Source organism: Lynx rufus, unplaced genomic scaffold (assembly GCF_022079265.1).
Source record: "Lynx rufus isolate CCGP_SWC_20201006 ecotype Redwood Valley unplaced genomic scaffold, mLynRuf1.p SCAF_8, whole genome shotgun sequence".
In the NCBI taxonomy this organism is placed as follows: domain Eukaryota; kingdom Metazoa; phylum Chordata; class Mammalia; order Carnivora; family Felidae; genus Lynx; species Lynx rufus.
In genome coordinates, this window is record NW_025814896.1 from 27,350,223 (window position 1) to 27,422,311 (window position 72,089).

The 72,089-nt window shown below is 40.3% G+C and overlaps 2 protein-coding genes, 2 non-coding genes and 1 pseudogene across 4 annotated transcripts; 3 read left to right on the plus strand and 2 right to left on the minus strand.

Annotated features, from left to right (window-relative positions):
• Positions 1-6,318: 6,318 nt before the first annotated feature.
• Positions 6,319-7,826, minus strand: LOC124503863 (E3 ubiquitin-protein ligase RNF14-like; annotated as a pseudogene).
• Positions 7,827-24,056: 16,230 nt separating this feature from the next.
• DEFB116 (defensin beta 116) lies at positions 24,057-29,349 on the plus strand. Its single transcript, XM_047068368.1, has 2 exons — positions 24,057-24,123; positions 29,111-29,349. Exons 1-2 carry the CDS (start codon positions 24,057-24,059, stop codon positions 29,347-29,349), a joined length of 306 nt encoding a protein of 101 aa, XP_046924324.1.
• Positions 29,350-55,371: 26,022 nt separating this feature from the next.
• Positions 55,372-55,478, plus strand: LOC124504527 (U6 spliceosomal RNA). The gene has a single exon (XR_006960483.1). It is a non-coding gene; the product is annotated as a U6 spliceosomal RNA (small nuclear RNA).
• A 7,242-nt stretch (positions 55,479-62,720) lies between these two features.
• DEFB115 (defensin beta 115) lies at positions 62,721-66,306 on the minus strand. Its single transcript, XM_047069156.1, is given in 3 exon segments — positions 62,721-62,795; positions 63,700-63,869; positions 66,213-66,306. Coding segments are annotated over 3 exon segments (339 nt in total).
• A 4,251-nt stretch (positions 66,307-70,557) lies between these two features.
• Positions 70,558-70,661, plus strand: LOC124504432 (U6 spliceosomal RNA). Its single transcript, XR_006960413.1, has one exon. It is a non-coding gene; the product is annotated as a U6 spliceosomal RNA (small nuclear RNA).
• The last annotated feature ends 1,428 nt before the right edge of the window (positions 70,662-72,089 follow it).

The window sequence follows — 72,089 nt, forward strand, 5'->3', positions numbered from 1 at the left end:
TGAATAAGTTCTGGGGACCTAACGTAGAGCAGAGTGACTATAGTTAACAACAGAGTATTGTACACTTGAAAGTTGCTAAGAGAGTGAATCTTAAAAGTTCTCATCACAAGAAAAAACATTGTGTCTGTGAGGTGATGGATGTTAACTAAACTTATTGTGGTAATTATTTTGCAATATATACATATATCAAATCATTACGTTTTACTCCTTAAACGAATACAATGCTATATGTCCGTTATATCTCAGTGAAGCTGGGATAGAGACCGAGGCAGCCCTAGATTGCCAAACCATTTGTTTTCACTGCGAGGCCAAAGCTTTTCCCACTAGTACATGTTCATAAGTTGAGGGCTATATATACATGAATGGAGAAATAATGTCTTTATTGTCAAAAAAGCTCTAATTGAAATTTAAGCATTTTCTTGATTTATGAATGTGGACAATAAATTCACTAGTATTAGTTATTCCTCTGACTTTACCACCAAAAGAAAGAAAAATAATCATATATTAAAGATGTTGTATATATGCTGAGATATCACTTATGCTCATCACTATTTTGAAATTGCACTAGTTATCATACCTGTTATTTGAACTTATTTAAGACACTAATAAATATTTATAGTTTTATTTCAATATTTTAAAAAGTATGAGGCGGGGCGCCTGGGTGGCTCAGTCGGTTAAGCGTCTGACTTCAGCTCAGGTCACGATCTCACTGTCCGTGAGTTCAAGCCCCGTGTCGGGCTCTGGGCTGATGGCTCAGAGCGGAGCCTGCTTCCGATTCTGTGTCTCCCTCTCTCTCTGCCCCTCTCCCTTTCATGCTCTGTCTCTCTCTGTCTCAAAAATAAAATAAACGTTAAAAATAAATAAATAAATAAATAAATAAATAAATAAAAAGTATGAGGCATGTAAAAGGACACAGGCTCCTGCTGGAAGAAATGTCTGCTTCCTAAAGTGATGATAATCTGGGCGTCAAACGTCATGCCAAATATAATGGATTGAAATACACTGAATCAATGAAAAGACATAATTGCCTAATGATACTCAGAGGATGGATAACCAGAAAGACTCATATGTCACCCTTTAGGGCAGCCACAAAGCAAACTTCTTACTTTGAACACCAGTAACTAATTTGAATGCATTACGTAGTCATCCTGCCTCTCCAGTAGGAGCTATATTTCTAGTAATCAAATAGCTCTAGTTGATGAGGGAAAGTTCTATTTTACTGAGTTGTATCCTGAAAATCCTAAGGAATTTATTGACTCAGGCAAGGACTATAATTTGTGTTAAATCCATTAGGTGTATGATTGACATGGGATGACACATTTGTATAGGAAAAGTAGCACATATGGATTAATTGCAATATAAAAGGGGAAACCAGCACTGTCCGATAAAAAGATCAGACACTCATCACTTTAATCCGGTTGTGAATCTGAGTACTGAGTGACAGGCAGATATTAAGTGATCCCTGATGTGTTGCAATATCAAGAACATAGCTTCACCTCTGAGGCATTTTTGCAAAAAATATTACTTTGATTCAATAAAACCATTAGAACCAACCTCATATGGATGTGATATATTGGTGAACAGGCTGAAGAATACCAGACAAAACAGAGGAGGGGTCACCATAAGAACAATGGGCCCAGTGCCTTCAACAAGTCAGTGTGTGACAAAATGGGGACCGGGCTAGATTGAAAGAGGTTGAAGGGATATAAAAATCACATATGATGGTTTGGGCAGGTCAGCAAAGAACACTTTGCTCTAGGATGAACAAAAATGCATAATAAATTTTGAAAATACTTCAAAGAAAAGCAATCTATCAAGAGTAGTAATGGAAGAAATATAAACCTGAATAGATCAACCAAGCATGAAGACATTGGCATGGTGCTCAGAAGGCTCTCCTCCCACTAAGTCTCATGCTCATAAAGCATTAACACTGAGTTCTAGTTTGTTTTGCTTAAAACCATCCTTGTTCACACTCTTTTCCCCTAGCGTAATTATTAATAATGCTTTCCTTTATTCTCAGATGTGTCCTTTTTACATTCATTAATTATGGTTGAGTTAGATGGTCATCTCAGATCTTGCAAACTTTAAGGGACCAATTAATTCCTGTCTTACACAAGATGTTCCGGAAAATAGAGGAAATGTAAGAGCTGCCCAGATGATTTTAGGAGGTATTATCTTGATTTCAAACACAGACAACGATAAAGAACAGAAAAACAATAGGCCATATTTCCTTTGTATGTATGTGCTTGAATTGCAAATGAAATTCGTAGATAATCAAACTTAAGAATATGTTAAAAGTATACTATGATTAATTAGGGTAGATCTAAAATTGTGAGGATGATATAATATCAGAAAACCTAACAATGTAATTCTCTGTTAATAAACAGAAAAGGATTATAGGATTACCTTAAATGATCCAGAGAAAGTATTTTATAAATTAAAAAAACTAACTATAGGGGCGCCTGGGTGGCTCAGTCGGTTGAGCGTCCGACTTCAGCCCGGGTCACGATCTCGCGGTCTGTGAGTTCGAGCCCCGCATCGGGCTCTGGGCTGATGGCTCAGAGCCTGGAGCCTGTTTCCGATTCTGTGTCTCCCTCTCTCTCTGCCCCTCCCCCGTTCATGCTCTGTCTCTCTCTGTCTCAAATATAAATAAACGTTAAAAAAAAAATTAAAAAAAAACTAACTATAGTAGAAGATCCTAAGAAATTAGAAGAAAAGAACTCACTAAACATGCTAAAGACTAAAGGTCAAACTCTTGGGGAGAATGTTATATTTAAACAAGGAATTTTGGATACATTCCATTTAGAACTGGAAGGAAACAGTGCAAATGTTTACTGTAACAAGGGAGAACATGGCCCATGCTATTAGGAAAAATAAGAAACAGGTGCAAGGACGGAAAAGGTGGAGATATAATCGTCATTATTTGCAGATGATACAACCCCTTACCTGGAGAAACCAACAGAATCAATCAAAGAACAAACTAAGAGAATTCAGAAGAGAGTTCAACAGGTTTGCTGGATATAAGGTCAACTCATGAAAATCAAAAGCATTTTTCCATGTTACCAATGATCACGTGGAAGCACAGTCTTCCCACTTAACCATTCTAGTAATATCCAAACCATTTGGCAATTTTTATAAATTGTTGATGCAGTCTTCTATTTTGCTTGGCTGTTACTGTATAAATGTTGCTTTGGTTTGAGTTGGTTAAGAATAAGAAAATACATCCAACTGCTCTCAAAGGGCCCTTTGTTTTATGGCCTTTGTTAAACAGCAGGACCAAGGCTCACATTCCACACTCTATATGGCTCCAAAGCCCATGCTCTTTCCACTGGACTGCATTTTTCCCCTTGATGCTGGGACTTTGTAGGCTATGCCTAAAGTCCAAAGTCATTAATCTGGTGTTCAAAGTCCCCCACAATCCAACCTTCTCACTACTTACTAATTTGTATTTGCTAGCCCTTGGGCTAGATCTGGCCTTGCATCTGCTGCTAGGGACACAGAGATACTCAGTGCCCCAACTAATAAATTGGGTAAACGCAAAGTGAATAGGCAACATCACCTCTTTATCGTAGTTTCTGCGATTCTCTTTTAATGGGGAAAGTGAGCTTGCTTAAGCAAAAGTGAAGTACAGGAAAGGGAAGGAATAATGTTTCTCTTTGGCTTTACCCAAGGATGGATTATGAATACCTCAGTGCCAGGGGTTCTGTGCTTCTGAGTTCTGACAGATCTCCAAATAACCCTGAACTGCAGCTTGCTCAGCACCTGGCCTGCTGGTCAACCCCGGGAAGGACTCACGAAAGTTGACCGTGCTTCCCTGCTTTGGTGTCACAATCTCACTGCATTCTCTACCCAGCCTCAACAAGACAGAGGTCTGCCCTCTGCTTCCAGGACCCTCCTCCTTCAGCTCCTCTCTGCTAGCAGGGAAAAAAGATGGAGATGTTTGGTGGCTTCCAGAGAGCAAAGCTTACATCTGTTCTGTCTTTTTTTAATGACAATTTTTAGAAATTGTTTTTATTTATGGGGCGCCTGGGTGGCGCAGTCGGTTAAGCGTCCGACTTCAGCCAGGTCACGATCTCGCGGTCCGTGAGTTTGAGCCCCGCGTCAGGCTCTGGGCTGATGGCTCGGAGCCTGGAGCCTGTTTCCGATTCTGTGTCTCCCTCTCTCTCTGCCCCTCCCCCGTTCATGCTCTGTCTCTCTCTGTCCCAAAAATAAATAAACGTTGAAAAAAAAAAAAAAAAAGAAATTGTTTTTATTTTTAAGATTAAGCATCCTTGCTAACAATCTAGACACAGTTCTTGCTGATTCTTTGCATATACACACATAAAATGGTTAAAAAATGATTCCCCAATTTTCAGGGATGGGATAGGAAAAAAGAACATGTTCATGGATGTAGCTGAATTCTCCTCGTTCTCAAAAAAATCTTTATTTTGCTACCAAGGCACTCATCAAACCATAAGGAAAGGCAATTTTTCAAAAAGCAAACAAAACCCCCAATAGAGATCTAAGTACTGGGCCCAAATTACCCCCACCCCCCCCCCAAAAAAACAGCTATTGTAAAAAAAAGTAGGAAGCCAAATCCCTATAGTTCATTAAAAAGCAACTTTTAAAAAGAATTCAGAAAGTTAAGATTGGAACTACAGTGATGCAGACAGGATAAAAAAGCAGATAACAAAAAGTTTAGCTCGAGAATATAATAGGTTTTGTCATATTCTAGCAGAGGTAATGGAACTTTGTCCTGCTGGAAATAATATTAAAATTGTCCTTACCAACAGAAGGTAGGGTGAGGTTAAAGGGAGAGAATATAGAACAAAAGACAGCAAAGGGACAAATTGTTCCGAATCTAGGCTTTACTTCCCAGGAAAGATGAATGGGGTTGAACTTCTTCTGAGCCACTCTCATTAAATTCTAGACTTGACTCAAAACCAGGGACCATGCACCACTAAGAAATAAAGAAGTGACTCACAGTCTTTATGGATATTAAAATATTTTTAAAAATTATCTATAAATTTCTATTCTGAAAAGCAGTAGATCAAAATGAAGCTAGGCCATCCAGTCAGTTATAGAATAAAGGGCTCCCTCCAAAGAGAACTAATTTAGCAGAAATCTAGGTTGGAAGGGACGTAACATGGAATAAATGAGATGAGGTTCTCAGCACAATTTGAATAAGGCTTCTTACCCACTTCCATTTTAAGTAGTACCAAAGGGGTTCACGTAAAATATATTAGAGGGATGCTTCTCAGAGGCAAGCAGGTCTATATGTCTAACTCATGACCCCATCTCATTACCTAACGCTTGGGGAAGAAAACAAATATTTAATTTTTATTTATTTATTTTTATTTGAATGTAGTTGACACACAGTGTTACGTTAGTTGCAGGTGCACAACATAGTGATTTGACAAGTTTAAATTTTTTTTTTTCAACGTTTATTTATTTTTGGGACAGAGAGAGACAGAGCATGAACGGGGGAGGGGCAGAGAGAGAGGGAGACACAGAATCGGAAACAGGCTCCAGGCTCTGAGCCATCAGCCCAGAGCCTGACGCGAGGCTCGAACTCACGGACCACGAGATCGTGCCCTGGCTGAAGTCGGACGCCCAACCGACTGCACCACCCAGGCGCCCCGTGATTTGACAAGTTTAGACGTTATGCCGTGCTCAGCACAAGTCCATCTGTCCCCATACAACACTATTACATTGACTGTATTCTTTATGCTGTACCTTTTATTGCCGTGACTTATTAATTCACTGGAAGCCTGTATCTCCCACTCCCCTTCACCCAATAAAAATTTAATTTTTAACTATTCAAAGTTTGGGACACACTGTACTATTTATGTTTGATATCCAGTTTTCATTTGCTGAGACTTACGGCTTATAATTTTCCCAATTATGCTCATTGAAAAATGTATGAACATGCCTAAATAAGTAATACCATATGAAAATATAAACCTTGTTCTTCCATATCTTTTATTTATTTTTTAAAAAAAAAATTTTTAACGTTTATTTATTTTTGAGACAGAGAGAGACACAGCATGAACGGGGGAGGGATAGAGAGAGAGGGAGACACAGAGTCGGAAGCAAGCTCCAGGCTCTGAGCCACCAGCCCAGAGCCCGATGCGGGGCTCGAACTCGCAGACCACGAGATCGTGACCTGAGCCGAAGTCGGACGCTTAACCAACTGAGCCACCCAGGCGCCCCCTTCCATATCTTTTACATAGGAAGAGTGAATGAATGGCCCCCTAAAACTTCTACGAAGTTACTTTGCGTATTTAATAAAACTAAGCTAAACTATTCCACTTTCACATCTTGTGCAGTAGGAGGTAACTAGTCTTCAATCTCATCTTCCCAAATATCTCCATTAACATCCACAGCCTGTGTTAACTGTTACAACCAGTTAAGACATGGGGAATCAGGATCAGTGAAGTGTTCATAAGGGCCTGCTCTAGAGAAAGAACTCAACCCAACAGAAACATTGCATCCAAGCCATCTTGTTATATCCATCTAATTTCTCCATGGGAGTCTCACAACACGGGCAGGTTTCTTAATTCTTTTCTCGTCACTTCTTACTTTCCATCTCTTCCAGTGCCTTCTTACCACACCTCTGTTCCAAAAGTCTTTTACTGGCCTCGCCTGCTTGCAAGTACTCATTTCATAAAACTTAATTTTTCTGCAGTCACCTTATGTTGAGAGATCCCATATGGTAGCGTCAGCCTGAACAAGGTACAGAAAGCAAAGTTGCAGCCAGGGAAGATGTCCATTGTGCAGCCAAGCTCCCACATTTCAGGTAGCTGGCAACATGACATCACATCTGCCATCGAGTCCGCGGTGGCTGGAGGGGAGGGCGATCATAACGGGAAAATAACTCTGCTTCTACTAGTTCTTTGACCGGACCCAGAGTGGCCACCAAAGGGCACCTGGGTCCTGGGCAGTTGAGGCATTGAACTTAGCCATCTCTGATCTGGATTTCAAAGTAGTCTTTCGGACAGCCTTTGAAGTACGCATGCCTGCACTTCCAAAAGTACATGCATTCACTCATTCACCACCCACCTTCTCACACAAACAGATATTGCACAGGAACAAGTTACCATTAAAGCATTTTATCTGCTGAGCTTGATCCAAGTCCAAGATTTCCTGGCTCAGACTCAACCATAATTCCACATCCTGTGTGGGGCTCTCACCCACAACTTCCTCTTGTTTATATCAGGTCTGGCAGGTCCTCCAAAGAGGCTTGAGCTATCCTCTGCACTTTTTTCTGAGAACCCATCTTGATTGAGGTAAAAAGGAGAGACAATATTCAGCTAGGGTCTCTTCCTTAAGAAGTTGCATCTGGGCAGGGTGCCTGGGGGGCTCAGTGGGTGAAGCCTCGGATTTCCGCTCGGGTCATGATCTCATGATTCCTGAGTTTGAGCCCCGCGTCCTCTGTGTGGACAGTTCGGAGCCTAGAGCCTTCCTCGGATTCTGTGTCTCCCTCTCTCTGCCCTCCCCCCGCTCGCCCTCTGTCTCTGTCTCTGTCTCTCCCTCAAAAATAAACAAACATTAAAAAAAAAGAAAAGAAGAAAGAAAGAAATTCCGTCCAGGCAAACAGGACCACGCTGTCATGGTGTTCTTACAGCAGGTTGTCTAAGTGTTTGCAGAAGCAAATAGCGCTCAAAAATGCCTTCAGATTTTGTGAAAAGTCTAAATAGATCCTGGTGTCTCCACCTTGGAGGGATTCTTGGTTTTTTTTTTGTTTGTTTGTTTGTTTGTTTGTTTTTTGCAAATGCATCTCCGTCATAAATACTCACCAGGGCCAGCAATTCATCCTCCTCAGCTTCTAGGTTTTCTGACTACATTTACATCCAAGAAGCTGAGGACAATATGACACTACAGCCTGTGTTTCATTCCACTTTTGAAAGTGGTTCTTTTGGAAGGAGGAGAACTCTTGAAAAACAGTAGGTGTTCATTTATTGCTAGCAATCGTCATCATTATCCTTATTATCCTCACAACAGTCCTGGGAGGTAGGCGCTCATTCTTATCTCCATGCCTTTGCAGAAAATGAAGAAGTATCTAGAAGTAAATTAGTAGAATTAACAGGAAAGCTTAATAACTTTTCTTGCTACAAGATCAACCACAATTGGCGAGTGAAGGAAGAGTATACAGTAGAAACCAAGGGTAGAATGGTAGTTACCAGGGTTCTGAGGGCAGGTGAGGGGAAATGGAGAGACGGTGGTCCAAAGGTATAAACTCCCAGTCATGAGATGAATAAGTTCCGGACATCTAATGTACAACATGGTGACTAAAGTTAACAATACAGTATCGTATACGTGACGTGAAAGTTACTAGGGGAGTAGATCTTAAATGTTACCCCACAGAAAAAGGGTAACTATGTGACAGGATGGAGGCATTAGCTAATGCTACAGTGGTAATCATTCCGCAATATATAAGAGTATCAAATCATCGTCTTCTACACCTCAGACTTACACAATGTTGTACATCAATTGTATCTCAATAAAGCTGGGGAAAAAGTCATTAGGACTACTCAAGGTATTTTCTCCCTTTCTGAGAAAAGTTATTTAAATTTTTTTTTTCAACGTTTATTTATTTTTGGGACAGAGAGAGACAGAGCATGAACGGGGGAGGGGCAGAGAGAGAGGGAGACACAGAATCGGAAACAGGCTCCAGGCTCTGAGCCATCAGCCCAGAGCCCGACGCGGGGCTCGAACTCACGGAGCGCGAGATCGTGACCTGGCTGAAGTCGGACGCTTAACTGACTGCGCCACCCAGGCGCCCCGAGAAAAGTTATTTAAATCAATGCGCCCACACATAAAATTCTGCCAAAAAAAGAGAATAAAGGTAAAAGAAAAGACACATTTACAATGGAATAGAAAAACACCAAGTAACTAGGAACAAAGCCAAAGAAAGTCAAGATTTCTATGTGGGAAACAAATAAATTGAGATCAATTCAAGAAGAGTAAAACCTCACCTCCTATATGATGTCAATATTCTCCAAATTGATCTGTAGATTCAGTGTGACCACAATCAAAATCCCATGTGTTTTCACTTTATGTGCATTGACAAGCTGATTCAAAGATTTGCAGACACAAATGGGCAAAGAATAATCAAGATAATCTTGAAGAACAAGTCGTAGGATTTAAATTCTGATATTTTAAGATTTATCATAAAGCTACAGTAATTAGGAAAGTGTGACATTGCGGCAAAGATAAATGAACTAAGTAAACAAAATAGAGTCCAGAAATAGACCTAGTCATCCATGACTAGTGGAGTTCTGAGAAAAATGTCACAGCAGAGTAAGGGAGAAAGGATAATGTTTTCAATAAATGGCGCGTTATCAATTGGATATCCATATTGAAAAAAATCTCACACCATCCACCTAAATCAATTCCATATGGATTATAGATCTCAATAAGAATGTAAAACCTTCTTACTAACTTTCTAGAAGGAACATAAGAGAATATGTTTATGATCTTAGCATAAGTAAAGATTTTTTTTAAACATAAAGATTTTTAAACAGGACATAGAATATACTAACCATAAAGGAAAAGAGACAGATTTGACCTCATTAAAATTAGGAACATTTGTTGAACAAAAAGATGTCAGTAAGATAGAGAAAAGAAAAGTCATGGAAGCTATTTTTAAAACATATAACCAACAAAGATATTGTATCCAAGCTCCATAAACATTTCTTACAAATCATTAAGAAAAATTCAGACCATACTGCAAGAGAAAAGAAGGTCAAAGTCTTGAACAGACATTTCACAAAGTAGAATAGCCAAATGACCAATGATCATAAGAAAAGGCTCTCAATCATACTGGTTATTGAAAAAGTGCAAATTAAAACCACAATGAGCTACCATTACACATGAACACCAGAATGGCTAAAATTAATAAAGACTGACAATATCAAATATTGGTGGGATGTTTTAAAATGGTACAACCACTTTGGGAACTATTTGACCGTAGGTAGAAAAGGTCATCACATGTTTATCTATGACCTATCAATTTCTCCAACAGAAATGCCTATATATGTGCATAAAAAGATGTGAGCAAGAACAGTAGTATTCAGGGGCGCCTGGGCGGCTCAGTCGGTTGGGCATCCGACTTCAGCTCGGGTCATGATCTTGCCGTCCGTGAGTTCGAGGCCCGCGTCGGGCTCTGTGCTGACAGCTCAGAGCCTGGAGCCTGTTTCAGATTCTGTGTCTCCCTCTCCCTCTGACCCTCCCCTTGCTCATGCTCTGTCTCAAAAATAAATAAACATTAAAAAAAAATTTTTTTAAATCATAGTGTTCATAGTAGTATTATTCATAAATGACTCCAAACTGGAAAATATCCAAGGCCTATCACCATGTGACTCTCACAAACATAATGATGAACCAGACACAAAAGCCTAGTTATGTAGGATTCCATTTATATAAAGTTCAAAAACAGGCAAATCCAATTAGTGAATCTATGACAGAATTAAATTCAGGAGTGTGATTAACTTTGGTGAGAGCTGTGTGGACAGTGACAGGGTAGGAACAAAATTAGGGCTTCTGAGTTGGAAATAATATCATATTTCTTGACCTAAGTGGGGTTTACACAGTGTATTCACCTTGGGGTAATTCCTGTGTTGTACACTTTTTATTTGTGTATTTCACTGAATGTAGTATATACACTTTGGTAAGATAGTTCATTGAAAAAGTTGTGAGCAAATCTGAATGAACGGTAGGTATATAAAACAGTAATATTAAAACCAAGTTTTTGAGAACAAACTGAGGGTTGATGGGGGGTGGGAGGGAGGGGAGGGTGGGTGATGGGTATTGAGGAGGGCACCTTTTGGGATGAGCACTGGGTGTTGTATGGAAACCAATTTGTCAATAAATTTCATATATAAAAAAAAAAAAGAAAAAAAAACACCAAGTTTAAAAAAAAAAACAAACATTTTTTCAATGTTTATTTGTTTTTCAGAGAGACAGAGACAGAGTGTGAGCAGGAGAGGGGCAGAGAGGGAGGGAGACACAGAATCCGAAGCAGGCTCCAGGCTCTAAGCTGTCAGCACAGAGCCCAACGCGGGGCTCAAACCCATGAACTGTGAGATCATGACCTGAGCCGAAGTCAGACACTTAGCCAACTGAGCCCCCAGGCCCCACTTATACCACATGGTTTTAAACCGTAAAAACATGACCAAAACAAGGTATAATTTGGGAGGGGACATATGGGTTAAATTGTTGTAAAGCTCTTACATTCTCTAAGAAATGGTAAACTTCCTAATTTATACTATATTTTGATAACTCAAGCATGTATATTTTAAATTTTAGTGGCACAGCTAAGAAAATAATGATTTCTTGTGGACAATCTAATAGAAGGGTAAATAGAATAATAAAAATACTTAAGCTAAACCATGGTTTACTTTTAGTAAACAGCAGATATCCAATTTGCATTGGTATTTACACTGAGTTTACCATCACATCCTGTTTTTTATAATTCCTAACCAGTCTTGCTTTGATGTTCTATTCTTTATGATTCTTTATATTACCTCTTGGGTTTGCTCCTGACAGCGTATGTGGCACATAAGATTAGTCCCATGTTTCAACATACCCCAGTAAGGGTCTATTAAACTCAGTTTCCCTACAATCATTTCTTCTTCTTTTTTTTTTTTTAATTATTTTTAACGTTTATTTATTTTTGAGACAGAGAGAGACAGAGCATGAACGGGGGAGGGGCAGAAAGAGAGGGAGACACAGAATCGGAAACAGGCTCCAGGCTCTGAGCCATCAGCCCAGAGCCCGACGCGGGGCTCGAACTCACTGACCGCGAGATCGTGACCTGAGCCAAAGTCGGACGCTTAACCGACTGAGCCACCCAGGCGCCCCCCATTTCTTCTTTTGATACTGTTTTGTAGTAGCAGATTCTCCATACAATCTGCACTGTAGTGTTGATTTCTCTTTGAACTGTTAATTAATATTCTATATATCCAACAAGCCCAAAGAAGTATACATACTAAAGCCATAATTAATATTATGATAGGATGATTTTTAAAAATTAAAAGAATATTGGTTTTAGGTAAATAGCCTTTGAAAATATCATTTTAACAATGTATAGTTTAGGTAGATTCTTTTTTTAATTTAAAAAAAATTTTTAAATATCTATTTATTTTGGGGGGGGAGGGGCAGAGAGAGAGGGAGACAGAGGATCCGAGGCAGACTCTGCTGACGGCAGTGAGCCCGATGTGGGGCTTCAAGTCACGAACCGCGAGATTATGCCCTGAGCTGAAGTCAGCTGCTTAACCGACTGAGCCACCGAGGCGCCCTGTCTTTTTAAAATTTTTTTAAAAATAATTTTTATTTTTATTTATTTTTTAGCATTTATTTATTTTTGAGAGAGAGAATGAGAGCAAGCAGGGGAGGGGCAGAGTGAGGGAGACAGGATCTGAAGCAGGCTCTGCGCTGTGAGCACAGTGCCCGATGCAGGGTTCAAACTCACGAACTCTGAGATCATGACCTGATATGAAATCAAGAGTGGGCCGCTTAACCGACTGAGCCGCCCAGGCGCCCCCTTAAAGCAGATTCTTGATTATCTATGCATAAGAATTCTCCTTTATCGGGGATGCCTGACAGCTCAGAGCCTGGAGTCTGCTTTGGATTCTGTGTCTCCCTGTCTCAATTCCCCTCCCCTGCTCTCTCTCGCAAAAATAAATAAACATTAAAAATTAAAAAAACAAAGAATTCTGCTTTATCAAACTGTTGATTAGTTTTAGTAGCTTGGTTTTCTAAATGCTCTACAGTGTGAGAGTTATTCTTCAGCTCTCCTTTTAGCTTAACCCAACTGATACCTAATGTACCATCAACATGTGGGGCTCAGTTGTCTAAAGCTTTCTGTAGACATTTTTCTTGCATGGGCCAATATATTTCCAGTCAATATCCATCAATTATTCCTACAAGTTAAATCACTGCCCACAGAAATAGTCTCATCTTCCCAAGTGATCCTTCCAAAATGACACAATATTTTATACTACTGATCATTAAAATTTGATTATGAGGTGCTCAATGGAGGGTACCTATAAAAATATTAGTGGAAGAAAATGGGCTGTTTGTTCTAAATCCTGGGGACAAATATGCCCAATCTGCCATTTCTAACATTTTCAGTATCAACAGTAACATTTGGATTATAGCGCCTGTCTTCTGTGTCCCCACGTCCTTGAACGACAGGCATCCATCGAACACACTTCTTCCACATCAGTGTAGGAGAAAACTTCCCTCCTTTAGTCTAATTAGTTACATTGGTTCAGCTTTCAGTAGTTTCAGTCTGCAAATCCCAACTTTCCGCTCTCGTATCTATGGTATGACCAACCTTTTTACATTATCCTGTAATCTTTCCATAGACGGCTCCATGCCCAATACCAGTTGTTTCCATAAGCAGGTACAATCCCGTAGTTCAGCACCAACAAGTGTATCCTGTGATTGTTGAATAGCTAGTTGTTTGGGTTTACAGCTGAGGGCTTGGGGCGGTTCTTTAGCCATATTTTGTGGCCACAGAACTTCATTTCAAGCTGTCCAATTCCAAATTCTGCCTCAATTTCATTCTAGTTTTGTTCCTACTGCTACTCCTGTGGTCGACTATGATTCCATCCTGTTTACCTTTGAATGATATGTTTCCAAAATTGCCCCAAATTAAGTTGTTGATGAGTATTTCTACAGGATAAGAGTTTGTAATTCCAGTCCTGGTTCTGATTCTTTCTAAAATAGTACTTAATGGCTCTTTGAGTTCGATCCTGGTCCTTTTGGCCCCTCTGTAAATATTTTCCAGAATGGTAAAGGCCACTATGTTCAAGTAAAGTTGATTCATATTAGCAGCAGTAATACTAAGAAATACAGTTCATTTGGTTCTCCTAGAGGCCTTAAATATGGAGACTAAAGATTGCTAGGTTATAAACAGGATAAACTCATTTTTAAGGGACTGTGTATACATCTGGCCACACGATGGCGGAATGAGCCTAGGGAAACAAGCAAATCCTTTCTATCTGAAGTGTTTTCTTTCCATTTTATCAGGTGAGGGGTTATCCTTAACCTCTAAATTCATCGAATTTCCAAACCTTAACTCAAAGGGAGAAATACCATACTTGCAAATGGGAGTTGGCCTTAATTTTCACAGAAACAGGTGAGGCTGTTGATCACCATAAACTAGCGGTTTGATATAATTTTGCCAAAGAATTCTTTAGGGTAAGGTTCATGTATTCTACTTCTCTGGAAAACTGGGGCTGATAAGGAGCGTGATAAGTTATTGGTGTTTGTAAGTTCTTACAGATCCTCTGATTTACCATAGAAGTAGAGTGACTTCATCTTCTGGATTCTAGATGTTTAGGAATTCCAAAGATTGGGATGATAAACTCAGTAAGGTTTTGCTTATTATTTGAGCATCTGCTTTAACCAATGGCAACACTCCTGGCATTCTAGAAACCATATATACTATTACTGAACAGTATTTATTACCTTCTGATGGCAGAACTTCTACAATATTCAGCTATCACCAGGTCCTAGGTAATGTGGGCCTCAGTGGGCTTCCTTGATGTAACTTAGCTGTTGCATGTAATGTTCTGACAAACGGCACATGTTTGTATTACTTACTGATTTGGTCCTTATACAGGGGTGGTATAATTCCAAGGCTTTCAGTGTATTCATTTTGTTTGAATGATATTGCTGGTTAGAAGGCATGAAAAGCTATGTATGCATAGAATTGGGGTATGGGAATAATCTCATGGGGTAATCCCCATATTCCTATGGTGCTTTTCTTAGCTCTCCTTGATTTCCAGTTTTCCAATCTGGGAGAGTTGCACATATCTGAAACTGTGAATAGGAGTCCCTGGACAGAAGTAACAAAACTTCAATTTCCCCAGTCCAAACCTTAGTAGACACTTTTGTGCAAATTCATTTCCTTCAGATAGCTCGTCTCATCTGGTATAAGTTCTACAAGGAATTACATAAATTGTTGGGGCAACTGCAATGACTCTAATAAACTAGCAATCCGTTTCCATGTGATATTTTAGTTCCCGCCGATATTAGAAAGACTTTCTTCATCCAAATAGTATGCAGGCCTCACACACATATTTACTGTCAGTAGAGGTATTCACTTTAAGACCGGTGGCTAATGTAGAGCTCGCATTTACAGCTATGAGTGCAGCTGGTTGGCTGATTTTATGTTTGTGACAACATAGCCTCTAAAATCTCGTGAGGAGTGACTATTGCATAATATGCTTTTATATTTCCCCATGTGTCTCTCATATGGGTTTATTAGTGAACTGTATTAAGTCAGCATTGGGAATAGAAATATTAGCTATGGCGCCCTGAGGATGAGTATCTTCTACTCACGGCAAGGCAGTCACGTTCACTTCTCATTTTGGATCTGGCCACTGAACAGCTAGGTCAAAAAGTTACACCTGACTCGAATAGCATTAGCAGTAGACAAACTCTGTACCCATTAAACACGAACTCCCCTCCCCACTCTCCCCTTCTCCCCACCCCCCCCACCCCCTGAAAGTAAAAGTAATCACTTTACTTTTTGTCTCTATGAGTTTGACTACTCTAGTATGTAAGTGGGAACATACAATATTTGTCCTCTTGTGACTGGCTTAATTCACTAACCATAATATCTTCAAGATTCATTCATGTTGTAGCATGTGTCAGAATTTCTATCCTTCTTTAAGACTGAATAATATGCCATTGTATGTATACATAACATTTTGTTTATCCCACCTTTTGGCTGTTGTGAATAATACTGCTATGAACATGAGTGTACAAACATCTGTTTGGATCCATGCTTTCTTTCTTTTTTTTTTTTTTTGAAGTATATTGGAATTGCTGGATCATATGGTAATGCTATGCTTAACTTTCTGAGGAGTCACCATATTGTTTTCCATAGGACTGCACCATGTTACATTCCCGTCAGCAGTGTATAAAGTTCCAATCTTATCATTGCCAACATTTGTTATTTTCATTTTTTAAAAATGAAATCCTGAGGGGGTGGGGGAGAGGGGAAAATGGGTGATGGGCATTGAGGAGGGCACTTGTTGGGATGAGCACTGGGTGTTGTATATAAGCAATGAATCACGGAATCTACCCCCAAAACCAAGAGCACACTGTATACGCTGTATGTTAGCCAACTTGATGATAAATTATGTTTAAAAAAATAGACACGGTTGTATGTTTTCCCCTAGGAATACCTAGTGGTGACAAGTAAGGACTGCAGGATACAATAGGATGTAGTCCATTTTTCTAAATGGAGGGGGAAAAAAAAATCAAGGCGGCTAGCTTGGTAGAACAACCAAAAATAGAAATTGAGGAATGAAACAAAACTAGAAAACATATTTATAACTCTGTATGGCCAGTTGAAGAGAGGAAATTTTTTTTTTTTAAATTTTTTTTTCAACGTTTATTTATTTTTTTTTGGGACAGAGAGAGACAGAGCATGAACGGGGTAGGGGCAGAGAGAGAGGGAGACACAGAATCGGAAACAGGCTCCAGGCTCCGAGCCATCAGCCCAGAGCCCGACGCGGGGCTCGAACTCACGGACCGCGAGATCGTGACCTGGCTGAAGTCGGACGCTTAACCGACTGCGCCACCCAGGCGCCCCAAGAGAGGAAATTTTAAACGATGAGAAAAAATTGTTTGAGGGAGAGTTAACTATCCAGTTCGTAGCAGACAGCATTAAGAAGATCTTCATGAACATATCACCAGAGCAACAATTCAGATTGCCCATCTTTGAAGACACTAAGTACAGATCTGAGAACTCGCTCGCTATCAGATTTGAACTACTCAGCTCAGAGATGGGCCGCTGGGAAAAAAAGGCATCATTTCATCGTTTCATCACAATGAGGTCATCACGATCGCCACGTGTCATCACAGAGCTTTCAGAGTGAATGTAGTCGCACACCATCCAACTTCTGTTATGTGGACAGGCGTGTCTCTACACAGACAGGGCCACCATTTGAGAGTAAACGCTTTTGTTCCAAAAGTTGAAAAAAAAAAGTAGGGGCGCCTGGGTGGCGCAGTCGGTTAAGCGTCCGACTTCAGCCAGGTCACGATCTCGCGGTCCGTGAGTTCGAGCCCCGCGTCAGGCTCTGGGCTGATGGCTCAGAGCCTGGAGCTTGCTTCCGATTCTGTGTCTCCCTCTCTCTCTGCCCCTCCCCCGTTCATGCTCTGTCTCTCTCTGTCCCAAAAATAAATAAACGTTGAAAAAAAAAATTAAAAAAAAAAAAAAAAGAAAAAAAAAGTAATAAAAATAAAACCACCCTAATGGGTATGAAGTGATAGCTTATTGTGGGTTTGATTTGTATCTCCCTACTGATTTGTGATTTTGAGCCTCTTTTCATGTGCTCTTGGTCATTTGTATATCTTCTTTGGAAAAATGTCCATTCAAGTTCTCTGCGCATTTTTATTTTTTTATTAAAAAAAATGTTTTAACGATTATTTATTATTGAGAGACAAAGAGAGACAAACAAAGCATGAGCATGGGAGGGGCCGAGAGATGGGGAGACACAGAATCTGAAGCAGGCTCCAGGCTCTGAGCTGTCAGCACAGAGCCCGACAGAGGGCTCGAACTCACAAACCGAGAGATCATGACCTGAGCCGAAGTCGGATGCTCAACCAACTAAGCCAGCCAGGTGCCCCACTCTTTGCCCATTTTTAAATCAGGGATCTGTTGAGTTGTAGGAGTTCTATAGATAATCCAGATATTACTACTCTATGCCTTATTAATATCCTTACCAGATACATGATTTGCAAATATTTTCTCTCACTTCATGGGTTAGCTTTTCAATTTTTAATAATAATTCGATGCACAAAAGTTTTGCATTTTGATCAAGTCCAACATACCTACTTTTCTATTGTTATCTGTGCTTTTGCTGTCATATCCAAAAACAATCATCGCACATTCCAATGTCACGAAGCTTTCTCCCTGTTTTCTTCCAAGAATTTCGTAGTTCTAGTTCCTATACTTAGGTATTTCATCAGTTTTGAATTTTTGCATATGTAAAAGGTAGGGCTAACTTAATTTTTCTGTTTTGCATATCGATATCCAGTTTTCCCCACACCATTTATTGAGAAAACGATTCTTTCCGCCATTGAACAGTCTTGACACCCTTGTCAAAAATTACCCGAGCATACACATGAGGATACCTTTCTGGGCTTTCTATTCTGTTCAATTGGTCTATAAGTCTGTGATGTTAGTAATGCACTGCTTTGTAGCTCTGTAGCAAGTTCTAAAATCAGAAAGTATGAGGCTTCCAACTTTGCTCTTTTTTGAGATTATTTTTGGTGGTTCAGGGTTTCTTAAGATTCCATATGAAATTTAGAATGCATATTTCTTTTTTTTTTTTTAATTGCTGGAACTTGGATGAAGATTGCATTGTGTCTGTAGATCACTTTGGGTAGTACATAGACATGGGTGTCTTCTGTCTTCTTTTTTTTTTGTCTTCTTTAGTTCTTTAGACATGGTGTCTTTCCTTGTTTGGACTTATTTAAATAAAATAGCTTATTTAAAGCCTTTGTCTACAAGATTCAATGTATGGGCTTCCCCTAGAACACTTGTTATTGATTGTTTTTTCCCATGTATGAGTCATACTTCCTTGTTTCTTTGCATGTGTGAATGCGTCAGAGTTTTTCAAAGCCCATATGGACATCTCACTCTCCAGCCTTTCCCCCGAAGCTGTTTGATTAATCTATTTTTTCCCTCAACTGTTATTTATCTCCTCAGGCAGCTCTGACTAAAATATATGACTGTAATTTTTTTTTTTGACAAATGGCCCCTAGTAGGGTCTTTAGCAGTCAGTTCTGAGTCAAGTGAAATAAAGTCAAGTCTTTCTTTTTTTTTTTTTTTAAACTCATTTTTTTAAATTTTTTTTTTAACATTTATTTATTTTTGAGACAGAGAGAGACAGAGCATGAACGGGGGAGGGGCAGAGAGAGAGGGAGACACAGAATCAGAAGCAGGCTCCAGGCTCTGAGCCATCAGCCCAGAGCCCGACGCGGGGCTCGAACTCACGGACCGCGAGATCGTGACCTGAGCCGAAGTCAGACGCTCAACCCACTGAGCCACCCAGGCGCCCCTAAAGTCAAGTCTTTCAAACCAGTTTTCCAGGGAGCCACCAGACACATCAAATAATGACAGTTCTTTGTGAATCAGGTCGGTTCTGTTCTTTCCAGAACTAAGAATGCAGGCTATCACTTTCAAGACTCTGAGTTTGGGAGTGGGAGATGATACTGGGGTAAAGGAAAATGCTAGAAAACTCACTGTCTCACTGTGTCTGCCTTTTTTCTTAAATAAGTGCTCTGAGGCAGTTAACAAGCCTTCGGTTAATTTTCAGAGTTCTAACAAAGTTGATTCTGACCATTTTGCCTGTGTTCTCATTGCTTTTATGGAGAGGTGAAATTTCAGCATTCTTGACCCCACCCTTTTTACTAGTGTCAGTCTAGACCTTTTACATTTATGGTAATTATTGATATATTGGGGCTTAAGTGTTCCAGTTTTTGCTATTTGTTTTCTGTTTGTTTCCACGCTTTCTCTTTTCTAAACTACCTGTGTGTTATTTCAACGATGTTTAGGATTGATCTAGTTTTGCTTATAGTGTTTTTTCTTTAAAAAATTTTTTTTTAATGTTTATTTATTTTTGACAGAGAGAGAGAGAGAGAGAGACAGAGCATAAGCATGAGGGGCAGAGAGAGAGGGAGACACAGAATCCAAAGCAGGCTCCAGGCTGTCAGCACAGAGCCCGATGCGGGGCTCGAACTCACAGACCGTGAGGTATGACCGAGCCGAAGTTGGACGCTCAACCAACTGAGCCACCCAGGCGCCCCTAGTGTTTTTTCTTTTTTTAGCATATTGCTTCATACAGTTTTCACAGTGATTGAAATATACATATTTCATATGTATATTTCATGTTCATATGTATATGAATTTCATGAATGTATTTCATATTTCATATATATATATACATATATAACTTATCACAAACTGCTGGCATAAACATCTTACCATTTCAAGTGAAATGCAGTAATCTTACTTCCATTTAAGTTTCTTTAGTCTTCTCACCTTAAAAAAATTTAATTGTCTTAATTATTTTCTCTATATGTATTGAGCACTATGTCAAATGACATCATAATTTTTGTTACAACCATCAAATATGATAAGAAACTAATGAGAATTAGAGTGGTCTATTATGTTTACCTCTATGTTTACCCATTTTAGTGTTCTTTTTTTCCTTTCTAAACTTTCAAGCCTTCTTCTCTTATCATTTCCCTTCTGTTTAGCTACTCTTTCAGGGTTGGCTTGCTGTCTACAAGTTCTCTTAGTTTCCCTGTGTCTGAGAATGCCTTTATTTCCTCTCCACTCCTGAAGAATATTTTTGTCCAATACAGAATACATGGTTGACATTGCGTTTCTTTCAGTACATGAGAAATGTTATATCACCTGCTTCTGGCCTCCACAGTTTCAGATGAAAAATCATTTATCATTCAAATCTATGGTCTACCAAAGGAAGTTAATCTTTAGCTGTTTAAAAGAAATTTTTTTTTACTATTCAGTTTTCAGAAGTTTGATTGCAATGTGACTAGGCATTGATTCCGTTAGGTTTATCCTATTGGGGATTTTCTTGGCTTCTTAAATCTGTAGGTTTATGCTTTTTCCCAAATTTGGGAGTATTTCAGCCATTATTTCTTCACATACATTTCTCAGTCTCATTCTCTCTCTCCTCTCATCTGGGACTTAGATGATATGGATTTTAGTTATTGTCCCACAGGTGCTCGAGACTTTGTTCATTTTTTTTTTCAATCTATTTCCCTCTGTTGCTCAGATTGGGTAAATTCTATTGACCTTTCCCTAGGTTCACCAATTATGTCATTTGTCATCTCCACTCTACCATTGAATGCCTCCAGTAAATTCTTAAAACTTCAGTAATTATATTTTTCTTGTCTACTATCCAGGTTTTTTCTTTTCTTTTTTAATGTTTTAAAATTTATTTTTGAGAGAGAGAGAGAGAGAGAGAAAGAGAGAGAGAGAGCGCATGAGCAGGGGACGGGCAGAGAGAGAGGGAGACACAGAATCCAAAGCAGGATCCAGGCTCTGAGCTGTCAGCACAGAGCTCAACTCGGGGCTCGAACTCACAAACTATGAGATCATGACCTGAGCCGAAGTCAGACGCTTCATGGACTGAGCCACCAGGCGCCCTATCCAGATGTTTTCTTATAGTTTCTATTTTTGTGTGTGTGCCAAATTTCCTTTTTATTTGTTTCAAAACGATTATTAATTGCTTCTTGAAATATTGTATGATGGATGCTTTAAAATTCTTATCAGAAAATCCCAACATCTGATTCATCTTGGTATTGGTGTCTACTCACTGTTTTATTCTGCCATTCGTGTTGTTATCTTCCTGTTTCTTGGCAAGAATGAGTTTTAAAAACTATGTGCTGAAAGTTTTGGATATAATATTCTGAGACTCTGAGTTATTCTCCTCCTCCTCCTCCTCCTCCTCCTCCTCCTCCTCTTCCTCCTCCGCCTTCTCCTCTTTCTTCTTCTTAGCAGGAAATCCTCTGCTGAGATCTAGCTTGAAGGCTGGGCACTCGTATATATTTACCCTCCCCTTTGGATCCTGCTGCTACTATCCTGGCAAAGCAGGGTGGGGCAAATGTGAAAGTACTTACACTAGCCCTGACTTACACTACGTTACTCAGTCTCTGTTGATGGTGGATGGAGATAGAAGCTCAGCTGCCCCCTGAGCTTAGCGGACGCTACTCCACAAGGGAATCACAGCCACTCCTGCTTCTGCCATTCAGGAGATGAAAGATTACCTCCCCATATGTCCCCGCCAACATCACCTGGTGAGGAAGCCTGAGCACTGCTTCTATAGAGAGGGGGTGAACACCATGGGTAGGGGGTGAAAGCCTTGTGAAACCATGGGGAAAAGAAGAGTGAGTTTTTCCCATTAGTGTTAGGCTGGAGTAGGCAGAGTATTGCCAAGACGGCTTCTGTTGTTAGGCTACCCTTTCCCCAATCCTTTGGCCAGGCATGGGCTTTTCTTTGAGTGTTCCTTTTTTCACTTATCTGTTGATGAACACTTAGGTTGTTTCATGGATACTGTAAATAATGCTGCAATGAACATGGAAGGAAGTGCAGTTAGCTCTTTGACATAGTGGTTTCATTTCTTTCAGGTGTATATCTAGAGGTGGAATTGCTGAATCATTTGTTTTCCATAATGGCTGTACCGATTTACATTCCCACCAACGGTGCACAAAGGTTCTCTTTTCCCCACATCGTCACTAGCACTTGTTACCTCTTGTCTTTTTGATAATAGTGATTCTAGCAGGTGTGAGGTGATATCTCATGGCTTTGATTTGCATTTCCCTGATGATTAGTGATGTTGAGCACCTGTTCATGTGACGGTTGGCCATTTGAACATCTTCTTTGGGGGGCACCTGGGTGGCGCAGTCGGTTAAGCGTCTGACTTCAGCCAGGTCACGATCTCACGGTCTGTGAGTTCGAGCCCCGTGTCAGGCTCTGGGCTGATGGCTCGGAGCCTGGAGCCTGTTTCCGATTCTGTGTCTCCCTCTCTCTCTGCCCCTCCCCCGTTCATGCTCTGTCTCTGTCTGTCCCAAAAATAAATAAAAACGTTGAACATCTTCTTTGGAAAAATGTCTACTCAGGTTATTTACCCACTTTTTAATTGGATTATTATTATTTTTATTGACTTGTATGAGTTCCTTTTATATTTTGGATATTAACCCTTTATCAGATATGTGGCTTGCAACGTTTTCTCCCATGGTAGGTTGCCTTTTCATTTCTGCTCTGTCTTGAATTCAGTAACTGAAATAGTTACTCTTTCTCTGTTTTTTCAAGCATTACAGTTGCTTTAGTGGGAGGGCTAGTATAACTCCATTTACCTTTGGGAGGACTAGTCCTGTTCCATTTGCCTTGTTGTGGCAAGATGTGGCAATACTATTCTAGACTTTTGAAAAGAACCTTTTCACTCATTTCCAGATTTCCATTCAAAAGACTGGATCCCACCCATCCATCTTCCACATGATTCACTGGAGTCAGTGTGGCTTCTTCTAAAAAATTCTTTCATTCTCATTTCTCAGGCGATGAGCACTGAATTCCTCAGACTAAACTTATTGTCTTGAATAGTGAATTACTCTCTGATTTTTAGCAGTTGATTATGTTTTTGCCTTATCTCTCATTTCTGTCTTTCCACTCACTGGAAGAACGAAAAACCCCAAAGGCACATACTTTCAGACAGCTACCATTTCTAATCTAGGCTCTATGTCTCATAAGATGGGTGGCTTAGGCATGTTACATCACCTCTTCAAACTTTCTTGTCCTCATCCGTGATGTAGAAAATATTACCTAACCTCACAGTGTTGTCATAAGTGTTCATATCTAGACCACAGTATTCAGTACAGAAACTGACACATGGTAGATTCATGGTAAATATGAATTGCCATTATTTTTGCCTGATGTCTTTTCCTCCCTTCCCCCAGTTATACTTTCCCCTTCAGTTTTTCTTCCCCATCTTTTCTTTCATCAGTGCCTTCCCCCCAGCCCCCTTCCCTTTCTCCTTCTCTTTTTTTAGTCCATGATGCCGAGGACAGGATTGGACATACAGTAAGTACTTCTGAGAGAGGGAGACACTCTACTGTCAGGAGGATAAAGACAAATGTTTAAGGAAGGATTCCTTATTTCTTATAATTATGTATTACTTTCTCACTGCTTGCTTGCTTGCTTGAGTCATTCATTCATTCATTCAAATTTGTCTCACACAAAATGCCAATTGCCTCTAATTTGGCTTTGTTTCTTTCTGGGAAGGAAGGCTCACCTCAACATGGGTGCCGCTGGCACATCTCCCACACTTTCACAGAGTGCCCAGCTGAGACATGTGATGCATGTGATCCTTCTGTCTGGCTGACCTCAGGTATGTCTCATCCCTCTTAGTTCACTGCACACAACCCTGGCCCATTTCCAAAACTAATAAAGGCAGGGCATCACGCTGCTGCAGTGATCTCTGTTCCGTCCTCTGCACCTGAGCCCTCCATTCTCTCAGGACATGTCAGTCATGAAGCCCTATTTAATGACCATTTCCATCCTCCTGATCCTGGTTCCTAAGACTCCAGGTAACTCAGGCCTCTCTCAAAGGTTCTGGGGTCTTGCGTGTGGTATTGTTATCTTGATGACCTCTGAGATGACTCCCACTCACATATCACAGGCACTACCTAAAGCCTTTCTGGTCTCAGACAGGTTGGGAACGTTACTCCCAAGGTCCATCTCATGTCAAGATCTCCCCTGGTTCCACTCTGCCAAGACAAATTTAAGAGGTCGTTGCTTCTTCTCTCCTGGGCTAGTGGAGTATCGAAGCGTGAGGCATTTTAGGTAGTGCTGTCACTGGGAGGATAGATTGATTCATGTGTTTGGTGTGCGAGATTGGATCCAAGTTGGGGAGCTATCAGATGAATCAATGGTAGTTTGGGAGAATGAGTTGTGGTGGGGATGGTATATGACCTTAGAGAGAGAGTAATGTTAGAAAAATGAGTGGGCATGAGGAGGGGGTAAGCAATTCTGTTTATAGGATTGGTCTGGATTGATGTTCTGGCGTAGTCTGGAGAGGGAAAGCTATTTTTGCTGAATGGAGCTGAGGGCGGAGTTGGGTAGGACTGAAAGTTAGGGTGAAGCTGGTGGTGGGGTTGTGTTTTGGATTAATGCTGTGAATTGGGTTGGGTGGCTTGGCTAGTATCCTGTTTGTGTTAAATTTTATAACTGAGCCTTAGGTGGTTAGAGAAGAGACAGAGCTGCAAGTTGGAGTTAGCTGTTTGTTCAAGTAGGTGTGTTATTCAAGCTGGGCATATGTGGGGTGTGTCCGGGCAGGGGTTGGCTTAGCCTGAGTTTGGGGGGTGATTAAGCTTGAGTAAGACAGTTGCATTCATCAGAGCAGAGCCGTGGCTGTTGAAATGGGGAGAGTGAATGCTGCGTGAAAATAATCTGGTAACTATTTTCAAATTCTTAAAAAAGTTTCTTGGGTGTGATTGGGGGAGGGGGGGAGCACCGAAAAGCAATAAATATAACTGTAGGCAGTGAGGAAAAATGAAACTGGGAGGCTGGAATGTCCTTAAGTGGTTCTTCTTAAACTTTGACATGTACAGAAAGACACGGCAATAATCTCATCCCAGCCCCACAGAGAGCCAAGGTTGTCTCTTTTCTTGGCACTGAATTCAGAATTACTGTTTTCTCCTCCCTCTCTTATTTCTCTTTCCCCTTCCCACCCTCTCCCTACTTCACCTTCTCCTACCCCTTATTTCTCACTCTGTTTCATTCTCTTCACCTGAGAGACACTTGTCCTCATGTTCTGTAAAGTTCAGTCCCCATGTTGGAACAGTGGTAAAAACCACAGGGAAGTTTGCAGATAACAACAAAGGAAGACAAGTATTCCATGCTTCACAAGTTGTACATAGTGCTGCCTCCCTAATAACTATTTGATACTTTCACCTGGCAGTTCATGGGCAGGAACTGTTCCGGACAAATTTTTCTGGGGTAACCAAAGTCATTTTTTTCCTTTCATCACCCCAAAACATATACTTAGGAAATTAATGTGTTTGAAAGTCGAGACTCTGTCTTTGCAACTTATGTATTCCTAGTATTGAGGTGAGTGCTTTGCACAGAGTACGTTTATTGAATGAATTAATGAATACATATAAATGACTTATGCCTAATATATAAATAAATATATATTCTATATTTTATATATTGTATATTTATTAAATATATAAATTTATAAATATATATAAATTTTTATAGATTAAAATTTTATAATTAAATTTAATATATAATTTTATAAATAAATTTTATAATTAAAATTAATCTATAAAATTAAAATTTTATATATTAAAAATTTATATATTTTTATATATTTAAATATTTATTTATATATTTTATATAATACATAAAATATTTATATATTTTATATACATTTATATGTATATATATATATGTATATATATATATATATATATATATATATATAAAGAACCTTACAAGTTGGGTGGGAAAGGATCATGTTTGGGGTGCACAGGTGGCAAAGAAATCATGTATAACATTGCTTTTGGCTGTGTATGGAACTGTGAGAGTCTAGAGCATATGTTTTGTTTTTTGATTTATGATATTTTAATTTGCCCTTAATACAAGTCCAAAGTCAGTGAATGAGCCAGGCCATGTCTATGGGTGGATGCGAGAAGGTCAGGCAGGGTTGTAGCTCTCACTTCAGGCAGGAGCCCGTATTTTCTGGGAAACTCATGCACAGCACCCCTCCTCTGGCCTCTTCTCAGACCTGTCAAGTCACAATCTCTAGAGACTTGATGTGAGTATACTTAACAACTCCCCAAGTTATTATAAAGTATGACCCATCTTATTAACCTCCTCCTTCACAAACACAGTTGAGATTTCCTGATCTGGTGCAAACTCTCTCATTCCCATTCCTGACATGGGGAGACTGGGTACAGAGTACAGAGGGTCAGAGGCAAAGCTGATATTTAAAAGCAGATCTTTAACTTCAATTTGGAGATGGAAGGATGATCGAAGGTGACATTAAATGAATGTGGATATTACAATTTGAAATGGCAGGGAACTATATAGGGTTAGCATAGCTGCAGGATTGAGAAACTAGAAATACCTATAACAAAACCTTTGTTTGTTTAGCCACTGTAAGCAGAATCCTCCTGGGTCTGCCTTGACCTGCTTCCCATGTGGAGAGTGAGGGAAAGGCAGCTTGCCTGATCCTCATTCCTGCTATCTGTGTTCCTATCCATCTTCTGGTGATGGAGGTGACCTTGGGTGCCCTGGTTCCCATCCACTGGATTTGGGAGAAAATAAAAGTCCACCAGTTCAAATATTAGCCAGAAGAGTGTGAGTATCACTCTAGCAGGGCCCTGCAGACCTCCTCCTTTTGTAAGTAGGATGATGCCAAGAGAGGGAGGGGTTCCATAATGAGGGCAAGGATTAAAGTAGGAAATGCAGCGGTACCCTGATGTTGGAACATGGATGAAGGGGCGCCATTTTTTACCTCCTTGTTCTGGTTAACCAGCAGGCTGGCTGATGCTGCAGCAATTGCGTGCCTTCCATGGGCTGGAGTGCCAATTTCTGGGGAAGTCCATATATATATATCAGTGCCCAGATGCTATGGGATGTCTGCCATTAAGACAGAGTACTTTATACTTTCTTTCCCCTCACATTATCTGACTTCACCTAGACTTGGGACATCCTGCTTTCTGTTGACACAAAATTAACAGAATGTTCTTTTTGCCAGACAGAAAACAATGTCAAATTTGCTTGTCCAATTTTTATTAATGTGGGTGGGCACTGGAGACCTCTGTGCGCTTAGCACTGAATACGTGGCCTGGCACAGAGTGAGTGCTGATAAATGGATGTGAAATGAGGGGATGGGTGGGTGGTTGAAAAGGTTCTTGAGGGGCGCCTGGGTGGCGCAGTCGGTTAAGCGTCCGACTTCAGCCAGGTCACGATCTTGCGGTCTGTGAGTTCGAGCCCCGCGTCAGGCTCTGGGCTGATGGCGCAGAGCCTGGAGCCTGTTTCCAATTCTGTGTCTCCCTCTCTCTCTGCCCCTCCCCTGTTCATGCTCTGTCTCTCTCTGTCCCAAAAAATAAATAAACGTTGAAAAAAAAATTTAAAAAAAAAAAAGAAAAGGTTCTTGAATGTGAAGCTATGGAGTCTGGACTATCTATTGATAGCTGAAGATGTCCTTATGCCTAAAGACATCACGCAGGAAGACGCCACCCTGTCCTAGAAATCCTCTCATATAGGGAGGCAATGTCACACAGAGAGGAAAGAGCATGGGCTTAGTATCAAATAGAGAAGAATTGAATCCCAGGCTGGGTCAAGTGCAACGCTGTAGAAATGTGGACAGAACAAGATTTCTCTTTGAGCTTCAATGTCTTCATCTAAAGAACAGCAGTAACAATAAGCTTTTATGAAGGTTCAATGAGATATCATTTGTAAAATGCCTGACACATGGTTGAAGCTGGACGTATGATATGACTGTTAGTACTGTTTTCTTTCTAACGTTTATTTATTTTTGAGACAGAGAGAGACAGAGCATGAACGGGGGAGGGGCAGAGAGAGAGGGAGACACAGAATCCGGAGCAGGCTCCAGATTCCGAGCTGACAGCACAGAGCCCGACGTGGGGCTTGAACTCACGGACCGAGAGATCAGGACCTGAGCCGAAGTCGGCCGCTCAACCGACTGAGCCACCCAGGTGCCCCTGTTTTCTTTCTAATGGCTCCTTTGCCTTTGAAAGTTGCAATAAGTAACTAAATCTATTGATGACTAGCAATTATAGAAAGCTGAGTGAGTGTCAGGAACTTTGTCACTGTCATTTCCAGCCGAGGAGCCCATGTACACGTGCACGTATTTGGATGACTGATATATAGCTATCAGTGGTCAGTGAGGGGCTTTAGCCATTTGTGGAAAGCGCGTGGCAGAGGTTTGTACAGTGAGCACATGTGTATATGCTCAATATATGTGTGAATGCCGATGTGTGCACTCGTGCCTGTGGGTGTGCTCCAGCGTGTGCTCCCCAGGTACACGCAGCATCTGTTTCTGTGGGGCCAAGGTACAAAGAGAAACGTGTGTGGTATGTGTTTGCTCAAATGCTTCAAAGGACAAAGGCGCGCAGGGGCTGGAATGTGCGTGCCCTGCACGCCCCTGACGGAGCTCTGTGTGAGAAGCGTACCTCTGTACGGACACTTGAAACCCTGAAACCCTGGACCCTCAGGAAAAGCCTTTCATATCAGCAACAGTGTCTAATATTTAATTACTTCTTACTATGTGCCAGCTACTTCTCTGAGCACGCTACATATGCTAATCTAACATCACAAACGTTGTTACACCCATTGTGAAAACAATGCAACGGTGGGCTAGCCAACCAAAGTATCTGGCTAAAGGATGACGAGTTATAATGTCGGAACCCGCATTTGAACCAAGGTGGTTTTGACTCCGGATCCTGTTAATACTCTCAGGGCTTGTTCTCTCGAAATCATGCTTCCCCGCTCCTGTTATCACTGCTGCAAGAACACTAAACATGGCTATGTTTTCCCCAGGTGACCTGTTCAGATCCTACTATGGCAACAGCCAAGAGCCTTGGATTCCATGCCAGCTGTACCACGGCATGTGCAGAAACACCTGCAGAAAAAATGAAATTCAATACTTAACCTGCCCAAGTGATCAAAAGTGCTGCCTGAAACTGTCTGTGAAGATAGCCCGTTCTAACAATGTGAAGGATTATGACTCCGACTCCAACCTGTCAGTTACAAACATTTCAAGCCACTCTAAAATTTGAACGTCACCAACCATACCACCTCCCCCCGGAGTAATTCTTCCCTCATTCTGGAACACCCTCTCCATAAAAACGCATTCCTTCTCACGTGTGTGTCTTTCGTCTGTGAGCCGTCATCACTGGACAGGGGAAGGTTAGGCAGGAGCTGGGGAGCAACAGAGTACTGGAAAGGGCACTGGCCAAGAAAGCAAATGGGATCCTAGAGTAGCTCGGTAAATGTTGAGGGTGCCAAGAAAGGGAGGAAATCACATTTCGGCTCTGCTTTGGTACCACCAAGAGGGCTGTGATTCATTCTTAGGCAGCAGGGGGAAGGTGACGACTGTATTGAGTCTGGATTATCCGGTGAATATGTAGGGGAGATCACTGAGTCCTCTGAGTAAAACGTTGTAAGATTACGACGAGGGCAAGATGGTTGTCTTTGATATCCAGACAACCATCCTGGCCTGTTTGGTATGATGTGGTGTCCTCAGGAAGGACCAGAACCAGACAGATGGATGAAGAGGACTGAGTATAGGAATCTGTTGGACAAATTCAGGCAACATTTCCTGAGAGGTAGAGGTGTTGGAAAGTGGACCAAGCAGGGTTGTCCCTGAGCATTCTTCTGGTTTCGAGTCTGGAGGACCATTTCTGGGTGTGAGACAGAGGTGGTTGTGGTCATGGTGAGAGAAAGGGAATTGAAACAGAAGCTGGATACTGTACTTGATAACCTTTAAGATTCCTTTCATTCCTGGGGCGCCTGGGTGGCGCAGTCGGTTAAGCGTCCGACTTCAGCCAGGTCACGATCTCGCGGTCTGTGAGTTCGAGCCCCGCGTCAGGCTCGGAGCTGATGGCTCGGAGCCTGGACCCTGTTTCCGATTCTGTGTCTCCCTCTCTCTCTGCACCTCCCCCGTTCATGCTCTGTCTCTCTCTGTCCCAAAAATAAATAAAAAAAACATTGAAAAAAAAAATTTTTTTTAAAAAATAAAAAAAAAGATTCCTTTCATTCCTGAGAATGTAGGGATATTAACTTTCCACTCCAAACTTAGTCACAACTAATAGTTGGACATACTATGGAATTATCATTGTGTTATGTAGACTCCTTTTCCATGGCTAATGCTTCATCTCTCCCCCTCTTTGGATCGAAACGTCTAGAAGTTTGAGTCTGGATTATTTTAATAATAATTTAATAATCTTCATAATGTTTCCCATTATCAGACAAATGACAATTTCAGCCCAGATGGACCAAAGGCCATGCACTCACTAAATGACCAATTTATACAGCTGGATTTTAATTTTCATAGAACTTAGAAGTCTGGTGGGAAATCTTAATGACGTTTACGTCTTTGAGATCCACTGACATTCAGACGTGTTTGTCAGACAGGGGATAGGGGCTTGACAGAAGCCAGGTTTCAAGAAGGGAGGCAGAAATTTTCTGGAATAAGTAGCAGGATTGGACACAACTTTTAATATTTAAAAGAATATATTGGTCCCAGGTTCAGCACAGGAGTAATATTTCAGACTTTCTACTTCAGAAGTTTTTGTAAAGGGAAAATGGTTGTGGAATTCTAGGCTTAAAGCAGATTCCCATTTCCTTGGTTTCTCCATGTCTTCAAGAAAGAAACATGAATATGGAGTCAGAAGGGTTTGTTCTCTGTTCCCCATCACTGCTCAGAAGCTGTGTGATCTTGGGCAAGTTCTATATTTACATGTTCAACCCAGACAACATCTCTGAGGCCCAGACCCCCATATTGAATTATGTATGTGCTAGGTTATCATGGATTTCTCAACTCTCTCAGATTCAAGTGTCCTAAACTGAATTTCCACCCTGTTTGCCTGGCTTTTTTCTGGTCTTCCCTTTTGAGTAATCGACACCTACCATTCATCCCATTGCTCAACTCAGAAACTTGGGAATCATTCTAGATCCACCAATTCATCTCAAGTCACCATGTCCAAACCATTAACATGTGCTTTTGGTTCCAACTCAAACTGATCTCCATGTAATGATGAAGCCAGCTTTTGCATAACCAAAAGGAGACGGTTCACTATTTCCTTAAAGTGAAAAATCTTAACGAATCAAGAAATCCTTCATGTTTTAGTCCCTTGAATGTACTTTTTTTTTTTTTTTTACTCTTTTAGGGATCTTCAAGGCCATCCACCTTTGCTTTTCTCAACAAGTAATTTCCTTTGTTCAAATGTGTATTTGTCTGTATTTTGATCGTTATTAGCATCCTTATCAAATAGTGTCTTTGATGTTTGCTATTTCATAAGGTCCACCATCAGCTTCTCTCATTGTTCCTTCTCCGGTTTCACTTTCTCCACTGCTCATCGACACAAGTCTTACAAGGATTTTTTAAGTATATTAAGCTATAAAAGAAAGCCTGTGATTTTGATGTGTTAAAGAGGGTAGAGAGTGATTCCCAGCCTCTGCCTGATGGGTATTCTTCTTCCTTCCTAAAAAACAAATCTAATAAATGGCAGACATTTATTTTAAACCTTTGAGTCTGGTCATTCTTGCCCAACAAGTTGGTGTCATTTGTAAGATCTGAGGAAGGGTGGAGGTGGAGTGTAGGATGAGGACTGAATTTACACACAGTCTTAACTCTCAGATCCTCCTCTGTATCTCCCCTCTGTGGCCTGGAGATTCCATGGCTCCATGCCTGAGTTCAGAAATGCTTTGTATTTCGGGTAGGGATTATAATCTGAGTTCAACCATGTAGTTTTGCTGGTCTGTTAACCCTTACCACCAATAACTGAGAAAACTCGGGTCTACTGTTTTTTAGGTGAGACTCTATTCAGCGGGGTTCTCAGTCAAATGGTTAAAAAGAAAGTCTCATCTCTAATCTCTGTTTAGCTTATTTTAAATAAGCATAACTTTAAATATAGCATGACTATAGCATAACTTAGTATAATGTGGAATTGGTGACCGGAGATTATCTCCAAACTAGTATTGTTTTCCTGCTTCATTCTTATGCTAGGATGTTCCAAAATATCTAAGAGAAAAATCTGGAAATCTCCCATTTTGGCCAGAAAGTAGTCATGATATTTATGGTGAGAAGAAGTTTACAAAAGGAAATAAAAATTCTAAATTCTCTCCTTTACAGATATATCTACAAGAGTTTGAAAACATCATTGATGTTCCCATTGACTTCAAAGGGAAAAAAAACCCTGTAAGCTTTTTCAGATACACATAGAACAAATGCCTCTGACAAAATAATAATAATAATAAATACTAATAATAATTTGTACTCAAAACCATCCTATTTCCAGCCTCTATATGCCTCAGATTTTCTACACAACAACTCCAGATACTCTATGAAACTGCCTCAATATAAGATTAAGCCTTCAAAACATTCTTGCCATGTAATTTTTTAATGTTTAAATGAATACCACCTAGAAATGATGGCAAATAGATGTTATTCCATTTAGATTAAATACTCCAAAGACTTTTGAGCAGATTCACTCTGTGTTATGGAAATTAACTCTCCTGCTGTCCAGAACATAATAGATCAAAAATGAGAACTTCTCCTCAGAGTATGTTTAGGATTACAAAGGGCAAAGGGGTCGAGGAATTATATTTTAAACAACAAAAGTGAATGTAGAAGGAGGCATTGAATACATGCTAATATTGAATACATGTAACAAACAACTCTGTTTTAACATGTAAGGTAATCCCTATTTTATTTTATTTTATTTTTTAATTTTTTTTAACGTTTATTTATTTTTGAGACAGAGAGAGACAGAGCATGAATGGGGGAGGGGCAGAGAGAGAGGGAGACACAGAACCGGAACCAGGCTCCAGGCTCTGAGCCATCAGCCCAGAGCCCGACACGGGGCTCGAACTCACAGACCTCGAGATCGTGACCTGAGCCGAAGTCAGACGCTTAACCGACTGAGCCACCCAGGCGCCCCGGTAATCCCTATTTTATAGATCAAAGGCTTTATTTCTTTCAGAGTCCAGAGTGTTAACCATTACACAACGGAACCAAGGCTTTATTTCTTTCACACACACACACACACACACACACACACACACACACACACTGAAAACACCACCCCCCAAGCAAAAGCATTTTGGAGTATTACATATGCATTGTAAATTATTTTGAAATAAAATCATGTTTAGAAAGGCACCATTCTATCAAAAAATTGTGAAGGAAAATGATCCAAAATTTGGAAATAAGTAAAAGAGATTACTGGGTGTTCTTTCAGTGGAATGCTAGACATGATCTAGTATATCCCCTGGGATTATAATTCTGTTAGGAGTGTCCACAATTAAATTAATTTTCCACTGACTAAGCTATTTAGAAACGTTGTATGGGTAGTGGTTAATTAACAGAGAACTGTATCATTGCCAAAATTCTTTTGAGAGTCATTACAAACTATTCCCATCCATAGCAATGCAAAGGGACAGATGCAGTTGGATGCCCTTGACTTCTTTCTGGTGGGAAACAGCCCTGAATGTTAGAGTTTATTGTTCTTCAGTATATTAAATAGGTTTACAATTTCTGTACATTTGCAAATTTATTTCAGAGTTCATTTGATGGATTATATTCATCATTGTTTCTCTGAACCAGTCTTAACATCTTACTGATTTCATTATTCTTTATGAGTTAAATGAAATCATGGAAATCTTTTCATTTTATGTCTACCTGTGACATGTTTTTAACTTTAGAACTTTATACCATGCTCTGTTTCATCACAGTAAAGATACATGGTGGACGTACAAAACGTGTGGAATTTGTATTTGTGGTTTTGTAATTTTTTGCAAGAAAAGCAGAGTGATACTGACTGCCTGAGTATGAAACAAAATTACATAAATTAAATGGTTTTTATACTAATGATACATTTTTTTTCTAGTAGAGTTATAAAATCAGATGGACAATTTTAGTTTTGGCCTGATACAGCCAAGCTATAGATCAGTAACTGACAAAGTAGTTGGGCATCCGATCAGGGTCCCCTCAATGGTTAGGACCACTCTGTGTCACTTTGTCAGTCTTTTATTTAACAGTAGCATTTCCTGTGTTTTTCTAAAAGAAATTCTTTCTTAAAACAAGGCCAGAAAGATATTAACCTATATTTCCTGAATCTTTTAGTTTGCCTGTTTATCTTTGAAGCTCCTGCCATTCCCAGAGGGTCTGGAATACAGTTGGCATTCAGTACATATATGTGGGTAAGTGAAAGAAATGAACAATTTTGAGCCTTGCTTTCACTGCCTAGGAAGTCTTCAAAAATTTACTTTTGATATTCAATTTTTAATATGGAGTATATTTCTCTTATGTTTGTGAGAGGGAGGAGTATAATTACACTTTCCTGAGAGGTACAACCAAATTTATAGCTGCACTAACTGGCTAGTCCTATTTTCCCACTGATTTTCCACTGGGCTGTTTCTGGGCTCCCTATTGTGTACCATTGGTCATTATGTTTATGCCTGCATCGATATTTCTCTATCTTAACAACTATAGTCATATAAATAGTTCTAATATACGGTAGATTAAGTCGCCATCCTATTTATTTTCCTTCAGAAGTTTCTTGGCAATCTTGACCTTTTACCTCTACATAGTTTTCTATTAATGTTTTTTTTCAATTTCATAAAACTATGTTGGGATTTTGGTTGGCCTTGCACTGGATCTGTTGGGATTTTGATTGACCTTGCATCAAATTAACAAACCAATTTGGGAAGAAGTTGTATCTTTACAAAACTATGTCTTAATATTCATGATCATGGATCATTTTTCCACTCATTTAGGACTTTTTTTAATGTTTATTTGTTTTTGAGGAGAGAGTGTGGGTGAGGGAGGGGCAGAGAGAGAGGGAGACAGAAGATCCAAAGTGGACTCTGCACTGACAGCAGTGAGTCCCACGCGGGGCTTGAACTCACAAACTGCGAGATCATGACCTGAGCCGAACTCAGACACTCAACTGACTGAGCCACCCAGGCGCCCCTACTTAGGATCTTTTAATGATTTCTAGTGGAATCATATCTGAAGACACGGCTTGTAGGTTTGCTGAGAGGTAAATTAAGACAAGAACATGTAGGGCTTTAATGGTCACATCCTGGAAGTAACTTACATAATTTCTCTCTTCATACTCCTGTTTAGAACTGCATTGCCAAGAAAACCATAAGACTTTACTGAAAATTCTTTGACTTTCCCAGAATTAGAATAACTTATGGTCCCCATCTTTGAGCAGAAGGCAGATTTTAAAGGCTGCATCCCCTCAAAGGGGGGTATGCTCCCTGACTTCAGATTTGGCCAGGAAGAACAACGGACAAGGTGAAACCTTCTAAAGTGAAACCAGAATCCATAGAGAACAATGACAACAAAGATTTTTTTTCCCAGAAAACTTATGCCTCACAAATAAAATGTCCCTATTTTACATTGGTGGCATTGCCATGGACCAGTGACTGCTGTGTGTCTTCTATTCTTCTCTTTTTTGAATTGGAGTCTTTGTTGCAGGTATCTTGTCTCTGCATTATTTTATATCTAGTGTGTGTATCAGGGGAAGGAGCAGAAAACTTGTTCTTGGTTTATAGGTCATGATTAGGAGGAAGTAATCGTGAAAATTGATTACCTGGAGATCCTGGAGTTTTGAGCTGGAGACGGTGACTGGAGAAGGCGCTGGCTTGTCCTCTCAGGGGAGGAGAATGTTCTGTACACGGGAGGAAGACAGAAATACGAATTTGGTAGACTGGCAAAGAGCGGCTAGGTAATCTTAAATTCTATTTCTTTTTCCTACACATTCCAGCCTCCTTTACAGTTAGTCAGCTGGGGGCCACGTAACTGGCTCTGCTAATGGAATATGGACAAAAATATAATACGCCACATTAAGGCCTTGCTCCTAAAATCTCTGGTGAGTCAGCTTTCCTCATCCTCCATATTGTGCAACTGGAAGCCAAGTACTTAAAGATGGCACAGCCACAAAATGGGAAAAATCAAGATGCCGGAGTCACCACTTGGAATCACCATCCTGAGTCGTCCAGGAGAGTCAGGTGACCAGGAATGGAGGACGATGTGAGCAAAAAACTAACTTTTATTTTCTTCAACCAACGAGTTTTTCGGGGTTGTCTGTTGTAGCAACTGGTATTAATAATCATCCCAAACCATGTATTTTCAATGACCCAAGAAAGGGATTCTAGGTATCCCAGTCAAGGATAAAGAAATCTTGCCCCATTATCTGGTTCACTCCAGATTTCTGACATCCCATTTCTCTTTGTAAGTGTGTTTTGCTGAATGTGTTAGATCACCTTAATTTGCAATTTCATGAAGGAGTTACCTGTTGGATGGGAGGATGCACAGGGACTGGCTGGTCGATTTTCCTGGGACATAATGGAGTTGTTTGGGGCAGCCTATGGCTCTTCTAGCTAGAAATTTTCCCTTTGTCACATGTTTACTTAGCCAAATTTTCAGTATTTTCTGTAGTCTTCTTCATAAGTATTCCAACCAGTTTTTGGCCTCTACTGCCTGCAAAGCAGAAGGAAAACCACAATGACTCAAAGTATCAATGAACCATTCATAATAATAAATGTAATAACATATGTGAAGAAGGACCCGCAAACTTAACAACTGTGGTCAATAAACATGATTACGTGTGTAACACATCTATCTCAGGCCTCATATATACCTATTTCCTTGTATCTCAGACACATTTTCTTGCACATTTCAACACTTGTGAACTTTGGATGCATTGTACCATCGATGTTAAGAGCACCTTGTTAATCACCACAACATCGGAATAAGTTGTAAGCTACATGCTTAATCACATTGAGAAAAACAACCAAACGCTGTGGTGTTTTAATATGCCTTGAAATTTTATTGTCACTTTAAGAATTATTAAAGAGGTCAAGGTCATTCACAGAGATTCTAAACAGTAGTTTGGGAATACGATCCTATGCATAATTGCCAGGGGCTAAACTTTCATGAATATTTTATTGATATCTTATATACTTTGTAAACGATAAAAGGATATCCAAGAATGAGATTGTTCCAAAAGATAAAATTGTTGCAGGCATACAGAAAATAGGATGTGTCATAGTTAAGCCAGCGGATAACTGAGTAAAAATCAAGGTGTTAAGTCATACTCCTTACTATATTAGATTCGGTTGCATTATTTTCAGCATTTAGCTGAACCAATTTAAAATATTCTTTTTTCAACGTTTATTTATTTTTGGGACAGAGAGAGACAGAGAATGAACGGGGGAGGGGCAGAGAAAGAGGGAGACACAGAATCGGAAACAGGCTCCAGGCTCCGAGCCATCAGCCCAGAGCCTGACGCGGGGCTCGAACTCACAGACCGCGAGATCGTGACCTGGCTGAAGTCGGACGCTCAACCGACTGCGCCACCCAGGCACCCCTAGCTGAACCAATTTAAAAGGACCCATTTTTACATGCCTCTCCAGATTTCCTTGACCCCATCTGCTTCACAGATCTTTGGCTATTTGCTCACAGGAGAGCCCTGACCACCACTGACGTCACCACAACCCCGATACCTGCCAGATGGAACAAGGATTGTGCTCCTGCATGATGCCTACATCATGCGGGGAACCCAACCAAAGCAAAGCCATGGAGCATCTGGATGCTTTCACCATTTCTGGAGAAGTACCACATCTTGGGGAATGAATGGAGTTTGGTTAATCAATGACTGCTCAGAAGGGCTGTTTGATGCAGCTTAGAAGAGGCGGGGAAATAATGCTCATGAGGCAAATTTTGATCAATAAGGGCCTTAAGACAGGAAGAGGCCAGCAGGTTTGTTCCTTTGTCTTATTCCCCTGAAACACTGTTCTGATTGGCCAAGCAACTGATGATGTTTTCTCTCGAAGCCATGGAGAAGCCATCGACAGCTTGGTAAGGCATCTCTGGGGTCCATCTCTGTCCTGGGATTATCATCCCAACTGAAGTGTTAGTATACAAGCTTTGCCTCAAATTCTGCTTTCTAAGGCAGTGTTTTTCAAACTTGTTAAAACCCAGGTTGCTGAGCCCACCTCCATAGTTTCTGTTTTAGTAGGTCTGGGATAGAGCCCAAGAATTGTATTTCTAGTAAGTTTCTAGGTAATAATTATTGATAATAGTCCATTATGATCCTTTTTATTTTGAGTCATCTGTTGCAATGTTTTCCTTCATTTCTGGTTTTGTTTGAGTTTTCTCTTTTTTAGTTAGTGTGGCTAAGGGTTTGATTTATTTTTTCAAAGACAACAAATCTTAGTTTTGCTGATTATTTGTGATTGTATTTTTTTCCATTCTTATTTGAATTATTCCTACTCTAATCTTTATTATTTCTTCCCTTCTGCTAACTTTGGGCTTAGTTTTTTTTTTTCCTAGTTATTGGAGTTGTATTGTTAGTTTATTGAGATTTTTCTTCCTTTTTAATGTAGTCATTTATCACTATAAACTTCTCATTTAGTACTGCTTAGCTGAATCCTATAATTTTGATATGCTGTATTTTGTTTTGTTTATATCAAGATTTATTTTATTTTGTTTTTATTATTTTTTTTTTAGAGAGAGAAGAACGCAAGTAGGGGAGAAGGGCAGAGAGAGAGAGAGAGGGACAGAGAGAGAATCATAAGCAGGTTCCACACTCAGTGCCGAGTCTGACACTGAGCTCGATCCCATGACCCTGAGATCATGACCTGAGCCAAAATCAAGAGTTGGACACTTAACCAGCAGAGCCACCCAGGGGCCCCTGTTTATATCAAGATGCTTTTAAAATTCCCTTTTGATTTTCGCTTTGATCCAACATTTGTTTGAGAGTGTATTGCTTAGTTTCCACTTACTAGTGAATTTTTCTTTTTTCTTGATGTTGTTGATTTTTTATTTTATTGATTATGTTTGGAAAAGGTGCTCGGAATTATTCTGATTTTCTTAAATTAAGACACGTGTGACATATGTGATCTGCCTGGTGACTGTCTGGTGTTCACTTAGGGATGTCTGTTCTTCCACTGTTGGGTAGAAAGACCTGTGTAAGTCTGTTAGTGTTCAACTCAGCCATATCTCCATTGATTTTCTGTCTGGATGTTGTATCCATTATCGTAAATGGGGTTTTGGAGCCCCAACTATTAGTTTATTGCCATCGATTTCTTCCTTCAGATCTGTTAGTATTTGCCTTATATATTTAGGTGCTCTAATATTGGGTGCAAATACATTTACAATTGTTATGTCCTCTTGATGAATCAACTTCTTTATCATTATATAATGATTTCTTTGTCTCTTGTGACAGTTTTTGACTTAACATCTTTTTGTTAGATGTAGCCACTTTTCTCTCTTGCTTAACAATTGCACAGATTCTCTTTTTCCCTGTGGCTTTACTTCTTTCCTCTTTCTCTCCCTCCACTCTTCTCTCTTTTTGCAAATTGTACACTTTTAATTTAATTTCAGAAATTCCCTTTGCATGACAATAAGGAGTCTGGAGAAAGCAAAGTCATAATAATGAGGAGAAAGGAAGAAGAAGAACACTCACAAACATGATGCCAAGTGCTGACTGCCCACTGTGCTCCCTGGCTAGGAGAGACGTGGGATCAAAGGGAAAAGCAAGAAAAGTTTTTCTTGACACAAATAAGGGTCCTGGGGCATGCCACTCTAATCGAATTGCTTGGCAATGCAAGATGCAAAAAAAAAAAAATGGAGACTGTGACATCTCAGGACCATGGAGCAGATGCACCAACATGAAAGGGAATCCTTTAGGTAACTTCCAAGGTGCATAAGACCCTCCCTCACCCTTTTGCCCTCACTTTCACGTAGGTGTGTCTTTAAATTTAATGTCTCTTGAATTTTGTTTTTATTTATTTATTTTTATCTATTTAGCCTCTTTGCCTTTGAGCTGAGAAGTTAATCCATTTATGTTTAAAGTAATTCTTGATAGGTGAGGAATTACTATGCCATTGTGTTGTTTTCTGTTTTGCAGTTTGTCTTTCTCTCCCTCTCATGCTGTCTTCCTTTGTTATTTGCTGAGTTTTTTTGAGAGTTATTTGCTTTGGTTCTTTTCTTTTTATCTTTTCTATATCTATTATAGGGTTTTCTTTTTTGAGGTTAGTTTGAGACCTGCATAAAATATCTTATAGTCATGATCATTTAAGTTAGTAACAACTTTAGTCTCATAAAAACTCTGTAATTTTATCCCCCTCCATGCACACTTTGTGTTCTTGTAGAGTTTGCTTCTTTTTATATTGTGTATCCATTAACAGATGTTTGTCCTCTTACTTTTATATTACAGTTTATATTAATTTATGCACCTCTAAAGTTCTACATTATTTTTTATCTGTCTATATATTTAACTTTACCAATAAATTTTATGCTTTACATATTTATGCTGCTTAGTGTGTTTTATTTCAAATTGAAGAACTCCCTTACGCATTTCTTATAAGGTAGGTCTAGTGGTGACAAGCTTCCTCAGTTCTTCTTTGTCTGGGAAAGACTACCTCTTTTAGAGGATAGTTTTGCTGGGTATAGTATTCTTATATCAATGTGGGATCTGGGCAGTTCTATTGGCTAGGGTTAGCACTGGTGAAAACTAAAGGGCAAAATCTTCAGTGGCAAAAGCTTCGGTGGCTTCAGGTGTTTCCAGTGGCAGTGAGGGCTGCTTAATTCCTTGGTGGCAAAGAGTTCTGAGGTCTTCTCTCCTTTTCCCCTGCATATGGAGGTCATTGCTGAGGAGACTCCTTTTGATGCTAAGATTTGCTAGGCTGGGGGATGGGGTGATGCAGGTAAAATGCTTCCTACACTTCTATGCAGGTATCCTTGGGTTTTGTGCTCCACTGGTAGCTTCTTAATTGTACTCTGACACTCCCTCTGAGCTATCTGCATCAATGAAAAGTTATTATATGTTGTTGTTGTTGTTGAGGGATGAGCACTAAGATCTCCTAGTTTGCCATCTTACTGACATTGCTCCCTAACTTTTGTTTTTTACCTTCCATCTTTTCCTACTTTTCTTACCACCAATTTCCCACTCCCATCTTTTTTCCCCTTCTTTTATTTTGATGGCTAGTATAGTGCTGGATACGCATTAAGTACTACTGATAAATGTGAAATGCTCCTGATAAGAGTATAAAGAAATGTATTTTTTAAGTTTCTTTTTTTTCCTTATAATTACTAGATTTTTTCATTGTTTAGCTGATGGACTCATTCTAATTTGTTTTATGCAAAATACAAACTGTTTGTTTCTTACTGGGAAGGAAGGCCCACCTTTCTGTGGGAGCTGGCAAGCTCCTACACTCACATAGTGTGCCCAGATGAGATATATAATACATGTTATTTTTCTGCCTGGCTGACCTCAGGCATATCCCATCCTTCTTAGTTCACTGCCCACAACCCTGACCTACTTCTGAAACTAATAAAGCGGGACATTGCCCTGCTGGAAAGATATTTATTCTGTCCCCTGTGTGGGCTCTTCATTCTCTCTGAATCTGTCAGTTATGAAGACCTATTTAATGATCATTGTCATCCTTCTGATCCTGGCTCTTAAGACTTCAGGTAACTCAAGCTATTTTCAAAGGCTCTGGGGTTCTGCATGTGGCTTTGCAATTTTGGTGACTTGGCATAAGGCAGCTCAGAGATGTTAACCTCAAGTTTTTATCATGCCAGGATGTTACTGGCTTTGTACTGCAACAATTCATTTGAAGGTTTGGTGCTCCCAGGTAGAGCAGTGGGGGAGAGTATTGGATATACAGCAGTGTTAGGGTAGCAATGTCACTGGGATGACAGCTTGGGACATGACTTATGTGTGATAAATTGAGTACAAGTTGAGGATATGTAGGATCAATCAAGGGGTTACTTTGGAGACTGGGAAGTGAATTGTACAGAGAGGATGGGACCTTTTGTTTGGGGGTAAAGGTAGAAAAATAAATAGTAATTAGCTGGAAGTGAGTGTTTGTATTTATGAAATTAGGCTGGGCTGATGGTTTAGGATAGGCTGGGCTGGGAATATTTGTAGTTAAATGGATCTTGCAGTTAAGTTGAGTGAAGTTGAGAATTGAAGTAGATGGAGTCTCCATGTGGGCTGGTTGTTGGTTTGAAGCTAGGTATTGGTCTTCGGTGACTTGATTAGTGTTGTGTTTGTCTTGAGATTGGGGATTGGGTTGGCATAAGATGGAGGTAGGCTTGGGATTTGGAACTAGGTATTGGTGTTGGGTGACTTGATCAGTGTTGTGTTTGTCTTGAGACTGGGGATTGGGTTGGCATAAGATGGAGGTAGGCCTGGGATTTGGAACTAGGTATTGGTGTTGGGTGACTTGATCAGTGTTGTGTTTGTCTTGAGACCGGGGATTGGGTTGGCATAAGACGGAGGTAGGCCTGGGATTTGGAACTAGATTTTGTCAGGTGTTTGTTTCAAGGAGACTGAATGTGAGGTTGAAATGGATAGAGTTTGTACTGGGCTGGAGTAGAGGCTGGCTGGACTTGAATCAGACATCTGATTTGATAACAGCAGAGCTGTTATTAAAATGGCAATCAGTTGGTTCTGGATTAAATATCCAATGTCCTTTTCCAATTTTTCAAAGACTTCCTTCAATGTGATTCTCATTGACCATAATAGCCCTAATGTAAGAGAAGGTAGCGAAGGTAAATGAAATCAGAAGGCTCAAATGTTTCCAGATCTCTTCAAATCTTGGCATTTACAGTAAACACATACACCAGAATACAACAAAAGACAACAAAAACAGAATCTTTAACTATCCCTTTAGACAACAAAAGTTGTTGCTTCTTTCTTGGGTTTGAGCTACATTACCATGTTTAGCCTTTTCCCCTTTTCCTCCCTCTTCTACCTTTCCTTTTCTATCACTCTTTCCTTTTAACCACCCCTTTCTTCTTACTTTCCTCTTCCTATCCCCCTCTTCCTTGACCTATTTTGCCTTTTTCCTTGAGGGATACTTGTTCCCATGCTCAGTAAAACATTGGAGTAGTTATGGTCACTGCAAGTGGGCTTACAAATAAAATGAAGGTAAAATTTTATGCTTCAAGAATTATAAATAGTTCTGCTTCCTTAATGAACTTAATGGTTATTGAACACATCCATCTTGAAGAATGCGTTCCCAGGAAGTATCTTTTTTTTAAATTTAAGTATAATTAACATACAGTGTTATATCAGTTTCAGGTGTACAATATGATTCAACAATTCTACACATTTCTTAGTGCTCACCAAGTACATTAAGTGTACTCTTAGTTCCCTTTATCTATTTTACCCACCCCCACATCCCCTCTGGCAAACACCAGTTTGTTTTCAGTATTTAAGAGTCTGGTTTTCTTTGCTTGAGAGTCTCCTTTTTTCCCTTGTTTGTTCATTTGATTATTTCTTTAAATTTTTTTTTTTTTCAACGTTTATTTATTTTTGGGACAGAGAGAGACAGAGCATGAACGGGGGAGGGGCAGAGAGAGGGAGACACAGAATCTGAAACAGGCTCCAGGCTCTGAGCCATCAGCCCAGAGCCTGACGCGGGGCTCGAACTCACAGACCGTGAGATCGTGACCTGGCTGAAGTCGGACGCTTAACCGACTGCGCCACCCAGGCGCCCCATCATTTGATTATTTCTTAAATTCCCCATATGAGTGAAATCGTATGGTATTTGTCTTTCTCTGACTGACTTATTGCACTTAGCATTATACCCTCTAGGTCCATCCATTTGTTGCAAATGACAAGTATATACATATATATATATGTATATATACATATATGGCTGTATATACATATATATATATGTATATATACATATATGGCTGTATATACATATATACATTATGGCTGTATATACATATATATCACATCTGCTTTATCCATTCATCTATTGATGGACACTTTCATTGCTTCCATATCTTGGCCATTGTAAATAATGCTGCAATAAACGTAGGGGTGCACATATCTTTTTGACTTAGTATTTTCATTTTCTTTGGGTAAACATCCAGTAGTGGAATTACTGGATCATATGGTATTTCTATTTTTAACTTTCCAAGGAGGCTCCATACTGTTTTTCACAGTGGCTGCACCAATTTGCATCCCACCAATAGTGCACAACGGTTGCCAGGAACTATTTTCGAACAATCTCTTCCCATAAGAAAATCAAAGTGCATATATGCATATGTATGCTCTGGATGGAGCTATTGTTAGAAAGGGCACATTGCAGGTTTTTGGTTGTTGATGTAGTTGCTACTTGATTTATGACTTGTTAAACTGATCTTAAAACACAGCTTGTATATAGAGAGTAAACGGTCTGGACAATATCTAAATGTGAGTGTAAAAAGTCAAGACTAGGAAAAGTTGAACAATTAACATCAGGTAGAGGTTTATCACAATTGGGGAGCCACTCTTGCAAGGCATCCTTCCTCTGGTCCTGCCCTTACTGAATGAATGTCTGGAGGAGGTGATTAAGAGTGAGGATTTTTATAATTTCCTCAAGACAATTATACTGTATTCATGCCCCTATAACTTTCTTTTCTTATACACACTTGATATCTGATGCAAACAAACACTTCTAACCCAATTTCTGAGACAGAGACTAGTTTTAGAGAGTTTAGGCATTAAACCATTATTAGAAGCCATGCTGGGATTTGAAAGCAGATTTCTATCACCTGATCAGAAGAGGAAACGCATTCAAAGGTGGTATTAAGGGGCGCCTGGGTGGCTCAGTCCATTAAGTGTCCAACTCTTGATTTCAGCTCAAGTGATGATCTCACAATTTGTGAGACTGAGCCACCAGTTGGGCTCTGCACTGGCAGCGCGGAGCCTGCTTGGGATTCTCTCTCTCTCTCTTCCTCTGACTCTGCTCCTCCCCCACTCAAGCACACTATCTTTCTCTCTCTCAAAATAAATAAAAATTTGAAAAAGTACTCAAAGGTGACATTAATTTTATTTGTGTATCAAAAATGCATGATCATTCAGGGCAATATGAAGTGAGAGAAGCTGGTTTGGAGCAAAGAGGAGCAAAGGCCCTTTAACAAAACTTTTGGAGATTTCTTGAGGTGCCACTGTCGGCAGAATTCTCCTGGGCTGCCTTCAGTCACTCTACATTGGAGAATGAGGAAAATGTATCCTTCCTGATACCCATTTATGGCATATACATTCCCATCCATTTTTCTGGTGACTGCAGATAAGGGAGGATAGGCTGTTGCAACTTCATATAAGGTGTTGGGAAGGGAAACACTCCAGGTGAGTTGTTAGCCAGAAAAATGTAAGTGTCACTCTCAGGAAGCCCCTTGCAGATCTCCTCCTGTAAGTGGGATGGTGGCAGGAGAGAGAGCTTGTCATATGATGGGAGTGAGGATTATGGTGGAGAACACATGGTGGGTATCCTGATGCTGGAGTATGGATGAAGGGTGCAATTTTTCACCTCCTTCCTCTGTTTGATCAACAGGTTGGCTAATGTAGCAACTGAGTGCCTTCGCTAGATTTCTGTGCTAGTTTGTATATACCCAGCATCCCAATGCTATTCACTTCTTATCTTTATTTCCTTTTCTGTATCACAATCTCATCCCTTCTTTTTTTTTAATGTTTATTTATTTATTTTGAGAGAGAGTACAAGAGCAAGTGGGGGAGGGGCAGAGAGAGAGAGAGGGAGAGAGAGAATCCCAAGCAGGCTCCGTGCTGTCAACACAAAGCCCAACGCGGGGCTCAATCCCACAAACTGTGAGATCATGACCTGAGTGGAAATCAAGAGTCAGTCGCTTAACTGACTGAGACACTCATCCATTTTTTTAAAAGAATTTCCCATTCATTCTTTTCTTCCCCCGGCTTTATTGAGGTATGACACGTGTAGGGGTAAGTGTACAATGTGATGATTTGATACATGCGTATACTGCAAAATGATCACCACAAAAAGGTTAGTTAACATCTCTATCTCCTCACATAATTCTCTCTTATAGGATGATAACATTTAAGATCTATTCTACTAACAACTTTTAATTATACAACACATTATTGTTAATTATAGTCATCATGCTAGACACTAGGTCCCCAGAACTTCATCGTACAACCTGAAGTTTGTGCACTTTCACCAACATCTGCCCATTTCTTCCACCCCCAGCCTCTGAAAGCCACCATTCTACTCTTTGTTTCTTTCAGTTCAGCTTTTTTAGATTCCAGTTATAAGTGAGAATATGCAGTATTCGTCTTTCTCTGTCTGAATTATTTCCCTTAGCATAATGCCCTCTATGTCCATCCATATTGTCATAAAAGGTAAGATCTCCTTCTTTTTTATGGCTGAATAACATTCCATTGTGTGTGTTTGTGTGTCTGTGTCTGTGTCTATACATACATTTGTCCCATTCTCTTTATCCATTACTTCACTGATGGGACAGTTAGGTTGTTTCCATGTTTTGGCTATTGTGAATAATGCTGCAATAAATATATGGGTGCCGATATGTTTTCAAGACAGTGATTTCATTTCCTTTGGGTATGTACTTGGAAGTGGGATTGCCAGATAACATGGTAATTCCATTTTAAATTTTTTGAGGAAATGATTCCATTTTCTATAGTGGCTATACAAGTTTACATTCCCACCAACAGCGCACAAGTGTTCCCTTCTCTCTGCACATTGCCAACAATTCCTATCTCTTGTCTTCTGGTGCTAACCATTCTATCAAGGGTGAGGTGATTTTGATTTGAATTTCCCTGGATGATTAATGACGTTGAGCATCTTTTCATGTACTCGTTGGTCATTTATATGGAAAAATATCTGTTCAGGTCCCCTGCCATTTTCTAATTGGATTGTTTGTTGTTTTGCTAGTGACTTGTATGAGTTCTTTTATTTAGTTAGTTAGTTAATTAATTAATTTTTATTAATCTTTATTTTTTTATTATGATTTTTTAAAATTTATTTTTTAATTTACATCCAAGTTAGTTAGCATATAGGGCAATAATGATTTCAGGAGTAGAATCCAGTGATTCATCTCCTACGTATAACAGCCAGTGCTCATCCCAACAAGTGTCCTCAATGCCCCTTGCCCATTTAGCCCGTCCCCCCACCCACAGCCCCTCCAGCAACCCTCAGTTTGTTCTCTATGAGTTCTTTATATATTTAGATATTAATGTGTGATCAGGTAAATAGTTTGCAAATGTTTCCTACTATTCTGTTGGTTGCCTTTTTTTTTTTTCTTTTTTTTTTTCAACGTTTATTTATTTTTTTTGGGACAGAGAGAGACAGAGCATGAACGGGGGAGGGGCAGAGAGAGAGGGAGACACAGAATCGGAAACTGGCTCCAGGCTCCGAGCCATCAGCCCAGAGCCTGACGCGGGGCTCGAACTCACGGACCGCGAGATCGTGACCTGGCTGAAGTCGGACGCTTAACCGACTGCGCCACCCAGGCGCCCCTGTAGGTTGCCTTTTTATCTTGCTGATCGTTTCTTTTTAAGTGCGAGAGTTTTTTAGTTTGATATAGTCCCTCCCGTTTTATTTTTGCTTTTGTGGCCTGCGCCGTTGTTGCCACATCCAAAAAATTGTTGCCAAAACCAGTGTCAGGGCACTTTTTCCCTATGTTTTCTTCAAGGAGTTTTGCCGTTTCGGGTCTTACATCCAAGTCTTTAATCCATTTCAGGTTAATTCGTGTGAGGGGTATAATACAGGGACCCAGTGCACATGCACTTACCCGGTTTTGTTTGCACCATTTACTGAAGAGACTCTCCTTTCTCCATTTAATCTTCTTGGCTCCCTTGTCAAATATTAGTTGACCCTGTAAGCATGGCTTATCTCTGGGATCTGGATTCTATTCCACTGGTCGATGTATCTATTTTGCTGACAGCCCCCTACCGTTTGATTACTGTACTTTTATAATAAAATTTGAAATCAGGAATTGTAATGCCTCCCATTTGGTTCTTCTCTCTCATGACTGCTCTGGTTATTCAGGTCTTTTGAGATTCTATGCAAATTTTAGGGTTGCTTTTTCTGTTTCTGCGAAAAATGTCATTGGAATGATCGCATTGATGGCTTTGGATGGTATGGACGTTTTAACAATAGTAATTCTTTCAATTTGCACATGGGATATCTTTCCATTTATTTGTGTTTTCTTCAATTTCTTTAACCAATGTCTTATAATTTTCAGTGTTCAGATCTTTCACTTCACTGGTTAAATTTATTCCCAAGTATTTTATTGTTTTTGATGCTATTGTGATTGGCAGTGTTCCCTTTATATCTTACTCAGATGGTTTGTTAACAGTGTACAGAAATACAACTGATTTTTGTATGTTGATTTTGTATTCTGCAACTTTACTGAATTCCTTTATCACTTGTAACAGTTTTGGGGTGGAATCTTAAAGGTTTCCTATATGTAAGATCATATCATGAACATAAGGGAAGGGGAGCAAAATTACGATGATTTTACTTCTTCCTTTCTGATTTGGATCACTTTTATTTCTTTTTCTTGTCTAACCACTGTGGTTAGGACATCTAGTACTATAATAAATAGGAGTAGTGTACAGCCTTTTCTTGTTCAAATCTTAGCAGGAAAGCTTTCAAATTTTCACTATTGAGTATGATGTTAGCTGTGGGGTTGTCATATACGGACTTTATTATGGTGATGTATATTATATTCTTTCTATACCCAATGTCCCAAGAGATTTTATCAGGAAAGTATTTTGAATTTTGTCAAATACTCATTCTGCATCTATTTAGATAATCATATGATTTTTATCTTTCATTTTATTAATGTGATGGATTTCATTTATTGATTTGCATATGTTGAAGCTTCCTTGCATTCCAAGGATAGATCCCATTTGATCATGGTGTATGATCCTTTCACTGTGCTGTTAAATTTGGTTTGTAAGTATTTTGTTCAGAATGTTTGCATCTGTATTCATCAGGGATATTGATCCGTAGTTTTCTTTATTTGCAATGTCCTTAACTATCTTTGGTATCAGAACAATGCTGGCCTCATAAAATGGATTTGGGAGCATTCTCTCTCCTCTTTGATTTTTTGGAAGAGTTTGAGAAGTATTGGTGTTAAATTTTCTTTAAATGTCTAGTAGAATTAGCCTGTGAAATCATCCTGAGCTTTCCTTTGTTGGGAGGTTTTTGATTACAGATTCAATCTCCTTACTTATTATTAGTGTGTTCAAATTTTTTATTTCTTCGTGATTCAGTCTTAGTAAGTTGGATGTTTATAGGTATTTATACAACTTTTTGTAGGTTATCTAATTTGTTGGCATATAATTGTTGATAGTGGTCTCTTACGATTCTTTGTATTTCAGTTGTGTGAGTTACAATTTCTCTCTTTAAAATTTTATTTATTTGATTCTTCTCTCTTTTTTTCTTAGTTAATCTAGCTAAGGGTTGTCCCTTTTGCTTTTCTTTTCAAAAAGCCAGCTTGGTTTTGTTGATCTTTTCTGTCTTTCGTGGTCTCTATTCCATTTATTCCAGTCTGATGTTTGTGATTTCCTTAACCTCTGCTAACTGGGCACTCATGTTACACTCCCTCTCCTACAGGGAAAGTGTCTCTTTCCGAGCTGAGCTGAGCGTGGGCTGCCTGAGCGTGGGGGAGGGGTGATAGCGTGACTCAGTGTACCTTTTCTTATTTCTGGGCTTCACCGAGGTTCTGTAATCATTCACCTGAAATCCACTGGCTCTTGGGAAGGTATTTTCGTGCACAAGTAGTTGTTCAAACTGATGTGTCTTTCTTTTTTTTTGAAGGGGCGGAGTGGTAGAAATTCCTGTGTCTGCTGTTAAATCCCTACAGTAACTTTCATTTCAGTTGTATTTTTCAGCTCCAGATTTTCTGTTTAATTCCATTTTTACAATTTCTCTTGTTGATATTTTACTTTTTTGTTCATGTATCATTTTCCTGCTCTTGTTTAGTTGCCCGTGTTCTCCTTTAGCTCCTTCAGTATATTTGAGACAGCTGTTTTAAAGTCTATCGGTAAGTCTGAGGCCTGTGCTTCTTTGAGGTAAGTTTCTGGAGATTTATTTTGTTTCTTTGAGTTAGTCTTGTTTCCCTGTTCTTTGTATGCCTTGTGATCTCTTTTTGAAAACCAGTCATTTGGGTGGGGTTCCATGGTGTAACGGTTAGCACTCTGGACTCTGAAAACCAGTCATTTGGAAAAACAGCTCCCACTCCCGGTCTTTACATACTGGCTCCATTCAGGGGTAGATGTCACTAATCTCGTGAAAGCTTAAGGTCCTCTCTGGCATCTTCCAGGAATATGTCCTCCCTGGGCCTATGGTGTGCTTCCCCCAACCCTGATCCTTCCATATACACGTTGCTTTAAATGCCTTAATTTCTCTTAGAAACTTACACCTGTTTATTGTCAAGGCCTTATATTCCTCTTTCCATAATCTCTTGTCATGAGGCTCCTATGGGACCATAATCCCCCGAAACTCTCACAAGTCAAGGTGCTCTCCGGTGCTTTCAGCCCTCGCCAACCTGATACCCAAACTGTGCCACCATTCTCATCAATGCTCTGAGTCAAGCAAGGCAGATATGAGTTCCTCAGGCAGCCCACACACAGGCCAGAATATTGTAAGAAAATGCCACTCTTTTCCTTCCTTCCATGCTGAGGGAGGAGCTGGGAATCGGGTGGTTTCCTCCTGACCATGCCACCTTGCACCAAGGAGTGGGCGGAGCAAGACTGAGCAAAATGCCACAAGTGTTCCTACCATTCTGAATGTGGCTTTTTCTTGTTCAGGTGTTCCCTTGGTTGATGCAGCCTCTTCTTTTTTTTTTTTTTTTTTTAATGTTTATTTATTTATTTTATTTTGAGAGAGAGAGTGCGAACAGGGAAGGGGCAGAGAAAGAGGGAGAGAAAGAGAATCCCAAGTAGGATCCAAGCTACCAGTGCAGAGCCCGAAGCCAGACTCGAACCCATGAACCATGAGATCATAACCTGAGCTGAAACCAAGAGTCAGTCGCTTAACTGACTGAGCCACTCAGGTGCCCCCCAGTTGACGCAACTTTTTAACTGGTTTCTAGCATTCCCACAAAGCTACTTTGGTCCACATGATGCTTAGTTGGTGTTTCTGTGGGGGAAATGAGGGCCTGGAGTTTCCTAGCCTATTGTCTTCCTGATGTCACTCCAGAGTTCTGAGTCAGGTAGACCAGAAATTAAACCTCGGCTCTCTCGTTTTTCAATCTGGGGGCCTTAGCAGGAACAGTCTCTCTTGGTGCTTCGGATTTCTTTTTTTTTTAATTTTTTTTTCAACGTTTATTTATTTTTGGCACAGAGAGAGACAGAGAATGAACGGGGGAGGGGCAGAGAGAGAGGGAGACACAGAATCGGAAACAGGCTCCAGGCTCTGAGCCATCAGCCCAGAGCCTGACGCGGGGCTCGAACTCCCGGACCGCGAGATCGTGACCTGGCTGAAATCGGACGCTTAACCGACTGCGCCACCCAGGCGCCCTGGTGCTTCGGATTTCTTATGTGAACAATGGAAATAATGACAGTTTGTTGTAAGTTTTCATTGAAGTAACATACAAAAATTCTCAGCACAAGTCGTTTTAAATGTTTGATAGCCATTATTTTCTTTCCAAGGGACTTTTTTTTTTAAGAGACCCAACTGGTTCTAATGAGTAATGCTTACAGAATACGAGCTATATGAAGGGAACTGTACCATTAAAGTATTTTCAGATGGAAGGCCTGTATACCCATGTGTATATATCTGAGTAACTAGTTTGTTGGCCTGTGCATTGATGCGTGGTTGTGAACACACACCTATGGGTGTGTCCGTGTTCAGTTTGTATGTGATAGTGGATCTGTGAATAAATTGAGTTGTATACATGTATCCATGCCAACGTGCACATGGATACACAGTACCTGTTTCTGGGAAGGTGGGCACTGCAAAGGGGGTTTCACCTGTAATACATATTTATTAGTTCAAAGCAATGAGGCACTGATAAACATGTGCACTAATATGCATGGGTCCTGCCTTAGAGTAGAATCTGGCTATGTCCAAGGAACTAAGCATCAGAAGCACATTTCTGTTCAGGCAAATGGGAACTTGCCCCACAAGTACTCCAGTAGGCAAAGTCTGTAGTCTTAAACTCTCAGGGAAATACCTTTAATAATAACAGCAATAGTAGCAACAACAACAACAATAACTATAACAAAGGCTGACGTTTAGGTAACTCTTAGCAAGTGCCAGGCTCTATTCTAGGGACTTGACATGCCTTAACTCATTTAATGATCACAGCAACCTCAAGAAGTAGTCTTTATTATTATTATTATTTCCATTGTTCAGATGGGAATGAAGGGACAGAGAGCTGAAGTTACTTGTCCAGAGACCAAGATCTCATAAATAACAGAGCCCAGATTTGAATCTAGATGGCTTTGATCCCAGCTCCTGTGCACTTCGCATTCTATGTCTTCCGTCATCATGGCTGCATAGAGACTGACCGTAGCCATATCTTTCCCAGGAAGCATGAAAAAAGCATTCAAAAGATCGAAGATAGAAGAAACATCTAAATGTCACCAAGGCTATGGAGTATGCAGAGATCGATGCAGAAAAGATGAAACGGAAGTTCACTTCTGTCGTAACAACAGAAGGTGCTGCATTAACTCAGATTCAACCATCCTTACTAATGTTATAGCGAAGGAAATTGAGTGGCCAAGATTAATCACCACAAGTATGCCTTTTTACTGAAGACCCTCAACGATTTCCCCTCCTGGAAAACTTGCTGTCAAATATTTTCACGATAAAATTGCATTCCAGCCTCCCGTGTCTGTCTTTTATTCTATGAAGATTCATGATCGGAGGAGGGAAGTTAGGTGGGAGCCGTAGACTTCGATAAAAAGGCTCCAGCCAAGAAAGCAAATAGAATTCTGGGATTGTGCTAAGTAGATGTAGAGGGTACAGAGGAACTGAGATTATAGTTTACCTTGCTTGCTTACCACGTAGAGGGAAAAAGAATAAGCAGGCACTTCACAAAATTGGGTATCTAAATGGTCACTAGACATAAGACAGGGTGTCCATACGCATTAGCTATCAAGGAAAAGCCAACGAAAACTTCAGTGAGATGTTACTCAGCATACGCCGAAGTGGCTGAACACATGACAATTTCATATGTTGGTGAGAATAGGGAGGGACTGGGATTCTCATATACTGCTGGTAGGTAGATAAAAGGAAAATTGAACATACAAATTCCATATGCTTCACCATAGCCACTTGAAGCACATACATAACAGAAACATACTTTCACCAAAAGGCATGTACAAGAATGTTCATGGAAGCATTATCTTAACTCTAAAGCATGTCAACAAGAGAATAAATATGCTATATTGCAAAGAAAATAGACTATTTCTCCACAAAATAACACTAATTAAACCCAAAAGTACAATGGTGAGTGAAGAAATAATTCCCTTTTATACAGAGTTTAAAAATAAGAAAAAATTAATATGGCATTAGATATCAAGATAGTGAGGGCACCTGGGTGGCTCAGTCGGTTAAGCGTCTGACTTTGGCTCAGGCCGTGATCTCGCGGTTCATGAGTTCGAGCCCCAAATCGGGCCCTGTGCTGACAGCTCAGAGCCTGGAGCCTGCTTCTGATTCTGTGTCTCCCTCTCTCTCGGCCCCTCCCCTGCTCACTCTCTCTCTCTCTGTCAAAATTAAACATTAAAAAAAAGGTTTTTAAAGAAATCAAAATAGTGATAACCTTTGCGAAAGAAAATAAGATGAACTTCCATAATGCTAGTAAAGTTTTATTTTTTGACCGAGGTAATGGTTACATGGGCTTGTTCATTTTATGATAATTCATCAGACTACGTACTTAGGATTTTTGCCCTTTTCTGTAGACACGTTATGATTCAATTAAAATGATTATTTTAAAAAGAGACCTGAGAGACTTAGGTTATGCCCAGAATTCTCTGCAAGGGTATTCACACCATGCTGACTTCCAATTCGAATGGCCCTATTCTTTAAGGGCGTGATTTTTTTTTTTCCTGAAACTTCCCCGTATGCAAATTAGTCACACATTCTGTCCAGGAGAGAGAGGCTTTGTCCTGCACCTTTTCAGTTACGCCAGGCTACACAAAGGTAACAAACCATGAGGATCTCAATATCACTCGGAAATTGAGGCCCCAAATGAGTTATTAATAAAAATAGTGTACTCATACTTTTCCAAAGAAGACATCCAGATGGCTAACAGACACATGAGAAAAATGCTCAACATCACTCCTCATCAGGGAAACACAAATCCAAACCACAGTGAAATACCACCTCACACCTGTCAGAATGGACAAAGTTAACAACTCAGGCAACAGCAGATGTTGGCGAGGATGCGGAGAAAGGGGAACCCTTTTGCACTGCTGGTGGGAGGGCAAGCCGGTGCAGCCGCTCTGGAACACAATATGGAGGTTTCTCGAAAAATGAAAAATAGAACTACCCTACGACCCAGCAATTGCACTACTAGGATTTTATCCAAAGGATACAAAAGTGCTGATTTGAAGGGGCCAAATTATGGAAAGAGCCCAAATGTCCATCATCTGATGAATGGATAAAGAAGATGTGGTATACATATACCATGGAATACTACTCGGCGATGAAAAAGAATGGAATCTTGCCATTTGCAACACTGTGAATGGAACTAGAGGGTATTATGCTGAGCAAAATAAGTCCGAGAAATACAGATCTCTTATGATTTCACTCACATGTGGAATTTGAGAAACTCAATAGACGAACATAGGGGAAGGGAAGGAAAAATAGGACAAAAACAGAGAGGGAGGCAAACCATAAGAGACTCTTAAATACAGAGAACAAATTGAGGGTTGCTAGGCGGTGGGGGTGGGGTAGGTTAAATGGGTGATGGGCAATAAGGAGGGCACCTTTCGGGATGAGCACTAATTATAATAATGTTTTGGGGAGCATTATAATATTCGCAGAGTTAAATGCATAACCATAGTAATATAAAATGTACAATGAAGGTTATTGGCGTGAAAGTGTTCTAAGGTCCTAGTATGTTGGCAAAAGCAATAATTTACATTAGACTATAATAAGTAAAGGATGCGTGCTATAATTTCTAGGGTAGCCACTCAAAGAATTCTAAAACAAAAACCAAAACCATGTAACTAACAAGTTAACAGAAGGAAAAAGAAATAATAAAATTTCTATTAGGCCAAAAGAATACAAGAAAAGATGGATATAAGAATGTAAAACAAATGCTCGCTGCGGCAGCACATATACTAAAATTGGAACGATACAGAGAAGGTTAGCGTGGCCCCTGTGCAAGGATGACACGCAAATTCGTGAAGCGTTCCATATTTTTAGATATGTTTTGGGGCCAAAGAAGGTTGTTTGGAGAATGCATCTGGGATGAACGAGGGCTACCCCTCCCCTGGCCCACCCCCCCCCAACTGGGGTGTCTCTGCAGGCTGCTTTTCTAGGGATGCTAGTCACAATAGTCTTTATTTTTGTGTCTGTGCGAAAGTGCCAAGAACCCCTCCACATTTGTAGATCCACAACTGTTTTTATAAGCTGGGTGTGTCCTCTGTATTATTATTAACTATGTTTTAGCTTTTGCCTATAAGTTATTAAAGACTGATGATGCTGTAAAAAAAAAAAAAGAATGTAAAACAAGAAGGAGAAATTAAAAAAAAAAAAACAACACTATTTCTGAAATGACTGATGGGGCCCCTGGGTGGTTCAGCCGGTTGAGCATCTGACTTCAGCTTGGGTCATGATCTCACAGTTCATGGGTTCAAGCCCCATGCTGGGCTCTATGTTGACAACTCAGAGCCTGGAGCCTGTTTCAGATTCTGTGTGTGTCTCTCTCTCTGCTCCTCTTCCACTCTCTCTCTCAAATATAAATAAACATTAAAAATTTTTTAATAAAATAAAATGACTGAAAAAACCGAAATAAATTAATTAACTTAAATGCAAATCAGCTAAATGCTCCAATTAAAAGACTATTATTTCCAAACTTGATAAGAAACAAAGTCCAACCATATGCTGCCTATAAGAGCCATACTTAACTATAAGGATATAAGACATTTTATTCCATACTGGTCGCAGAGAGCCCTTTTCTGACTTTACCGTCCTGTGAATTTGTTTATGTTCAGCAGGGAAACACCATGGTCCACCTGGTAGCAACTATACAGCTATCAGATGTAGGCTGTGTTTTTTCTTTCTCAGTGCTGACCAAAACGGAAAAAAAAAAAAAAATCACCAGGGGCACCTGGGTGGCTCAGTCGGTTGAGCGTCCGACTTCAGCTCAGGTCATGATCTCACAGCTTATGAGTTCGAGTCCCACGTCGGGCTCTGTGCTGACAGCTCGGAGCCTGGAGCCTGCTTCGGATTCTGTGTCTCCCTCTCTCTCTCTCCCCCAACCTACTCGCATTCTGTCTCTGTCTCTCTCAAAAAAAATAAATAAATAAATAAACATTAAAAAAAAAATTAAAAAAAAATCACCAATTGATGCCATTGGCAGAAAGAAAAGGCAAGCCACCGAATTGGAGAAAATATTATAATACATATACCTACAACCTGACAAAGAACTCATATCTGGAATATAAAAAGAACCCCTACAAACCAATAGGAAAAGAAAGACAACCCAGGAGAAAAATAGGAAAAGGCTTGAGCAGGTATTTCACAAAAGAAAGTAGCCAAGTGGTTAACAAACATGAAAATAAATACGAAAATGGGTTCAAGTTAATTTGTGCATCAGGAAAATGCAAATTATAGCCATAATGTGATGCCCCAATACAGTTATCAGGTGGTTAAATTGAAAAGATATACAACGGCAAATGTTGGCAGGCATGTGTACCAACTAGAACTCCCGTCGTGGTGGGAGTATAATTGGTTCAGCCAAATTGGAAAACTGACGGTACCTACTAAAGATGATCAATTACATGCCTTGTGGTCTACCATTCCTAGATACATACTCAACAACAAACAATATGGACATATTTCACTGCAAGACATGTTCCAAGGATGTTTATAGCATTGTAATTTTTACTAGTCAAATAGTGGAAACAACCAAATGTCCATCAAAATTAGGATGAATAAATGACTTCTGGAATGTTCATAGAAGGGAATGCTGCACAGCAATGAGAATAACAAACTATTGTGGTATGTAACAACATGGAAGAATCTACAAGTGTTCCACTGAGCTTAAGCCAGATACAAAGGAGAGTTTTCCGAATGATTTCAGTTCTTAAAAACTTTTTAAAAGCAAAAGAAATTGGTAGAAGTCAGGATCACGGTTACCTTTTTGGGATAAAGCATGACGGGAACCCAAATGTGGAAACAAACTCTTTTCTTACCCTTTGAGTCATACTTTCTCACCTGGGATGAGGCTGCTACCTCAGGTTCTATCTGTGTAGGGCTATCATTTGGGTTCTTATAGGCTAGTCAAAAGGACCAATATTAAAATTGTTGTTGTACTCATCATTCCTTAACCAAGGATTAAACCCCTTCTTTCCTCATCTTCAACGAAAACAATTAAATAATATATGCACATATCAACATCTGGGTCATCAAACGTGGCCAGATGTTTCTGAACTTTAGCTTGCTCTTAAGCCAACAACTACCTTATCTATCGACAATCTGTATCCAGAGAATACTGCCTAGTTATTACACAAGTTATTCTCATGTCTGGGGAGAACAAAACATCCCTTAGCTTATTCCCACCTCAAGGAAGGACTCATGGTGGGATTACCTGGCTCATAACTATTTTTCTAGTTATATGCATGCTGGATCCTTCTGTCCCCAGCACACATGTTACCCATTTGGAAAGAGCTCTCCTGACCCCCTTATCTTAAGAATTTGCAGAGCCCAAGTCTGAGGAAGGCCATTTTGAGAAGGCAGGCCAGCAACCAGATGGCAGGCTAACCAACCATGGTACTGGCTACAGAGCCAGAAATAACCCTGTCCTCCTGTGGACTCAGCTACAGCCCCATCTGACCGTGATCTTGTTACCAGCACCATGTCAAAGGACCTGGGATGAGTCACACCTGCCTTTGCCTCAGGTAACAGGCCCATGGGCCTTGCTCCAATCCCTCTCAGCCATGGTTCAGAAGCAGTCCTGCCCACACAAGAAACCCAGCAGGAGACATCTATACATGCCCCTGGAGGGCATAACTATAAAAAAAAAAAAGCAATTAATCAATAAATCCCATTTACAAAATCATCAAAAATAATAAAATACTTAAGAATAAATCTATCCAAAGAAGTGAAAGACCTGCACACTAAAAACTATAAAACACTGATGAAAGAAATTGAAGAAGACACAAATAAATAGAAAATAAATACCTTGTGTTCATGGATTGGAAGAATTAATATTGTAAGGTGCCCATACTACCAAAGCAATCTACAGATTAAATGTAATCCTTATTAAGATTTCAATGGCTTTTTTCATAGAAATAGAGAAAATAATCCTAAAATTCATATGGAACCACAAAAATCTCCAATAAGCCCAATCCATCTTGAGAAAGAATAAAGCTGGAAGCGTCACATTTCCTGATTTCAAATATACCACAAGGCTATAGTAATCAAAACAGTATGGTACTGGCATAAAAACAGACACATTAGACCTATAGAATAGCCCAGAAATAAACCCATTTATGTATGGCCAACTAATCTTTGAAAAAGGCACAAAGAAAACACAGTGGGAAAAGGCTAGTCTCTTCAATAATGTTACTTGGAAAACTGGGTATCTACATGCATCAAAATAAAATTGGACACTTATCTTATACCATACCAAAAAACATCAACTCAAAACTGATTAATGACTTAAACAGAAGACCTAAAACCATAAAGCTCTGATCAAAAAACATACGGAAAATCTTCATGACATTGGAAATGATTTTGTGGATTAAAAAAAAATTTTTTTTAATGCTTATTTATTTTTGAGAGAGGAAGACAGAAAATCCCAAGCAGGCTCCAGATTCTGAGCTGTCAGCACAGAGCCTGATGCAGGGCTCGAACTCATGAATGGTGAGATCATGACCTGAGCTGAACTCAGACACTTAACTGACTGAGCCACCCAGGCAACCCTGATTTTTTGGATTTGACTCCAAAAGCACAGGCAACAAAAGTAAAAGTAAGTAGACCACATCAAACTAAAATGTCTCTGCATAACAAAATGAAGAGGCAACCTTCAGAAGGAGAGAAAATATTTGAAAACTATACATCTGATAAGAAGTTAATATCCAACATATGTAAAGAACTCATACAGCTCGGTAGCAAAAAATCCAAATAATCCATTTAAATAATGGGCAAAGGACCTGAGCTGACATTTTCCCAAAGACGACATGCAATGGTCCATAGTTATATGAAGAGGTATACAACATCACTAATCATCAGGGAAATGTAAATCAAAACCACAATGAAATATTCATTCAATCTGTTAGATGGCTATTACACCAAAGACAAGACAGAGAACAAGTGTTTACAAGGACGTAAAGAAAGGGGGTTGCTGGTACACTGCTGGTGGAGCGTGAATCAATACAACCATCATGAAGAACAGTACAGAAGCTCCCCAAAAAGTTAAAAATGAGGCTATCTTATGATCCAGCAATTCTACTTCCGGGTATATATCTGAAGGAAATGAAAACAGTATCTTGAAGAGATATCTGAAGTCCCTTGATCACTGCAGCATTATTTGCAATAGCCAAGATACAGAAACTACCTAAATGTTTGCCAGTGGATGAATGGATAAAGAAAATTTGATATCTAAATATCACATGTACATATACAAGTACACGCATTTACAGTGGAATATTATCCAGTGTTAGAAAGAAGGAAATCTTCCCATTTTGGAAACTTGGATAAACCTGGAGGACGTTACGCTAAGTAAAACAAGCCAGACACAGAAAACAAATCCTCTATGATCTCATTTATATGGTGAATCTAAATTAGCTGAACTCACAGAAAAGAGCAGAAAGGCGTTTGCCAGGGTTTGGAGGAGGAGAAGGTAGGCATGAAATGGAGAGACGTTGGTCAAAGGGTATGAACTTTCAGTTATGAGATGATTAAATTCTGGTGATCTAACATACAGCATGGTGACTGTTATTAATACTTTATTTTATACTTGAAATTTGCTAAGAGAACTTTATCGTGTACTTGAAATTTGCTAAGATAGTAGATCTTAAGTGCTCTTATCTAGAAAAAAGATAACTATTTGAGGTGATAAGCATGTTAAATTAACTAGATTGCGTATTCATATATCAAATCACCACATTATATGCCTTAAATATAAGCAAATTTTATTTGTAAAAAAATTTAAGGTAAATAAATAAAAGGACCCTTCTGGTGGCGAGGAAAGAAAGAATATACATGGTTTAGGGCAGGTAGAAGTAGTGTTTAGGTGTTACTTACAGAGAAGCATGTTTGTTTGGCAAGAAGAAGCTTCTCAGCAAAAGGGGAAGCCTATTTTTAAAAAGGGCGAGGGGGTGCCTGGGTGGCTCATTTGGCTGAGTGTCTGAGTCTTGATTTCAGCTCAGGTCATGACCTAAAGGGCATCAGGCCTAAGGGCATCGGGCCCTGCCCTGATAGCATGGAGCCTGCTTGAGTTCTCTTTCTCTCTCCCTCTCTCTCTCTACGTAAATAAATAAACATTAAAAAAAAAAAAGGAGGGGCGCCTGGGTGGCGCAGTCGGTTAAGCGTCCGACTTCAGCCAGGTCATGATCTCGCGGTCTGTGAGTTCGAGCCCCGCGTCGGGCTCTGGGCTGATGGCTCAGAGCCTGGAGCCTGTTTCCGATTCTGTGTCTCTCTCTCTCTCTGCCCCTCCCCCGTTCATGCTCTGTCTCTCTCTGTCCCAAAAAATAAATAAACGTTGAAAAAAAAAAATTTAAAAAAAAAAAAAAAAGGAGAGAGAGGGAGAAAAAAAAGGGTGAGAAACATTAATTTCAAAGAACACAAGTTGCTTGTGAGGTCCATGGTGGGAATGGAAAGGGAGAGTTTGAGATGAACAGGGATGATCACAAAGGAAGTATAGAATTGTGTAATCATCATACAGCTTTTGAAGAGTTTGAAAGGAAAAATAAAAATTTCAGATTTGGGTTTCAGAAATGATCCACTGGCAACTATATGGAAACAATGGAGGGAGTCAAAGGGATGATGGGAGACCAAAAGACAAGTGGGATATAAGCGTTATAGTATGTGTATTAATACTTCAAAGTATGTGTATGTGTATGTATGTTGTATTAATACGACAAAGTATCACAGGCTGAGTGGCTTAAACAACAGACATTTATTTTCTCACAATTCTGGAAGCTAAAAAGTCCACGGTCAAGGTGTCGGCAGAGTTGATTTCCTCTGAGGCCTTGTTCCTTGACCTGTAGATGGCTATCTTCTCCCTGTGTCTTCACATGGTTTTTCTTCTGTGTCCTCACCTCCTCTTCTTATAAGAATGCCAGTCATATTGGATTAGGGTTCAGCCTAATGATTTCATCTTTATTTAATTGCTTCTTTAAATTTAGACTCTATCTCCAAATGTGGCCATGTTCTGAGATACTGGGGATTAAGACTTGACTATATGAATTTGAGGGGACACAGTCAGCCAATAACAATGGGCCAGAAAAGATGATGGCTGAATGGGAATAGCAGAGGCTGGGATGGAAAACAGGTGCTATGGAGGCAGCCTTGGAAGGTCTTTGTAGCCGACGTGATGTGTAGGGTGCAGTGAGGAACAAGAAGATAACTAAGATATATTTTAGGATTATGGTTTGAATACTTAGGTTGAGGCCAATTTCCTGTTTCTCCGTCTTGTCATCCTCCATGCCTTTGCTTTCTAAAGTGGAGTCTGAAGTCATGGACCCAGAGAGTGGATTTTTACCATAATGTGAAGAATAAAGAAGGCTTTGGGAGTTGAAAGGCTTATGGAGTTTATTACCTAGTCCAACACTTTCATTTTGGGAGTGGGCAAAAGGAGGCTCAGAGTAGTAAGGGGATAGATCCAGTCACATCCTATTAGTGCATCTGAATTTCCGCTGCACCCTTTTCACTTCTTTGGGACTATGGTCTGGAGGCATGTTTATACAACCCTCTGACACCTGCGTCCATCTGTAGGCATAATTTCTCTAGCCCAAAATGCAGAAAAACGTGTACAAGAACAGGTGGCTTCGAAGGCTTTTCTGCAGCCGTCGGTGTGGTCTGGGTTAAAGTTTAAATATTATTTGGCATCTCTGTGCCTAAGTAAGCGGAGATCCAGTCTCAGATCCACTCTCCAGCTATCCTAAGGACCTCTTCTGAGGTTTGGGATGGTAGATGGTTGGAGGGAAATGAGGAAAATGATGTGAAAGTCCTTTGAGAAAGGCATTGAATGGTTAGAATCTGCCACGATGGTGAGAATTGCTGCAAACTGTCTCCAGACTGTGTTCTCCAGATTATTACGTCAACAGAGGCAAGGGATAATTTTCCTCTTTAGACCTGACTGGCATTGGCCTCTGAACTAAGACTGCTAAGTGGGAACAACTCCTTCCTTAACTGCAACTCGGGATCATTTCTATTTGTGCCTGGATATGCAAGTTAGGGCTGGATTTGTTACACATTTTAACCACAAGGAGGCTCACAAGTCCTTGCCTTCCGCCACACCTTCTACATTAAAGAGGTTCGTTCTGGGTGCTGCAGTAATGATTTTCCACTGGGAAGAAGCATAATGTCTAAACTCGGGCATCATGGGTTCAAAATCCTGCTACTGAACTATTAGCTCAGTGGTCAACGGTACCTGGGGCAAGTCGCTTAAACTCTCTGTGACTTGGTTTCCTCTTCTGGCAAAGAGACATAAAACTACGCTGTTAACCTCATGGAGCTAGCTGTTAGGACAAAAGGAGACTATGTATGTAACATGCTTAGGACAAGGCCTTGCACCCATAAGTTCTCAGTAAATGTTGAGGATTTGGGGGGTTGTTTTTTTGGTTTGGGGGTACTGGTTGTTTGTGTGTGTGTGTTTTGTTTTGTTTTACTATTTTCCCCTTTCATTTGGGTAGGTTGGCAATGGTTGTTTCCCAGTCAGAGGGCACGCCAATCTTTGGAAAGCCAAGTGTGATTAGGGAACTGGGGTAAGGGATAAATTCCAAGAGTGAGCCCAAGAGGCAGAATCTTGGGCTAAACCTTGAGCTAAAGAGGCAAAAGAAGACCTCTGGACCAAACACACTGACCTACCTCAAGAGTCTAGGATGAGGCGTTAGATAAGAATGTGTGGCTAAGATGGAAGCCACGTTAGCCTGGAAAACTTCCATGTTGAGGGACCTAGCAGCGCCTGGTCAGAGGCTTAGGAATTCAGAATCTAGATCCTATAAAACTGCCTTACAGCAAGAACCAGTAATATCAGTCAAACCCTGGGGCAACCTAGAGATATCAGGCTACAGAGGACTAGAGAGGCAGGACGGAAAGAGAGCTGGAATGAGCATATTTTCTTTAATGGATTATGTGAAGACCCAGCAGGTGTCTAAGGAGCTAGGGACCATGTAGGTCCTTTACTGACTCATTATTCTGGCTGTTAAAAGTCTTACGTCAAGAGTTGGTGGATGTTGAGTTGTTCTTGCCTTAAACTGACATCTTATCTGTTGTTTCTCATAAGGGTTTAAGGATATGTGCTTTCCATCAGGGATGCAGCAAATTCTTTTTGGCCCACATTTTTCTTTCTTCTTCTCATTTTCTTTGCAAGATTGCCTGCATCTGCCAATTCTACAACTGCACCTTTTGACCCATCCATCTATCAAAATAAACAAAAAGATGAATAAACAAAATACATGAAAAAGAGTAGAGACTATTCGACTAAGGATGTTAGTATTATAGTGAGAATGGTTAGAATGAACTACCGAAATGTAATGGCATTCTTGGGAAAATTAAATAAGTCTGTCCATGTAGAAATGCTTAATACTGGTCGCGACATGTACAAGATACGAGTAGTTATCTCCCTTCCTTCAACCAGCTCTAACTGGACTTTATTTCTGTACTTGTGATGTTTTCACCCGTTGTTTTTCAGTCTCACCAACACTCGTTCCTCCTTGTCCCCAAATCTAGGTGCCTGCCAAGGAATGGACCTATACCTTTAATTTCCTGTTTTTGCCCCACTCTGTTCATTATTCACTCAACAGTGCTTTGTTGAACACCAGAGCGTGTCCCAGGCACTGTTCCAGGTGCATGACGCCCTAGAACAGGGCTTTGAACATTGAAAGATCAGTGTATATTGCCGACCTGCAGGCTGATATTCTGGATGGTGTAAAACTCTGCACTTAGATGACATTGTGGCTCAACCTTACCTGGATCTATAAAACACAGAGTACACACCCAACTTCCCCAACACCCTGGGTTCCTTTGAGAGATCATAGTATCTTGATTCCCTCTATTTGTGTTTTTCCCCAAACTCCCCTCCTGGAAGATAATTCCCAAGTCTCTCTTTCTCACTTGGATGTTCAGAATGGAAAAATCAGAATTAAGATGACTCTGATTCCATGAATCAATGTGCAAATTCTTTCCCCAAAATGTCTTTTGCAGCTCTAATTCCCTCCCCAAGACCAATTAGCCCTCACTAGAGTTTAAAGCAGGCTGAAACCAACTCAGTATTAGCCCAGAATTACCTTCTTTTGCTTCTAGAACAACTCAGTGATTGACATAGATTTTCAGTTTGAAAAGCTGATCCAAGAGAGGGTGCAGCTTTTAGCGGCAATAATCCAAAAGGAAATCATGAAAATAAAAATCATAAACTTTAGGGACATCTGGGTGGCTCAGTCAGTTAAGCATCCCACTTGGGCTCAAGTCATGATCTCACGGTTGGTGAGTTCGAGCCCTGCATAGAGCTCTCTGCTGTCAGGGCATACCCGCTTCAGATCCTCTGTCTGGCTCTCTCTCTGCCCCTCTCGCTCTTGCTTGCTTGCTTGCGCGCTCTCTGTCTCTCAAAAATAAATAAACATAAATACCTTTAGGGATGCCTGGGTGGCTCAGTCGGTTAAGCGTCCGACTTGGCTCAGGTCATGATCTTGTGGTTTGTGAGTTCGAGCTCGAGCTCCGCATCCAGCTCTATGCTGACAGCTCAGAGCCTGGAGCCTGCTTCGGATTCTGTGTCTCCCTCTCTCTGCCCACCCCCCCCCCCGCCCCGCCCAAGGATAATCATTAAAGTTTTTGGTTTTTAATTTTTTTTAACGTTTACTTATTTTTGAGAGACAGAGAGAGCCGGCGGTGGGGGGGGGGGGTGGGGGGTAGATAGGGGCAGAGAGAGAGATACACAGAATCCAAAGCAGGCTCCAGGCTCTAAGCCGTCAGCACAGAGCCCCTCACGGGGCTCAAACTCATGCGCCGTGAGATCATGACCTAGCCGAAGTCGGATGCTTAACCGACTGAGCCACCTAGGTGCCCCTCTCAAGGACAAACATGAAAAAACAATAAACTTTAGAATCCCCAGGAAGCTTAAGCAGAAAATATTTCCGTCAGAAAGTTATCCACTGCTCAGTCATAAAATCTATCATCTTGTTAGAGCTATGGCCATGTTCAATCTGGAATCCAGAATCACCTGCCCTAACCCCAGCTCCACGCCTTGAGCCTGTTCTTACAAAACTCCAGATATCGGGCGTCAATCTACAAATTTTTCACTATACGTGTTCTAAGACAAGAGCAAGATAGCTCTTCTGATTGCTTTAAAGGAACGTTCAAGTCCACATAACAATGGAGAAGCAAAGTAATGGGACCTGTTATTATCAGAGGCAGTATCAATTGAAAGTAGGTTGGAGTGAGAGACACCTGGGATGAGACCCCGTTGACATTTGGGACAAGGATATTAAGGACACCAGGGATGCTGCAGTTGCTTCTGCATCCGGAAGGGACATCATATGAGAAACCTTGGGCTCCGCCCATATTTGCCATCATGAAAAACACCATAATGGTCGGAAGTGACAGACCACCCTTATTATGGGACGTAGTCACTATACCAAGGCTTTTCACTACATCTCAGTTATCTGTGTAGATTGTCTTCACTGCCGCACATGATCAGTTTTTCAATAATTCTATGCGTAGAACCCCATTCTCACTCCCTTTTCCCTCCTCTCCATGGCCTGGTTACCTGGGGAAGCCTAAGCCAGGAGCACAAGGACAGGTAAGGCCAGGAACAAGAGTTTAATGTATCCTGAGAGGGAAGAGGAACGATCCGGCAGCATACTGATGTGCCGGGAAAGGTTGGTCTTCACTCGGATTTTATTGTCTTGGGTATGGCTGAGTCATGGACAATAAATCAGAGAAGGGCAGAGCGCCCCACCACCCATCAGCTTGTGGGTTAGCAACATTAATCGATGATCCAATGTTCAGAGCCCTTCTCGAGACATCATCTGGGAAGGCCAAAGGCATTCATTAGCAGAGGACCTAGAAGTCTGTCACGAGTCTGTGACACTGTGGAGAGAATGGACCCGCTTTCAAGAAGCCTTTCAAGCTCCTCTCCTTGGGCAATGGAGCCTCCTCCCTTATGTTCTCACAGCCTTTCTGCTTCCTTCTTTCTGCCATAATGTTTTTCATGTTGAGTTGGGACTAAGGATTTTTCTAGTTCATCTCCCCTATCAGACTGACATTGTCAAAGGCAACTTTTGACAGTGAGCCCCTGAAGGTAGGGACTGGCTATGATTTCTGTATATCCAGAGGGTCCAATGCACGTTTGTTGAAAACAATGAATTAATGAATGCATGTTGGTATTCACTCACACCCTGAAAGATCTTAGAACCGGCATTTCTCAGCTATTTAAATGCAGCCTCAGAGAGTGGAAGATGTTTGCCTCGGGTCATACTGCGGGCAAGAAAAAAACCAGACTAAGACCCTCCTAACCCGGCCCAACATCCAACTCTTTAACTATGCCTTTACTCCTTATTTCCTACTCCACATCCTTAATACTGGCTCTTTCTGCGACTTTCTTAGACTTCAGCCATCAAAGAGTACAGCAAAAATATCTACCCTCCCCCCTCACCAGATTCTCCAACAAAAAGGGGAGACTGCCTGGGCTCCATCAGTAAGTGTGTCTGTGAGTCCACTGGGTTTTCTTTTTGGAGTCCTTAGTCTGTGGTATAGTCATTTTACACCTTTTGATGGGCCCAGGGCTCTTCCAGTCTACTCTCTTCTTCTTACAGTTGCAGGTATCAGGGACAGCCTGGTGGATATCAGGAGACCTGTTTTGCCCTTGATATCCAAGTAGTCCCTTCTCCAGGAAAAGCAGTGAGCGTGAAGCCATCCACTGAAGCCTTACTGTCTTTCAGTAGCCATCGTAAGCACTTTCCATACATGAGCCCCTAGAATCCTCACAGGATCCCAATAGGCAAATGTAATTTGCCCAGGGTTACACAGTGCTTAGGACTGAGGTCTGGATTCGGGTCTGGCTTACTAGTTTCAAGAGCACATGTTCTTTCTATTACCCTGGGGGGACTGTGCCTGAATAACGATGGAAGGAGGGATCTATTAACCTGAAAAGCAGTGATGGGTGGATGAGAGGTAGGGTCACTATCTTCTGAAAGACATGTTCTATGCAGGCCTAGAGGGCAGAACCAGAAGTCTTGGCTGGAAACAGCAGCGGGGCAGGTTTTCACTAATTGGACAGACCTCTGATGATTAGAACCGTCTGAAACTGGTTGGACTGTCTGGGAGATGGGGTGGTTCCTGGTGTCCAAATGCTACATATGGAGTCTGCCTGACCACTGCTCTCAGGTCCTGCAGGGAGGACTGGTGAACTGGCTGGTGTGAATCTCTGTACTAGACAGAGTTCTGAGAGAAGAAGAAAGCAAATTCTTGCATTCTGATGGGGGTGGGAGACAACAAATATGTAACACTACAGCCTGTAGATAATATGGCAGGTTGTTAAGTTTGTAAGAAGATATACAAATGACTAAAGTTTGGGCTAGGAAATTGATAAAGACCATTCTCTGCAACAGAACTCAAGCTCAGAAAGGTCAATTGACTTTCTTAAGGCCACACAGTTGGTAAGCCATGAAGTCCCAAATGACTCCAAATCCATTGCTCCTTGCAACCAGGGGAAAATGTCTCACCAAACACATACATCTTCTGGCTATAACTGTCTTCGTTTTTTAGTTTAATGTAAATCTTATCTTGAAATTATTATAGATTAAGAGGGAATTGCAAAGACAGTAAAGAAATCCTGTGTAGCCTTTACATAGTTTCCCCAAATGTTGTTTTGAATAACTACAGCACAATGTCAAAACAAGGAAACTGACATTGGTGCAATGTTTATGTATATTTCTATGTCATTCTATCACAGGCATTGTTTAGTGTAAGCAATCAATATGCAGAATTATTCAATCACCACAAAGATCTTCCTTGTGCTACCTAGCTCCCTACTTCCCCAACATCCCTAACCCATGGCAACTAACAAGATATTCTCCATTGTTCTAATTTTGTCATTTTGAGAATGTTATATACATAGAACCATACAGTACGCAACCTTGTGAGATCACTGCATCTATCAATAGTTGTTTCTTCTGTCACTGTGTAGTATTCCGTGGGACGGATATACTACAGTTATAGAACATTTGGCTGTTTACAGATTTTGGTTATTACAAACAAAGCTGATATAAATATTTGTGTACAGATTTTTCTGTGGACAAAAGTTTTCATTTCTCTGGATAAATGCCTAGGGGGTGATTGCTAGCTTTTAAAAAAAAATTGCCAAACTATTTTTCAGAGTACCTGCACCATTTAACATTCTCGCCAACAATGTATGAGAGATTCAGTCTCTCTTCATCAGCATTTGGTATTGCCATGGTTTTAAATGCTATCTGTTCTAACGGATAACGTGTAGTATCTCCTGCTGGTGTTAATTTGCATTTCCCTAATTGCTACTGATGTTGATCATCTTTTCTTGTACTTAGATGCCATCCTCCTTGGTGAAATCCCTGTTCATTTGCCCATTTTCTAAATGGAATATTTGTGTTTCTTATGAGGAGTATGTCTTTAGTTTTTTATTGAAGCATAACTAACATACAGTGTTATGTTAGTCTCAGGTATACAATATAATGATTCAACAATTCTCTACATTACCCAGTGCTCACCATGGTAAGTGAAGTCACCATCCGTCACCAAACAACGTTATTACGATCTTACTGACTCTATTACCTATGCTGTACTGTTTGTCTCCATGAATTATTTATTCTGTAACTGGAAATTTGTACCTCTTAGTCCCTCCTTTTTCTATCTATTTCACCCACTTCTCCCCAACTCCCCTCTGGCAACCACAATTTGTTCTCTGTATCAAAGAGACGATTTTGTGTGTCTTTTTCTTTGTTTGTTCATTTGTTTGGTTTCTTTAATTGCACATATCAGTGAAATTGTATGCCACTTGTCTTTCTCTGACTTATTTCACTTAGCATAATACTCTTTAGGTCCATTCACGTAGTTGCAAATGGCAAGATCTCATTCCCTTTTACAACTGAGTACCATTCCATTGTGTATACATATATCATGTCTTTTTTCTCCATTCATCTATTGATGGACACTCGGGTTGCTTCCATATCTTGGCTAATGTAAATAAGGCTGCAGTAAACATAGATGTGCATACATCTTTTCAAATTGGGTTAATATCCAAAATATATTAAGAACTTATACAACTCAACACACACACACACACACACACACACACATACACACACATAATAATCCAATTAAAAATGGGCAGAAGACCCAAATAGACATTTTTCCAAAGAGGACACACAAATGCCCAACAGACACACGAAAACATGCTCAACATCACTCATCAGTAGGACAATGCAAATCAAAAACCACAAGGAGATATCACCTCACACCTGTGCACAACTAAAATCAAAAAGACAAGAAGCAGCAAGTGTTGGTGAGGATGTGGAGAAAAAGGAATCCTTGTATACTGTTAGTGGGAATGCCACTATGATCCAGAAATGCCACTTCTGGGTATTTACTCAAAGATAATGGAATATTTTTAATTATTGCATTTTGAGAGTTGTTTATGTACTCTATTTGAGTTCTTTGTTGGCTATGCAATTGGCAAATAACATCTTTCAGGCTATGATCTCTTTTAATCCTTTCCATTTTTTTTTATTCATTACCACACCTAGTTACGGTTTTCTTTTTTGACCTTTTTTGTGGTGGCAACATTTAAGATCTAGTCCATTGGCAAATTTGCAGTATATAATACAACAGTGTTAACCATAGTCACGTTGTTGTGCGACAGAGCTTCAGAATTTACTCATCTCACATAATTGAAATTTTGTACCTCCTGAAACCATCTCTCCACTTCCCCCTCCACACAGTCTGACTACTGAGAGCCCACATGTAAATAAGATGGTGCGGTATTTTTCTTTTTTTCATCTGGCTTATTTCACTTAGCATGATGTCTTCTGGGTTCACGCACGTTGTCAAAAAACGGCAGGACTTCCTTCCTGATTATTGTGCTCGCTTCACCAGCACATGTATTAAAATTGGAACGATGCAGAGATTAGCACAGCCCCTGCACGAGGATGACACACAAATTCATGAAGAAAAGTCTGATGATTATTCCACTTTATATATACACACTTTCTTTAGCCATTCTACCGTCAACATACATTTGGGCTATTTCCATACCTTGGCTATTGTAAATACTGTGAAGAACATGGGAATGCAAATATCTCTTCAACAGAATGATTTCATTTCATCCAGCTATATATCCCACAGTGGGATTTCTGGATCGTATGAGAGTGCTATTTTTCATTTTTGGGGGGAGAAACTACCATACTGTTTTCCACAGTGGCTGCACAATATTTGACAATATCACCTTCTGTCTGTGAACGCAGGATATCTTTCCATTTATTTCTGTCTTCAATTTCTTTCTTTCATCACTTTGGCCCATGATTATAAGACGGCTACTTTGCCTCCAGCAACATGACTGTGATTCAAGCAGAGGGAAGTGGCAGGACAAAAGCTAATGGGTACCTGCCACTTCAATCTTTGCCCCGTCCCTCTGAAGTATCTTACAAGATCCCCCACCAAAAATATTCTGCTTAACATCACTGACCATAATTGCATCACGTTTCACCACTCTGTGTTTGCCAGATTTGGAAAAGTTGTTGACATGGGCGTGCCGCTGCACCTAAACTGTCATCCACACACAACACGCCGTGATAAGGAGCAAAGAGGCGGAAATGCCCAGAGCGCACTCACTCCTCGGCAGATAGCACCAGGCACCCGGAGTTCTCCAAGAATGACGGCATCCCTGTGGGGCCAAACGAACGATCCCATTCTTGGAACATCAAGATCTAATCGTGCTGGCGGCCCGCAGGCACACCCCAAGCTCTGTGGAACATCACACTGGGTCAGGTGAGGAACCGCATGTTCAGACCACCCCCCGGGAGCAGAGCAGGCTGGAGACGTGGCAGATGGAAGAGCTCCGTGGACAGGTGATCAAGCGGCACTACTGAGAGTTCAGGAAGCTGAAGAGTTTGGGCGACCGGTACCAATCTGCAGCCCCTGGAACACACGGGGGCTTCTCAGAAAGCCTGTCATCTCAGGACACAGTATGTGGCCAGGCAACACTCTGAGCGTCCGTGACAAAGTATTCAGGGGCAAAGTTCTTTTATGCAAGCTGCCTATGGCCCTGCTCACTGCTTTGACCTGTTACCACCTAGGTTTCTTTTTGTTAGCTTTTGATTTAGCAAATAATTCACATAGATAGGCTCACTAGCTTCCAAATCAGAAAGTGATTACCTTGATTTATGTGCAAAAATACTTGAAGAAAAATGTAAAAAATCTATATGTCCTAAACAGATCATCCAATATATGTTCCAGAAAACTAATGCTACAAGGTAAAATGGTATATTGAATTGCTGCTATTATTTAATAATTAATGACTATAATTTGCCTACATTAGTTATCTATTTTCTTCTGTAGTAAATGAGGGTGTATCTCACTTATATCTTATCACTGGAACCTTATTCTTCCTTCT

Coding starts and splice junctions, on each gene's coding strand:
- DEFB116 (XM_047068368.1), top strand. CDS start 24,057: ATGTCAGTCATGAAGCCCTATTTAATGACCATTTCCATCCTCCTGATC. Junction 24,124..29,110: donor CCTGGTTCCTAAGACTCCAG/GTAACTCAGGCC, acceptor TGTTTTCCCCAG/GTGACCTGTTCAGATCCTAC.